The sequence below is a fragment of the Artemia sp. Qi Xiang Cuo genome, chromosome 8 (assembly GCF_049724085.1).
Source record: "Artemia sp. Qi Xiang Cuo chromosome 8, ASM4972408v1, whole genome shotgun sequence".
Lineage (NCBI taxonomy): Eukaryota > Metazoa > Arthropoda > Branchiopoda > Anostraca > Artemiidae > Artemia > Artemia sp. Qi Xiang Cuo.
This window is the reverse complement of record NC_142801.1, coordinates 7,456,638-7,528,726: the sequence shown is the minus strand read 5'-3', so window position 1 is coordinate 7,528,726 and position 72,089 is coordinate 7,456,638. Positions and strand designations below refer to the sequence as shown.

General features: G+C 35.7%; 1 long non-coding RNA gene across 2 annotated transcripts; it reads left to right on the top strand.

The window, feature by feature from the left end:
• The first annotated feature begins 11,591 nt into the window (after nt 1–11,591).
• Nucleotides 11,592–54,192, top strand: LOC148949114 (uncharacterized). Of its 2 annotated transcripts, none has more exons than XR_016142104.1 (3): nt 11,592–11,697; nt 50,321–50,553; nt 53,334–54,192. It is a non-coding gene; the product is annotated as an uncharacterized LOC148949114 (long non-coding RNA). The 2 variants fall into 2 exon arrangements; XR_016142105.1 differs by having other exon boundaries at nt 11,600–11,701.
• The last annotated feature ends 17,897 nt before the right edge of the window (nt 54,193–72,089 follow it).

The following is a 72,089-nucleotide window of genomic DNA, read 5'->3' as shown; positions in this document are numbered from 1 at the left end:
GTTGATTATATTAGTTAATGAATATTTTAGTTATTATTTCTATCAAATATTTATCAGAGCAGTGTTGACAAGACCTATTCACTCTCGTGCGCCAGTGTTGTGTTGTGTTTTAGATGAGAAAATGTTAACGTCTATAACGAAACCACCAAAAACCATCATTAAATTTGTGGTTTTTTGCTAACAGACAGTTTAAACAGGAGAACGAGAGACGAGTTAGATCTCGATGCTTTCTTTCAAAATTCACTATAGGTCACTTATATCGCTTGACTTTTTTAGTAGGATTGTGTTTTTAAATCTTTTTTATGCGCTATAAGAAATTGGTAACATTTATTTAATGTACATTCGGTTTCCCTATACTTATACCTTTTGTGTTGGTTGTATCTATGTTAGTCTGGGACATCATTTGAATTAAGAAATTTTAACTAAATTTGCAGCGGGTTTGAGTGCCAAACGTTCCGTAATTTCAGAGTCCTTGAGACGCTTGCTGTAGCTGGGGTTTGTTACACCATGAACAAGTGGTAAAATATAAATCGTGAAGTGTGTAGGTTGATCTGGATAGACATATTATGTGGTGCGCTAAAATAAATTTTGCTAATTTCTTGATCGACCATACTCTTGAAGTCTAGTTCGACTTGGTTTGTTTTGGGGTATTAATAGAACAGGGTATTATATTTACCTACAACTACATAAGACTTAATTTAATCTGTGGTTTTTTGAAAAAGGTCAGTGAGTTCATCGTCATAGAAAATATTTATTTCGCTTGTGTCTGTTTATACCTTACCACTATGAAACTTATTTCTCTGTTCTTTTTGATTATTATAGTTATATTAATTTTAAGTTCTTAGATCAAAATAATATTTAACTTTGATTGAAAGAAAATTAAAAGGAACACTATTTAGACCTGGGTTTTGTGTTGGTGTTCTGAGAAAATGGTCTAATATTTAACGCTAAATTAATAATACCTCAGTACATTTGTGGTTTTTTGCCAACTGACAGTGGAATAAATAGTAATCGCGACTCGTGAGTTTGCTTTTCACTGTTTCTGAATGCCCAAGATTGATAGTTTAGCTCAGGGATTGGGTCGGATGAGATATTATGTTAAAGTAATATATTATTTCAAAATTATATTGCACATATCAGGAATGTACCATCGTTGGCACCCTCTAGCTACCGCGGTTTTGTTGGGGCGATATGAGAACATTTGCCATACTTTACCGACAACTAAGTCATCGATAATTTAAATTCTATAAACAAATAAAAATTCTTAAATTGATTATATGTATTTTTTTTACTGTCTATTAACTTTGAATGACTTTGGAACAAATATGAAGACGAGTAAATAATAAAGAGAGTCAGTGTGCTTAGCCAGAGGTGTGTAAGATATTAATAAAGTTAACAATTTGTTGAATAGAGAATAATCATTTGGTAATCGTATAGAAAAAAGAACTTTTTGTTCGATACTTATTATATTTCAAATTAATACTTTCCATGATTATTATCTTCTTTGTGAATAGTTAATAGACAACATCCCACTATTTCCACGTACACGCAATGTTGCGGTAAAACTGATTGCGATTTTGATTTTGTTTTTATTTTGTGAAGTGTATATGTATTATTTAAAAAAATGAACATTTCATATTTAAAAATTTAAATACAATTGAAAATAAAAGGAAAGGCGAAATGCTGCAACTGCAACGGAAGATATAAATGATGAAACTGTATTGAATTTGCAATCAGGGTAAAGAAAAAGACTGACAATGGTAAATTAAGATTATTCAGTAAATTTTAATTATACATAAACATGACATTTGTTTTGTATTTATATTTTTTTTTAGGGAGGTTTTTATGGGCATAACATTACATATGTTTGTAAAAAAGAATAAAAATTTATATTTATAAAACTCTACTTTGTTAGATACTATACTAACAATATATGATAATATTTTTAAATTTAGTTTACTATAAATATCAGATTATAATATATAAATCTCATACAATAAAATATAATACACAAAAATTTTCTAATAGTTTATAATATAAAATGATGATATACTAATAATAAAATATAATGATAAATATTTATATTATTTTATTATTTGTAATAGTTTTTAATTAATATTTCATTTACCTTTATGTTTGAAAAAAATATGATAATTATTGTGAAATCATCTTGATTTACGTACTTTAAATGATAAAATATTCGACTAAAATATAATTATAGAGTACAAAATTTTGTTTTTTCCTAACACTGTTTGTATTTACCTTTCATGTTTTGTAATATTCATCTCACCTCGCTCACTTCCCAGAAACCGCCTGAAGCCAACACAGAACACAGCTACGCACGCTCCTTCTCTGTTCCAATCTATTCAGAGCCTTCCTCTTTACAGTCTCCCAGGAAGTTCCCATTTCATTTAAATCTTTCTTTATGACATAGCCTACTCCCACCCAAGACGAGGACAACCTGCTTTCCGTTTAGCCCTAGACAGTTGGCCAAAAAGGACAATCTTCGGCGATCTGTCATCCTTCGTCTTCAGAATGTGCCCAAGCCATCTCAAACTTTCTTTCATTATAGCCCTAGAAAGTGTGATTGAATCGCTTTGTTCGTACAACCAGTTTTTGAAATACGGTAAGTCAGACGGGTTCCAAGAACCATCCTTAGGCAATTTCTTTTTAAAACATCTAGTAAATCTTCATCCAATTTTCGGAGCGCCCATGCTTTAGAGCCATATTTGACCACTGTCATCACTGTACCTTCCAATATTCAAATTTGAGATTGCAGACTTATCTTCCTATTCTTCAAAACATTTTTAATTGTGGAAAAACACCCTGTGTCTTGGCTATTCCACTATTAACACCTTCACTGTTCCCACCATATTTATTAGTAATACTACCAAGGTAAGTGAAGCTGCCCATCTGATCAATGTCTTCGTTACCCAACGTCACTTTTTCATCTTCACTTATACCTAGGCTTAGTGACTTAGTCTTCTTAACTTTAATTTTTAAACCTATTCTAGAACCCTGAACTCGCTAAACCACTAAAAGTTCATTGATTTTGTTCAAACTTTCGTCTAGGATGCTCAAATCTCCCGCATAGTCTAAGTCCAGAAGAGGCCCCCCCCCCATATGATTCCTTGGTTTCCCATTGCCTTTCCTTTGCCCCTTAAGAGAAAGTCCATCGGAATGATCCAAATAAAAGGGGATGGAACACAACCCCCCTTAACTGCCAATTTAATACAAAACCAGCTGCTAACCTCACTTCCTACCTAAACCTTACTTACTTTACTTTACTTAGGTCCCGGCCATCCTCGTGGGACGTTTTGGGGCCACTCCTCTTGCTAGCTCATGCGTAAGGGGTCGGTACATTGCTCTATCTGGTGCGATACGTGATAACTGGGCTATCTTGACGTTGTCGAAGTGGAAGTTCTCCATCCATCGTTTTCGTGATCTGCCTCGTGGGCGAAGGCCATGGAGGAATCCTTCAAGGGCGATTTTCGGAAGGCGGCTTGGCTCCATTCGCTTGACGTGGCCTAACCAGCGCAGTTGTTGCTTCTTAATTTTACTGAGTATGGTTTCAGTGGACTGAAGCCTTTGACGTACTTCCACATTTGTGATTCGGTCAGTGTATTTGATTCTAGAAATGCGACGGAGGCATCTCACCTCAAAAGCTAGAAGTTTTATTTCGTCTTCGGTTTTCAGAGTCCATGTTTCACATCCATAAATAAGTATGGGGATTACTAAACTGTTGAATAGGCGCATTTGAGTTTGTTGGATAGGTGGTTACTTTTCCAGAGGTTGGCTAGTCTTCGGAAGCTAGAGCTAGCAAGTGCAAGTCGACGTTTCACGTCAGAGCTATGGCAATTATCTGAGGAGAGTAGGCTACCAAGGTACAGGGAATGGTCAACCGTTTCAACCTGTCTCCCGCCTATGGTGATAATGGGCGGGTTTTCTAGTTCACGTCTCGTAGTTACCATGACTTTGGTCTTGCTGGCATTGATCTCCATCCCGAACGGCTGTGTGGTATCGTAGAGTTTATCAGCTTGTGCCTGCAATTCTTGTGTAGAGTTGGCTAGCTCATCAATATCATCAGCGTATGCAAGATTCTCTATTAGCACCCCTCCTATTGTTGCGCCATTTTCCGACTGCATCATCAACAGAACGGCATTTAGAAAGAGGTTGAAGAGATGTGGTGATAAGATGCAACCCTGGAGTACTCCTGACGAAGTTGTAAACTCATCTGATAACCCATCAACGGTTATTACTTGGCCTCGGAACTGGTCGTACAGACTCTTGATTATTTGGACTATCTCATAAGTGATACCATAGTGAAGGAGGATATGCCATAGTCCTTCGCGCCATATCAGGTCAAATGCCTGACGGAAATCAACGAATAGTTGGTAGAGTTCTTGGTTGAATTCGATTTGTCGTTCCATGAGTTGCCGAACGACAAATATCTGATCGATTGTTGATCTTCCAGGGCGGAAGCCGGCCTGATATTCTTCAATGGCAAAGACAGTTGGTGCTTGAATGCGTCGGAGTAGGATTTTTCTCAGGACACGTGACTGATGGATCGTCAGGTTGATCAGATGGTAGTTTCCACACTCTTTCTTTAACCCCTTTTTGTGAATGGGCACAATGGAAGCCGTGCACCACTGATGTGGTACGTGGTCGGTTTCCCACACCGAAGACACAATGGTATGGTACAGATCAGTTACATCATCCGATCCGACGTTAATGAGTTCAGCGGTGACTCCGTCTTGGCCAGGGGCTTTTCCTTGTTTGAGCAACTTGATTGCTCACTCGGTTTCTGACTTGAGTGGGGGTGGTGGTCTGAGTTCTTGGTCGGGTATGAGGAAGCGGGTTAGTATTTTAGGATCCGCAGCTACTGGGGGATTCAGTTTATCGTTAAAGTATTCTTTCCATCTTTCAAGTTTCATCTTTGAATCGTAGATCTCATTTCCGTCTTTGTCCAGGATCACTGATGTTTGCGGCTCTTTTTTCCGGCTTAACTCGCGTACCATTCTGAAAACTTCTCTGCTATTCCCCTTCTTGGACAGTACTTCGCAGTCTTCGCATTTCTTCCGCAGGTGGTTACGTAGTGCCTTTCTGATCTCTCACTCTACTCGTCTCTTGAGGAGCTTGTAAGTATCCCAACTGTGACGGTCGGATTTATTGCAAAAAAGTCGCTTATCCTCGCATAGCGCAATGATCTCATCTGTGATCCATGGTTTTTCATTTGGAGTTTTTCTTCCAAGGATGTCATTCGCTGTCCCTATGATTGCTGATGTAGCCTGCTCGGTCAGGGAGTCCATCTCATTAGCAGTGGTCAGGGGAGAATGATTTTTCAGGATCTCTCGGAATTTTTCAGATAGAGTGGAAGTGTAGGTCTGCCTTTTTGCGGGATCTGGCAGCAGATCCAGTCGGAATCTTGGGATTTTTGTTGCTTTTTGCAATTTTCTCATTTTTAGCTTGAACTTTGACATCAGGAGACTGTGGTCAGAGTCAAAGTCTGCTCCAGGTAATGCTACTGTGTCTAGTACGGAAGACTTTCAGCGCTTCGATATCAGGATATAATCAATCTTGTTCTCGGTTTTACAGTCTGGGGATCTCCAGCTCACTTTACGTCGCAGCAGTGTTATTCTCGTACATAGCACTAATCACTTTAATATATTTGTCTAGTATACCATAGAAGGATAAGACTTTTGTCATAGTTTTTCTATCACCAGAATCGAAAGCTTGCTCATAATATATAAAACTGAGGACCAAAGGTGTTTGACAACTAAGGCACTTCTCAATTATTAACCTATGACTGAAAATATGGTCTACACATCCTCCACCTTTTCTAAGACCGCATTGTTCTTGTCTTAAAACTTTGTCTACAGCATCTCTCAGTCTAACAAATATCATATTACCAAGTAATTTGCTACAAATAGATACCAGACTAATGCCTCAATAATTTCAACACTCACTCTTACCGCCTTTCTTATACAGTGGTTAAATTAAGGCTTTCTTAGAATCGTTAGGTACTTCGCCTTTTTCAAAAATCATATTCATAATCCTCAGTAGCTTAAGAGTGCTTTTCTCCATTTTCTTTACATTGCTTTTGTTTTCATATGATCCATCACTCAGACAATTCTTGTACAACCCCCTTCTCTTCTCTATAAAACATAAAGCTTTTTCACTAATATTCCTAGCAGCAGTCTTAACTTTTTTCCCTGACACACCATCAGCAAGTTCACAAATTGTTTTTCTAAAATTATTCCAATTATCTTCCACATCGTCAAAATTTAAACTCTCAAAATTAGTTTTCAACTGTTCCTGGAAAGTCTCTCTCAAATTCTCATCTTGGAGTCTACCAACATCATAACTTCCCGAAGGTAGTTACCCCTCCGCAATTTTAGCTTTAAATTAACCCTAGACAGTACTAGATGATGATCTTTACTCTTAACATCAATAATAGCACTCCTATAAACCCTAGTATCTGGTATTGATCCTGCCAATCTTCGATTTACTATAACGTAATCAATAAGATTTGCTGTTTTCCTATCACGTGAATATTATCTCAACTTATGGGCCATTTTATGACCAAACACTGAACTGGTTATAACTAGATTATTTTACCTACAAATTTGCAAAGGTCTGTACCCATTACTGTTTTCTTTTCCTGCACCAAATTTAGCTAGGCTAGGAAACCATTTATCCCTATTTCTACCCACCTGGGCGATAAAATCCTCTAGTAAAAACACCATATTTCAACCTGGGACCCTGTCTATTTGCCCTGTATTTATAAGTAAAAATTATTTGAGTCACTAGTATCTCCGTCAGTCCGTTCAACAGCGGCATATACTACTATAACTGATACCCTAACTTTTTAGTCATAAAATGAGCAATTATTATTCTATTGTTAATACCTTCCAAGCCTAAACAAGACTTAGCAGCTTTCTTTTTCATCTTGAGCCCTACTCTCTGTCTATGTACCCCACCCCTCCTGCCTGAGCAAACTAATTCTATATCACCTAATTTCATGCTTCATACCCCTTGGATATGAGTTTCTGAAACTCCTAATAAATCCAGTTCAAATCGCCTGAATTCATCGGTCAAAATATCAAAACGATAGTCATTTTTGAACTTTTTAACATTCCAAATTCCGATTTTCATGTTCTTTATATCATTGAAATTATTTTGGCCTCAGGAAAACCAATGATCCCGGATACCAGTGCAGGACGGGGATCAGCACATCTATTCAGGTCTACGCCGGAGCGCTTAAGCTGCCTTAGAACCGGACAGCAAAAAGTCTCTGAGACCTCCAGTATGAATGGAGGCCTTGTGCAATCCTGGGCCTATTTTGGTCACAACATGGGTTTCAGTACTTAGCGATGTTCTTCTAGCAACGAAAGTCGAAATCCTGCTTAGACAATCCCGAGCCTACCTCACACTCATTATATATTCATGCCTACACATATTATGCTATTATGGGGAGGTACCCCTTAGTAGATAAATTAGCTAGGAAGAGGTTTTTCAGCCTAAAAACGCCCGTCAAAACAGACCAAGCCACAAAAAATTATTCAATAATCAGAATCCCGTGCGAATACTGTGTTGTTTACCAGGCTATAATTTCCTCGAGGGGCACCACTCCTCAAGTGGGAATAGGGCTGACCGCAAGGTCCCCAGTCTTGCAGGTACCACGAAAAGGTTGAGGCAGCCTTTTCAAGAGGCCGTTGTCTATAGATCTTGATCTTACGCCCTGCCGCAGTTTTCCTCCTATAGAGGATCCTCCCAAGATGGTGTTCTGTGTCACCTTGCAATTTAACCCATTACTGGGAGAAGGTTTGTAACTCATGGCACGTTAGGACCCACCGGTGTGCCCTATTGAGTAAACATTTGAGGGGCCTTTTTCCCCCTCCACCTATACTTATGGCCCTGGGAGAGGGTGTCCTGGCTTCTATTACGTTGCCCTAGCTGTATCCTGCATACCTGTAAGACATTTCCCTATCGCCACCTGGGGACAAGCTAAGTGGCCTGAGGGAGGTTCTTTTTTATCAAAACCAAAAGCTTAGTTAAAATCATCTAACATTGCTAAGTATAACAGATGCAATTTGACCCTATGCATCCTTGTTCCTCAAACTAAAAGCTAAGTATCTCAAAGTCATCTAAAATTACAAAGAATGATATTTTTTCATTTATATATATATATATATATATATATATATATATATATATATATATATATATATATATATATATATATATATATATATATATATATATATATATATATATATATATATATATATATATATATATATATATATATATATATATATATATATATATATATATATACATATATTTATTTTTTATGAATATTAATACCCTTGCGCAGTTAAATTCCAGTTCATACATAATCAAATTCTGATCAAGCAGTGAACCATCTAAAGATCTTTAACTAGATGGCGTTAAATTATTTACTTTATGATATAATGCCATCTTTTTTTGGCGATTTAGAGATCTTCATGGACTGGGTGAGAGATCTTGGTGGCGCACACCTCGCCCGTGGGCCATAGTTTTGAGACCCCTGATTTGGGTATGTAGAGATGTGATATTAATAAAATGGAAGTAAGAACCAAAACCTAATAAGCTTCTTAATAAAGAAGGTCATATGCGAGCACTATTTCTTTTTTACTTTTTATATAATTACCCATAATGAACGATTACTTGAATGATTATAATTATTTCAATACCAAAATATATGAACGACTGCTATTGCTTAAATTATATAGACTTGTTATCATTGCTTTTTCTTCGAGTTTTTTATTTTCTATTCACAACTTCATAATATTTAACAAGTAAAATCAATTTTTCAATACCCATTTTCATAGAAAACCTCAATTGCCCCAACATACTTCCCATGGTGCTGAACTTAAACGTTCTAAGCGTGTAAAATTTCTAAGTATTCTAAGCGTGAAATTTCAACAAAAACTATGTCTGGATTTTTTTTTTTTCAAACCTTGTTCGGAAAATTACTCTGAATTTCTACAATTATTTGCAACTTATATTGATTTTCTCTTATTTCTTTAAAAACTATTTCTAATAATTTAACCTTCATTAAGAGCGCCCCAGCCTGTCACTGTTGCAATGTCGCCGGCGTAGGTATTGAACCTATCTTCAGGTGATGGTAGACAAACCGGGCTGACTTCAGGGCTAAATGAGACCGGTCTCTCCAAGGTGAGTATGGCAATGTCATTATACTGAAAAAAGAATGTGATAAAATGTTTTGTAGCCATTTCTTCTATTTCCATACCTTTAGGCAATAAAATTTACCAGAATTAACATATTAGCTAAAAGACATTTAGTATTTAGAAACTTATAAACTGTAAAAGTCTTCAAAAAATGCATTTTTTTTTTTTAGAATCATAAGAAGTTTAATACCAGACCAGGTTTTTTTCATTCCATATCAGCTTCGCAATTATCAGAACTCCAGTAACTTCAGAGCCTTTCAAAAATCGCAAGATCTAAAGATGTTAATAGACCTATTTAACAAAAAATTTCACAATTTAAAAAAGAAAATAAAGAAAAACTTCGATGAACTGATATATTCAGCGACAGAAAAAATCACAACTCTGAAATGCATATCGCTGCTGTTCATTTTATAGGAGGATTTTTTCTACTTGAAAATTGAAATGTTATTATGATTTTACATTAAAAACCATTCCAAACTAAGGTTTTTCTTTATTCTTTTGGACTTTATTATAAGTATCATTGATGAAGTGAAGGTGCTGTGAAATCAATATTTGTATTTTTTTAGACCTTTGAGTTTTAAGTATACTTGTCTAAGAAACTCTAATGTGTATTTTCCGTATTTCTCTTTCGAAGGACAAAAAAAATACACTTTGTCTAAATAAAAAGTTTTTTCCATATTTTGCTTTTTCAAACGGTATACAAATTGAATGTTTTCTTCACGCTTACTAAGAATTTACAGCTCAATAGTCAAGTAAACAATTTTTTTTCTTTCAAAATGATGGGTAGGAATATGTATATTAATGTCGGGACTTTTTTGTTGCAGCCCATATCTGCTCATCAAGTTTTATTCTTAATTTATTAACAAGAGATAAATATTGCTAAATACGTTAGTAAACATTTTACATCTTGTTTTCCAAGAAATCGTGCTTCTGGTATCCCTCTGGGGCCAAACAAACAGAAGGTTGTTAAAAATTTGTTTAGTCAGGTTGTTAGTCTATATTCACTAACAATTTTAAATCTTGTTTGCCCAAAATCCTTATTTTTGATCATCCATCTGGGGCTAAAGAAAAAGTTATTTGTTAGGCCACCATGTTGGGAAGAGATCATAAGCAAGGATTGTAAGGAAATTGGAACTTCATAGGAGGGGGTAATAAGACAGAATGGGGAGGAAGAGAGCATGCGCAGCTGATGCTGCTTGGTGCCGCAGTGAATTGATATTATATACCATATGCAGCACATATACCATAATATACCGCAACATAGTGTTGTGAAGGGAGATATAATGGCTTTTAACATGTCTTTCTGCTGAACAGTTTTTAAAAATCATTATTCATCTAAACTTTGTTTTTTCCTTATTAATTACTTTGAAACTTTTGTACTGCCCAATTCTTAAAACAAACTTGCAGCGCTTGTTTCAAAAATGCCGTTTAATTAAAGGTTAAAGCATTTCTGTTACCCCCCCCCCCCTAATTTTGAATAGGTATCATCTCGTAAGGTTAATTGAAAATAGTTACCAAGGTTCTTGAAATTACACTATAGTTATTTTAAGACAGTTAAGGTATGAGCTGTCGAAGTTCCGATGAAGTGATGAAGAAAAGGTGAAACAGAATGATAGTTTAAACGTAATTTTAAAAAAAAATGAAAAATGTTGCCATTAAGATATTTTCACTACTTAAAAAATTACGCAGTCTTCTAAAATTAAGCCTGATTGTTTTTTACACTTTTACAAATTTACGTTTATAGCGTTTAATGAAAAGTTTTTAAAGTGTTTCTAATACTGTAAAAAAAAAAAAAAAAAAAAAAAAAAAAAAAAAAAAAAACATTGAAGCATTTTAAACGCAAGAGAAATGCTAAAATATAGACATCCCTATATTTTAATTTAAAAAAAAAATGTAGAGTTAGTAGCACTGTAAGGGACACATGGTCCGAGTAAAGAAGTTTTTTTTGTTCTCAGCAAGAGTGAAAAAGAACAGGCTAAAAAACCCTGTTCTTTTACTATAAGCTTTAACTACATATTAAATACAAAATTCGACAGTAGTCGTTTGTCAAAATTACCAAAGTTAACAGAAAATTGCACTTTCGATTATAACAAAAAAAAAAAAAATCTGGTGAAATTCTGTTACCGGATAAACTTTATTAATAACGAAAAGTCTTAAATCGAGTTAAAACAAAAAGATTAAAACTGACCAGATAAGAGCATGAGGTTTTCAATTTAAATGATTGCAATCTATTAAGATTACTTTCACTACAGATAACAATCACACGTTCTGAGAGAAACAGATTACCTGTGAATCCCCAAATGTCAAAGCTCAGTTCTTGCACAGTACGTCAAAATATTTCGAAATGATTTGTTACGGGCAGGGTTGCCACCCCTAGTGATTTATCACCATTCTAGTGATTTTTCACTAGCTAGCTAGTGATTACAAGTGCAAGCTTTTTATTGGGTCTAGTATCGTTTGGGTAGGTAATATCTTTTTAACCTTTAATAAATTATCAATATTATTTACGAAATGTTTTTCAGTTCATTATATTAAGAATTAAAGGTTTAAAGTATATTCAATACTTAATGTGTACATACTCTTGAAAAATAAATGCTGAAACCAGAGGCTAGATCATCAGTGAAGATCTCAGCTCAATAGAACTTTTATGAAACATACGACGAAATAAAACAAAATCATAGCTACTGAGCTCAAATTCATCATTAAAAGATTCACCGTCATTGCCTGTAAAAATTATCTACCTTTTTTTTTCTTTTAGCAATTCCCAAAATGGCCAGAAGAACTTAAAAGGATTCGTTTTTAAATACCCTATGATAACCTTTCTCAGAAAGTCAAAAATGTATAAGCGACACTCCCAGTATCGTAATTTACTTTGCATAGACCCTATACTCAGTAATGGGAGTTATGTAGAGTCAAGTGGACTTCAAAGATAGAACAGTTGGGGTAACTGTCACTACGGAGGGCAAACAATTTGAGGTTGACTATAGTTGAATAAATAGTTAAATACACTACAAGGTCCAGACGAGGTGAAGATGATATATAGTTCTAACAAATAAAAGTTTATTTTCTCTCTAAAATTCTGCTTCTCAAGAAACCTACTAAAAATATTACTTGCAATTTGTCAGCTTTTAAATTATCCTGATGAAAGTAAGGGGCAACATAAAAACTTAAAACGATAAGAAATTATTACGCGACGAAAAGGGTTTTGCCCCCTCATCGACGCCTCGTTCTTTACGCTAAACTTTGAGTTCTGTCGCAATTCTATACAAACGACTACTGAAACACAAGGTTCATTTAATCAGAGGCAGCTTAATAGCGCTGCCTAAGTAAAGAACGACGTTGGCACAATGTATTATTAATTTTTTTTAGACCAGGTCTCTTTGTATAGAAGGAGTTCTTGTAGAAACTTCGAAAAGGGTTCATTTAAATGGAAGCTGAGAGAGCTAGTGCCATTTTGATAGTCAAAAACACTTCTAATCAAGATCTTGAGATAGATATTTTGTTCAACATAGTTGCAAGGTCCGGAAAACATGTCTTTGATTCTAATAAACACACCCCAGCCCTCAGGGCAAGGGTTATAAGTTATGCCCGGGGGGGGGGGCATATAAGACTCTTATAGAAAGCGTTGTCGTATAAACTTTGGAGGGGCTCATTGGATGGGTAATCAGAGGCTCTAGTGCCGTTTTTTTAGAATCAAAGTGATCGGAGGACAGCTATCCCCCTGCCACACACACACATCGTATTGTCCCGAAATATGTCTAATAGAAATTTTGGGATGGCCATTTTATTCAAAATTGTCAAAATATAATAGGCAGCGCAATAGAACTGCCTAAGTAAAGAACGATGTTGGTACAATGTATTATTTATTCATTTATTTAGATTTTTTTGGTCTTAGACCAGGGCACTTCGTATCGAAGGAGTTGTCGTAGAAACTGCAAAAAGAGCTTATTCGATTGGAAATTGAAACGGCTTGTGCCGTTTTGATTAGTCGAAAGTGATTGGAGGGCAACAAACCCCCCTCTCACCCCACTCTTTCCCAAAACACATCCAATCGACATTTTGAGACAGCTGTTTCTTCGACGTAGTTGAAAGGTCCGGAAGTTATTTCCTAGAGAATGAGGACCTCGCCGCAGCCCTAGGGGCAAAGGTTGTAAGTTATGCCCTGAGAGTATATTAGGTTTTTATAGAAAATGTGGTAGTAGAAACTTCACAAATGGCTCATTCGATTGGAAATAGAGAGGGCTAGTGCGTCTTTTGATAGTCGAAAGTGATCAGAGGGAAAATTCCCCCCCCCCTCCCTCCCTTATGCCCTTCATTTTCCTAAAACAATTCCAATCAAAATTTTTAGACAGCCATATTGTTCAAGCTAGTTGACAAATCCCCTCCGGCCCTCAGGGAAAGGGTTTGAAGTTACGCCCTAGGGGCATCTAAGATTTTTAAAGAGAGGATGGTCATATAAACTTCAGAGGGGGCTCAATGGATTGGCAATCAGAAGGTCTAGTGCCCTTTTTAAGAGTCAAAGTAATCGGAAGGTAGCTACCCCCCCCCTCCCGCACACACACGTCGTATTGTCCCGAAATGTATCTAACAGAAACTTTGAGATTGCCATCTTGTTCAAAATAGTCTAAATATCATATAAAAAGGCTTTTGGGTTTGAAACAAACCCCCAGAGCCTGAGGGCAAGGCTGTAAGTTGTGCCCCGGTGGAATTTAAGGTTCTTATGGAAAGAATGGCTGTATAGACTTTAGAGGAGGCTCATTTGGTTGAAAAATGGAAGTTCTAGTTCCCTTTTAAGGGTCAAAAGTGAGGGAGGGCAGTAAGCCACCCCACCCCAACCAACCTTTTTTTACCAAACGAATCTGATTAAAATTGGAAGATAGCAATTTTCCTCAAAATAGTCCAAAGAACACTAAACAATACCTCTAGGGTTGACACCCCCCAGTGATTTTAAGTGCGAGGGTAGATACGAACCACCAGAGCCTAAGGCCGAGGGTTGTAAGTTATGACCCTGGAGCGTTTTAAATTTTTATAGAAGGAGTAGTTATATAAACTTTAGAGGTGGATTATTTGGTTGAAATTGGAAGTTTTAATTCCATTTTGAGAGTCAATAATGATGGAGGTCAACTAGCCTTCCCTTTTTCAATTTCATAAAGTACGGGAAGCAACGGTGTTCAACGGTTAAAATGCTTCCTTATCAACAAGTCATTTGGTCAAATGGTTAACAGAACATGCTATTACAAAAACAGACACAAATTTAGATTACTAATTTTATTTTTCATTTTTATTGTTTATCGTCTTCTTTTGTTGTACTTATATCACAAAAGCTTGTGATATAAGTACTCCATCCCTACTTCCTATAAAAAATAATTATTTTTAACTGAAAGTAAGGAGCGACATTAAAACTTAAAACGAACAGAAATTATTCGGTATATGAAAGCAGCTGTCACCTCCTCAACGTCTCATTCTTTACGCTAAAACTGAAAAGAAGAGCTGTAAGGATAAAAGAGTTAAAAACAAAAATCACACTTATTTAATAGCTGAAGTGCAGAGAGCGTTGACTAAAACAGGTCACAGTTGACTAAAACAGGTCATAGGCTTTCTGTAGAATCCAAAAGACTTTCAAAGATTTGTTATCACAGATTTTTTTTTTAGCGTTGAAAATTAATCTTTAGGCATACAGTATCTGTAATTCGGAGACCATACACTAAATGTCATATAAATTGAGCAAAAAGGTTAGTTTTCTTCAATGGAACAGGCCACATTCAAACGATGGATACTCAGTGGAATTCGAAGGGTTTTCAGTCGTTTTTCAAAGGCTTGTAATCAGGTAAAAGTTTTTCAAAGGTTAAAAAACGAACTACCATAATAGCGGAATTTTAGAAAATGAAAAAGCTGAAAACCAGACAGTACAAAATGCAAGCAGGCTTCATGCATGAATTTCAGTTACCATGATACATGACTGTCAAAAGATCTTTGAAAGAATATGTTAAATATTGTCGCCGTTTTGAGTACTGATAGCTATAATAATCCATTAAAGATGTATTTCAAGCCAGAATAAGTTTCTCACCCGCAATTAGAAAGAGAAGACACATTAATACGTGAACTGCAGTCTCTCATACTACCAGTTCATTGATTTTTTTTTTTTTTTTTTGGTGAAGTTGATTAGATTTATGTACTTAACTGAAAAAACATTTACTGAAGAGTTCCACTTTACTGAAAAAAATTTAAGTGTTTTCACCTTTATAACTTTAATAGATCAGATATTATTAACATTTTAATTAATAAATATCCGTATAAGTATTTTAAACTGACAATGCACATTCATTTGTATTTTTTTCTGTAAAGTGCAAATTATGTTCTGGCCTTGGGAAGGCATATGGGTTTTCAGCCCTACCCATGTTAATTTCTGCTCGTTTTGAGTTTGACTCGGATATTTATTGTAGTTTCTGATCGTTTTGGGTTTCATTTATTTATCGATGTTGACTTGTGTTAGTTTTACACTTCGTAGACTATTTGATTTTGTTTCTGCTTATTTTTAGTTTAATGGAGTTCTTTACTTTTCTTTGAAAAACTTATTTTGTGGAAAAATTTGTTTTTAATTATTCATATAAAAAGGCTTTTGGGGTTGAAATAAACCCCTAGAAACTGGGGGCAAGGGTTATAAATTACGACCGGGGCATTTAAGATTTTTATGGAGAGGATGGTTGTATAAACTTTAGAGGATGATCATTTGGTTGAAAATAGAAAGTTCTAATTCCCTTTTAAGAGTCAAAGATGATGGAGGACAGTTAGCCCCCCACCCCTGACTACCCAGCATCACCAAACATATATGATTAAAATTGTGAGATAGCGACTTTGCTCAAAATAGTCCAAAGGACAAATAACAAAGCCTCTAGGGTTGACACCCCCCCCAGTACCCTGGGGATAGGATTGTAAGTCATGCCCTGGGGCATTAAAGTTTTTTTTTATGAAATTGATGGTCGTATAAACTTCAGATGAGGCTCATTTCATTTTAAATTGGAAGTTATACTGCCGTTTTTAAGAGTCAAAGTGATTTGAGAGCAACCAGCCCATACCCACTCCACGCTCATCATTTCCCTTAGCCCTTCCTATCGAAAATTGGAGAAAGCAATTTAATTCATCGTATTTAAAGGGTCAGACCATTATGTCCTTGAGGAGGGCAATCCCCCTACAGCTCTCAGGGCAAGACTTGTAAGTTATACCCTGGGGGCATATAAGGCCCTTATAGAACGGGTATATGCTTTGGAGGGGACTCATTGGATTGGCAATCTGAATTTCTAGTTTCCTTTTTAAGAGTCAAATTGATCAGAGCGAAGTTATCCCCCCCCCCCACACACACACAAACACGTCGTGTTTTTCCTAGATGCATAGACAGAAATTTTGCGACAGTCCTTTTATTCAAAATAGTCCAAAAATCATATAACAAGGCTTTTGGGGTTGATACAAACCACCAGAGCTTAAGAGCAAGGGTTGTACGTTATGTCCTTGGGGGCATTTAAGGTTCTTATGGAAGGGATGGTTGTATAAGCTTAGGATTTGGCTAATTTGGTTGAAATTGAAAGTTCTACTTCCCTTTAAGAGTCAATAGTGATAGATGTCAACCAGCCCCCCCCCCAAACTACCCCTCCTTTTCAAAAAACGTATCTTATTGAAATTATGTGACGGTAATTTAGTTAAAAATAGTCCAAAGAACATATAACAATGCCTCCAGGGCTGGCGCAACCCCCCAGAGCCCTGGGGAAAGGGCTTTAGTGATGCCCTGGGGGAATATTAGGTTCTTATGGAATGCATGTAAATGTATTTAAATGTAGCCTTTCAGTAGGCTTTCATTCCTTATTGAATGAACATCTCTGCTATGCACTGTTTGTTAGCTAGCTGCTGACGCCATAACAGAAACTGTTATTTTTGAATACGGATAAATTTGATTTGGATAATTTGAATAGCAGCAGTTTGGGATGTAGGAATACGGTGGTAAAAATTGACGGGCTCCCACGTTCCACTGGGTCCCCATCCGTAAGGGTGTCTGCCTCCCCATAGCGTGGCCCTGTCCACTAAAGATAAGCAAACTTTCCTTTTCTTGGATCCTTATTTTCATCATGGTACAGTTTCAAAGGGGGGATTTGGCGTTAGCACAGTTCAAGGGATATCCCCTTTGGCCAATTTGGATTGTTAGCATTACTAGCCAAGAAGAGTCTATACCGAAATTCATTATACTTAGCTATGGGTCTGAAGAGTCTAGTCCGAAATTCATTGTATTTTTCTATGGATCCCATGTCTTTCAAAATGTGTTAAAATTGAATCTTCTTTCGTATAATGACAACTATTCAGAAGCTTAAAAAAAATAAGGGGGTTTAATCATGCTTTCCGCGAGTGCGAATCTTCTACTGATATTTACTGTTAGTTAAAAAAAATACAAAAGGCCTTGAAGCTAATCCAATAGTTATAGCTTCAAGAGAAACGTATGCATCCAAAATCAACTTATTTTAGCACAAGATGAAGTATTAAAGCTTAAAGCTGGCCTAGTTAAAGATATAGAGAAAAAAAGTTCAAGAAAAAGTGGAGGCCGTCAGAAGCAGAGGAGACGCAGCGGAACTAGCTGTTACGTACTCTGAGTTGATTTTTTTCGAAAATCTCTAGTTCGATAACGTTGGAATAACGTTGGAGGGGGGGGGGGGTAATACGGGATGAATCATAATTTGACGGTAATTTGAATTTGCCTGATCCTACCTCCGGTGACAACCTCTCCTTATGGGTAAGAGACTACTTCAGTTTCCAAATAATCCAATTAATGTTCTTAGTCTAACAAATAATTCAATAGGTCTGTATAATAAATTTACATAAAATTCCCATTTTTCAACTGGAAGTAAGTATATTTCAGACTTAGATGAAGTTTCCAAACGAGGTGGTAGCTTTTCTGTGCTTCAGCTAATTGATCAAGGTCTTTGCTCTTCATTTGATGAGTTAAAACAAATAGTACGCAGTGGCCACCCCGATTCTATTCGTCTTTGTGAGACTTTCCTCGATTTGAAAACTCTTTTGCATCTCCCTGGATATAAGATGGAGTACTTAAAAAATAGTAGGATGGCTAAAGGTGGCTTTGCTCTTTATAATTCAGAATATCTTCAGTACTCTGTAAGACATGATCTGCCAAGGAATGGAGAAGGGATTTTCGAATCCATGTTTGTTGAGATTAAAACCCAAACTAAACCTTTGATTGTTGGTAATATATACCGGTCTCCTAATGTGTCTGTTCCTTCTTTCCTTCATATTCTTGATGAGGTTTTGGAAGCAATCAAATTCATATGAACTTGTCGTTATGGGTGACTTCAACAATAATTTGTGTGACCAGAGGCCATCTCCTTACTTAGATATCCCCTCTGCTATGCTTGCTTGTGGCACAACACTTTCAGCAACCATTCCAGCTCGCATAACTGATACTACTGCTTCTTTGCTTGATAACATTTTTTCATCGTTGACTTTGGTGCAAAATTTTGTATTGATGAGTGATATCTCGGACCATTTACCTATTTCTTCCGTGTATAATTTTTCTGACTTCTTACCTAGGAGGCAACAGGGAGCTAGTTTTTCGTCTTTAAAATTTCATAATCAGGAGTTGGCTCTTCTTAAATTGTGGTTGGCAGATGATTTGTGGGGTACTTTTGAAAATGAATCTGAGGTAGATTCACTTGTTAATTCCTTTTATGACTCTTTGAAAGAAATTATATTGGATAATTGTTATGCATCCGAGTTGAATCCAGGATTGAAGAGAAAAAGCCCTTTGAATTCTTGGATGACTCCAGGACTCCATAGGAGCTGGAGGAAAAAAAACAACCTTTTGAAGGCTTACAGGTCTTCTAAGCCATCTTCGTACGATTATAGACTTCAAATTTTTAAGGCTTGTAGAAGAGTTTACAATTCACTTTTCCGGAGGGCCAAATCGTCATTTTACTATAGTAAATTTTCGGCGTGCTGTAAATACACTAAGAAAACATGGCAAGTAATCAATTCTATTATCAGGCGATCTTCTCAGCCTCATTCTGTCCCTTCAAGTGTTTTGATTTAAGATCAATTTATTCATTTATATTATTACTTGTGGTATGTTTTTGCTATGATTGTTTATTTACTTTCTGTTCATTTAGGGTTTCATTTATTCTTTAATAGTAATGTCTGATCGTTTTGAATTTGAATTTTAAAAGGTATTTGTATCTGCTGAGCTTAAGTTTAAAATGGCCTTTACTTTTCTTTGAAATCTAATTTTTCGGAAAGTTTTTTTTAATTAATTTTTGTTCGTTTATGATTGCAAAAAATTCAAGTTTTTAAAAATTTCTTATTTCAAAATCAAACTTTAAAAACAAATCAAATACTCATAAAAATATCAAAACTGGTATCAAAGTAACAATATCAAAGTGAAAACATGGGTTTGTGTCAACCTCGGAGTTTCCATTATCTGATGTTTGAACTATTTTAAAAAAAATTGCTATCTCAAAACTTTTAACGGATGGGTTTGAGAAAATGGGGTGCGGGGGACTAATTAAGCTTCGGTCCCTTTTGACTATTTAAAACTGAACTAGAACTTTCTATTTTCAATCAAATGAGCCCTCTCTGAAATTTATACGAAAATCCCTTCTATAAGAACCATGTATATCTCCAGAGTATAACTTACAACGCCTATCCTTGGGCCCTGGGGGGTTGTGTCGACCCTGGAGTTATAATATCTGATGGTTGAACTATTTTTAACAAAATGGTCACCTCAAATTTTTATCGGATGGGTTTATCCCTCCAATAAACCCAAAGGCATGGAGGGCGGGAGGGGCTAATTGCCCTCTGATCTTTTTTTTACTCTGTGAAAATGAACTAAAACGTTTCATTTCCATTCAAATGAACCCTCTCTGAAGTTTATACGAGCATCTCTTTCATAAGAATGACATGCAGCCCCAGGATATAGCTTACAATGCCTGCCCCCCGGGTCCTGGGGGATGTGTCGATACCAAAGTTTGGGTTATCTGACCTTTGAACTATTTTGAAAAAATCGCTCTCAATAAGTTCTTATCGAAAGGGTTTGAAGAAAATAGGGCGTGGAGAGGGGGGCTAGTTGCCCTACAATCTCTTTTGACTCTTAAAAAGTGAACGAGAACTTTCAATTTCCAATCATATGAGCCCTCCGAAGTTTATACGAGCATACCTTCCATCTGAACCATATATGCCCCCAGAGCAATACTTACAACGCCTGCTCCGGGCCCTGGGGGGTGTCGACAAAGGAGTTTTTTTATCTGTTATTTGAACTAATTTTAACGAAATGGCCATACGTAAAGGAGTTTTTATTATATGATCTTTGAACTATTTTTAACAAAATGGCTACCTCAAACTTTTTATCAGATGTATTTGGGGAAAAAGGGCTTGGGGGGCAGTTGCCCTCCGACAACTTTTGACTCTCAGAAAGTGCACTAGAACTCTTGATTTCCAATCGAATGAGCTCCCTTTGCAGTTTATACGACGACCTAAAAAAATGGAGTATGGGGGGAGGCTAGCTGACCTCCAATCATTTTTGACTGTTAAAAAGTAAATTAGAACTTTCAACTTCCAATCAAATGTGCCCTCTAGGAAGTTTATACAAGCATCCCTTCCATAACAACCATATATACCCCCAGGGCATAACTTACAACGCCTACCCCCGGGCCCTGGAGGCCTGTGTCGAAACCAGAGTTTTTGTTATAAGAATTTTAAACTCTTTTTAACAAAATGTATACATCAAAATCTTTATCTGATGCATTTAGGGCGTGGAGGAGGGGGGGCTTGTTTTCCTCCGATCTAATTTGACTGCTAAAAAGTGAACAAGAACTTTCAATCTCCAATCAAGTGAGCCCTCTCCGAAGTTTTTACGGGTATCCCTTTCATAAGAACTATATATGCACCTAGAGCGTTGCTAATCACGCCTGCCTCCGGGCCCTGGCGGTTTCCGTCGACACAGGAATTTTTCTTGTCTGACCTTTGAACTATTTTTAATGAAATGGGTATTAAAAAAATTTATCGGTTGGGCTTGGGGAAAAAAGGGGTGTGTGGGGGGGACTAATTGCCTTCGGATATTCTTTGACTCTTAAAAATTGAACCAGAACTTTAAATTTCCAATCAAATGAGCCCCCTCTGAAGTTTATACGAGCAACCTTTTTATAAGAACCATATACGCCCCCAGGACAACACTTACAACGCCTATCGCCCGGGCCCTGGGGGGAGTCTTCTTATCTAATTTTTGAACAATTTCCATAAAACTGGCTATCTCAAAATTTGCAGCGGATGGGATTGGGGAAAAAGGAGCGTGGGGGGCTAACTGCCCTTAACTGTCTTAACTCTTAAAAATTGAACTATAACTTTCAATTTCCAATCAAATGAGCCCTCTATGAAGCTTATACGAGCATCCCTGTCATATGAACCATTCAAGCCCTTAGGGCATAACTTAGAACGCCTTCCCCTGGGCCCTGGGGGGTTGTATTGACATCGGATTTTTTCTTATCGGACCTTTGAACTATTTTTAACAAAATGTCTATCTCAAAATTTTCAACAGATGGGTTTGGAAAAAGAAGGCAGGGGGGGGGGCTACCTTCCCTCGGATCTATTTTGACTATTAAAAAGTGAGCTCGAACTTTCAATTTCCAATCAAATGAGCCCTCTCTGATGTTTATATGAGCATCCCTTTCATATGAACCATATATGCACCAGGGCATAGCTTACAACGCCTGCCCCCGGGCCCTGGGGGGATTGTGTGGAAACCTGAGTTTTTTTTATCTGACTTTTGAGCAATTTTTAACTTAATGGCTATCTCAAAATTTTTATTGGATGGATTTGGGGAAAAAGGGGCGTAGAGGGTTAGTTGCCCTCCAATCTCTTTTGACTCTAAAAAACTGAACTAGAACTCTCAATTTCCAATCAAATGAGCCATCTCTGAGGTTTTTACGAGCATCTCTTCAATAAGAACCATAAATTCCCCCAGGGCATAACTTACAATACCTGCCCCTGGGCCCTGGGGGTCTCTGTCGACCCCAGAGTTTTCGTTTTATGGTTTTTGAACTATTATTTTAAAAAATGGCTATCTCAAAGTTCTTATCTGATGGGTTTGAGGAAAAAAGGGCTTGGAGGGGGGGGGGCTAGGTGCCCTCCAATCTCTTTTGACTATTAAAAGGTGAAATAGAACTTTCAATTTCCAATCAAATGAGGCCTCTTTTAAGTTAATACGAGCACCCCTTCCATAAAACCCATTGATGCCCCCAGAGCATAACTTACATCGCCTGCCCCAGACCCTGGGGGGGTTGTGTCGATACCGAAATTTTTGTTATTTGATCTTTGAACTATTTTTAACAAAATAGCCATCTTAAAATTTATATTGGATGCATTTGAGAAAAAGAGTTTAGGGGGGGAGAGTTAAAAGAGTTTCAAGCTTTCAAATTCTAATCAAATGAGCCCTCTCTGAAGTTTATATGAGCAATTCTTCCACAAGAACCATATATGCCCCCAGGGCATAACTTACAACCCTTGCCCCTGAAGAATCTGGATTGCTGATTTTCTGGAATCTGGATTGAAGAATCTGCTAATTGCTGATTTTTAGGAAATCTGGGTTCTGGGACTGAACCTCTGTCGCAGCAATAATATTAATTTTATGAATTTCAGAGATACCCTCGAGTTTGATAATTTTGTCAAAATTCAGGCTCTCAGCATTGGTAAGTAGGAAAGTTGGAAATTTAAACCGATTTGGGTATTGGGATTTTTTTTCAATTCCGGAGGGAGTTATTTGGGGTTGAAATTTATGAGAAGGATGCTGTGGGTAAGGGTGAGGTTTTGAGGCATTATTAAAAGGCGGGCATGGACCGGGCTTGAGAGAAAATGAGGACAGCGGACAAAATATGGGAATATTATTAAGTTGGGATGGAACTACGGTGGAATTCGTCTGACTATTTTAAGTTTTAGAAACTCTGCTTGGAGGGAGATGATCAATTGACCAAAAAGGCAATATTTCCACGGTACTACTACTACAACTACTGCTGCTTCTACTGGTACCACAAATACTATTACTACTACCAGCATTATCACTACAACTACAATGTCTGTAGCGAATACTACTAAGGCTGAGGATATTGAAAAAATATCTGAGGAAATGTTGAGGGGAATCTTGAACTAAATTCAAACATACTATGTGTATACAGATTGCTGATACGGGCATTAGAACAGCTTATCATATCAAGAGGAAGCTTCAGGGGTATAATGAGTGGGATGTTCAGTTGACTAAAAGGCAACATGTACCTACTACTACTGCTATTAATACTGCTACTACTACAACTGTTACTACTAATAATTATACACTATTACTGCTACTACTGTTCATACTATTACCACTACTACTATGATACTAGCCCAATTAAGGTTACAATTATGAAGGTAAGAGTTGACACAATATTGAGGGGGATTCGAACTGAATCAAAACACACTAAGTTAATGCAGATTATCAAAAAGACGTATCTCAAGAATTGATTTTGGTATTATTATGTTGCAACTTTCGGATAATACTTAAAGGGGAGAGTCAATTGACAAAAAAGTAATATATGCATTTTGCTACTAACACTAATACTACTGCTACTTTTACTTACGCTACTACTGATACTAAACTACTCCAGCAATTATTTGAATTTTTTATGTTTTCACTTATGATATTATTAATAGCATTGCTCCAATGTGTCTTCATCATACTTTGTAACATTTTCTGTTGCCCATTGGCATCAAGCGAGACAGGTTGGTATGTATTGAAGGTCGAATAGGTTATTTGCGAGGTCTGCTTTCTTTGCTCTTCATATTCTTTCAGTGCTGTGGTCTCATACGCCCTGTTTTATTAGGAATATTGTTTAAGGGTCTGGCTACCGTGAGCAGTTGAGACAACATTGGTCGCAGGCTTATGAATTGTGTTTTTTTTTCAAGTGTTTCTACTTTTTTTTTTCTACTATGTTTCATATTTTTTTTTGTAGTGAAATGGAAACCCGAATGCACTGATGTAAATTAATGCTTTTTGTAAGTGGCAATACAAGCCAAGGTCAATGGATTTCATGCTTTCTTCGGTTGATTTTCTTGTGAATAAATTATGTCTCCATTGAAAAAAAAAATGATAGAGAAGAACAATCTTATTATGTTCATTATATAAGTTACCTATACAACATTTTGCTTATAGTTTACAATATATCCTATGGTAATATTGAACTGATAATCTGCTTGACAACACGGGACCCAAAGATCGATCAACGTTGACTGGGATAGGGGGCTCGCTTCCTCCCCAGACGTGGGGGTGGGCCTGGGAACTTTTCATTTAAATTATCAAATCTGCTATTTTTTATTGGGAACCCCTTCCCACCTTTTATTGCCCCTCCCGGAAAAAGGTCCTTGGTACATGCTACTTGATATCTAAGGTCAAGTTACCTGTTTTCTACCTTTGGGGTCCATAAACATCTTAAGTCAGGAAAGCAGCTTCCTATTTCAGATATTCTACACGATCCAGTAAATTAGTAAATAAAAAAAAAGTTCTTTCAGCTGAAACTAAGGAGTAACAATAAAACTGAAAATGAACAGAAATTATTAAATATATGAGGGGGATTGCCCCGTCCTCGATACTTTGCTCTTTACGCTAATGTTTTGTTTTTTGTTCCTACTATTTAAATACGACTCCCGAAGCACAAGAGTTGTTTGATTAGAATAATAAACTTTTTAAAAGTTCTAAAAGAAAACTTTAGCGTAAAGAGTGAGGAATTGAGGAGGGGGTAACCCTTCATATAAGTAATAATTCATGTTCATTTTAGATTTCAATGTTGCTCCTTACTTTCACTTGAAGATACTTATTATTTTAAATTTAATAAACTAAAAAACTTTCCGAAAAAGAAATTTTTTCTAAGGAAAGTAAAGGCCATATTAAACTTAGGATCAAAAGAAATAGATGCCTACAATAACTCAAACTCAAAATGACAATAAATTACTATTAAAGAATAAAAGAAATTCAAAAGGAACAGAAGTTGAATAAATAATCATAGCAAACAAACATAATAGGTATTAATATAAATGAATAAATACATATTAAGACAAGTGAAACTTAAATTGAATATACAAATCAAGTTTGAATCGAATAAAAATAACTACAAACAAGAGTTTGGGTTTTGCCTCCTTCTCTCACTGTAAAAGTCTACAACCTACTGCATCATTGGTACTTTACTGAAAGTGAATTATATTACAAATATTTTTTTTTACTTATTACAACATTGAAAATGAAAATAAGAAATACAGTAAATTTAAATTTTGAATTGATGAGCTTTCAGCAATTAATTTCATCATGAACCAAACATTCAGTTCAATTTTATTAGTTTTGTCCAAGACTGTTCAAGACAAATATAGCTTCATAACAAACAATAGTTTCGATACTGCCCCTTTCCCTAACTTTAAAAGTCTAATTCGTTGGCGCTTCACTGAAAACGAATTATATTACAATTATTTTCTTTTCCAGTTATTACAGCATTAAAAATGAAATATTGAACTGGTGATCTTTCAAAAATTAATATGAATACATATCAAATATTCAGTTTGATTTGATTTTTACTTTTCAAGACCGTTCAAGACACATATAGTTTTCAGTAAAGCACCAATGACGCAGTAGGTTTTACACTTTTACAGTGAGAGAAGGTGGAAAAACTTATGCTCTTAGGAATTTCTTGTTGTTTTGAGTCTGAGTTATTGCAGCTCTCTATTTCTTCTTGTCTTAAGGTTAATATAGCCTTTACTTTTCTCTAAATAAGTTCTTTTTTGGAGGTTTTCTTAAGTAATTTCTGTTCGTTTTTTATTGCCAAAATTTCTGTTCATTCCAAAATAAATTAAAAGTCTTGGCAAAAACTAATAAATTAAACTGAATATTTGATGTATAATGATATTAATTGATAAAAACTCATCAGCTTAAGTCTTTATTTCTCTCAGGGTCGAGTTTAAAGTTTTGATGCTTCTATGCCCAAGCGTTTTTGCCGCTCTGTTCTTGCAAGATTTTCGGGGAAACCCCCAAAACTTTCGGAATAGTGAAAAACCCCAGGACCTTGTTAGTGGCGTCATTTAGGGGTAAATGTCTGGGGCTGTAGCCCTGCCGTGATTTTAGGAGAGGCCTAAAATCAGTTGTTACAATTCCTGTCGAATTGATTTGAAGTGTGAAAAGAATTGTGTAAAAAAGGGTTCTCAATTAAAACAATTACAAAATATTATGGGCTTCATTACAAAACACATTTATTTTTTATTACTGTTTCATATGTCGTTACACATTTTTATTGCCTTGTTGTTACAGCTACGGTGACCAACTTTCATTAAAATAAAGAAATTGACCCAAGATCCGTAATAATATTATACTTCTCGGATATGTGATTCTGTAGGAATGGTCCCCTTTATATATACGTCTAATGTACACTATATTTCTTTGAGCCTGTTTCTGAATCAGTTATTTTTTTGAGTCGTATGTGATTCAGGTCTTGTTTATTTCTTGACTTTCTAAATAAAACACCATTCTTTACAACGGCGGACTTTCTGCGTTTCTAGTAGCCATAGACGCATTATTGTTAATAGAGGACGGACAATATGGGAATTTTCAGGCTGTACTAAGACATGATTTATGTACAAATAATGAAAAGGTATTTGAGTCACTTTCTATAGAAGTCCCAATCAACGCTAAGGAAAGGGTAATAATAGGCGAAGTATATCGTTCTCCAAGTGGGTCTATAACTCAATTTATGGAAACATTAGAAGATGTTCTTGGAAGTTATTGCTGAAAAATCCGAAGTTATATTGATGGGTGACTTTAACCTTGACCTTGCGGAACCGTCATCTAGACAGGCTTCTGATCTTTTGTCTTTACTAATTTCGTATGGATTAGCTTCTGTATAAACGTACCGGCAAGGATTTCTAACCAGTGTAAGAAATGTCCTTCTAATTTTAGAATTAATATCAAGTTGCTATGAATTTGGTAGAATCCGGCTTAAGCCAATGTCCTTTCAGAGTATATTTGAACCCGATGAACTTATTTTGTAACCCTTTCCCTTTTTAACACAATTTCCTTATTTTGCAATACACACCCTTTCTTAGAAGGATTGAATTTAGCTACGTTTGTTTGACAAATAAAGGGGAACATATCTTTTTATATAGCGTGACACTGACGATAGAAGTCACTTGGGGTTATGGCTTTGCTAAAGCTTCTCGTATGCATGCAGAATGTAAGTCTAATGTGTTCCTTGCTCTTTCTCAATTTTATTATGTTAAAATCCTAGTAAATGGGTATATATCCCATTCTTTAATATTATTATTAGATTTTTTTTAAGCAGGAACATATTAGTCTTAATATATTAGTTATAATGCTTGCTTTTCTTTAATAATAATAAATTTCAATTCTAGCAATTATATGAACAAGAATTGATCTTTGATTGTGAATAATAATTATTGAATTTTGATTTATAATGAAATAACCATAACTATTAACTAAAAAAGTTCTCTTCTTTAATAATAAAATCTTAGTTTTTCTTATACCTGTGTTGTCTTGTATATTTTATTATGATGATTAGGATTTTGTCAAGATATCTCTCTCACTTGGTTCATTTTGTATATTCGAGGCTTATTTACGGGTACTCGGGTCTCATGGCTGAGTTTGGACATGGAATCTTCACCATGAGAACCCCCCCCCCCTTACACCAGTCAGCAACATTAATTGAAAATATTTTTTCATCACTACACTCTATTAAGAACGAAGTACTGCTTTCTGATACTTCCGACCATTTGCCAGTTGCAGGCTTGTTTCCAATCCTCCAAAATCCACAAAGACTATTCCCCCAGGATACACAGAGATTCTGTTGCTCACCAGTGGAGCTGGATAGACTGAAAGAAGATCTGAGTACATCTTCATGGAACTTTTCATTACCAGAAAATATTAATTTGGGCAATTATAACGATATGTTTGGCCAGTTTTATGACACTGTTAAGGAATAATTCACGCCTTATTGTCTAAATGCTCCTTCAAGGAATAATCGATCAAAAAGATCAACACCCATAGCTCCCTGGTTAACATCGGGAGTCCTCAAGTCAATAAATATGAAGCAGAACCTATGGAAAGAGTGAAAAAACAGACCAAGTGATGCTAAATTAGAAGCATTTAAATTGTACCGTAATATGCTAAAATCAATTATTCGGAGAGGTAAAACAGTTTATGTTACAAAGAGATTTGTTGATTGCGGTAAAAATATAAAGAAGACGTGGGACGTGAGTAAGGAATTTAATCGGCCATCCAGAAAACTAGAAGGTCTCCCTAAGTCTGTTATGGTAGATAATCAACTTATCAGAGAAAAAGGCCAAGTACGACATCATATGAACAAATTCTTTGCGGAGATAGGGAAAAAAACTGCTAATAGCGTTCCCTACTGCTCGTTGTCACAGACTTGGAAGTAGTTCCTAGGCCTCCCATGCTTGAAATCAATGGTTCTGGAGGACGTTTCGGTGCAGGAAATTACAAATATTGTTTTGTCTTTAAAGAATTCTTCAACAGGTTTTGACAAAATTTCTGCTAAAGTAATTAAACATATCCTTCCATCGATTATCACCCCACTTTGCCATTTGATTAATAGGTCATTTCAACTAGGAGTATTTCCTCAACGTTAAATTGTCGCGTGTGATAGCTCTCTTTAAAGGAGGTGACCGTGAAGATCCTGGGAACTATAGACCGATCTCTCTTTCGTCAGTGTTCTCTAAGATATTTGAAAGGCCAATGGTCAAACGTCTGGTGAGATTTCTTGAAGCAATTTTTCTTTTCCATCAACACAAGTTTGGGTTTCGCGCAAAGTATTATACACAACATGCTTGTAATAAACTTCTTCAGTTTATACGACGATCTTTATATTCTAATCTTATTCCTGCAGCCATTTTTCTTGATGTAAAGAAAGCTTCTGACAGCCTTACACACAAGATCATCATTGGTAAACTTTCTCATCATGATTTACGTGGGGAAGCTTTGTCTTTGTTTTCTTCATACCTCACTGACAGATCTATTGCCATGGAACATACAGACAAGGAAGTTCCAATTGAATACGGAGTACCCCAAGGTTCTATTCTTGGGCCAACCCTCTCCCTGATTTATGTGAACGACCTCTAATGTTTGCTGTGGAATGTGTCACAAATGTTGCATTCAGACTATGTTGGTGTCCACATCTGATAGTCGAGAAGAACTGGTAGCATTTGCAGATGACACTACTCTAGGTGCTGCAGCTCCGGCTGAATCATCCCTTATTCTAAAGCTTCAAGCAATGACTGAGAAGATACTCAATTGGTTTGACATAAATCAACTAGCTTTACATGTAAAAAAGTCATACCTTCTTATTTTTTCCCATACAGGTGTGAGCTGCCCCACAATTACTGAGCTTCTTACACCAAGAGGATCCATAAGTCGCCCCCCGGATCGATATGTGCAATTCCTGGGAGTTCTTTTGGATGAAAGTTTATCGCTTAAGTCGCATGTTCAAGTAATAAGCGTGAAACTTTCCAACGGACGTGGAATCATTCGTAAATTAAAGCGTTTATTTCCTTTTCCTATACTCCGTCTTTTACATTTCTCTCTCATTTTCCCTTATATATGTTACTGTTCGTCTGTGTGGATGTCTACATTTCCTTCTGTACTTGCTCCTGTTCATGTTCTTCATGAGGAAGTGGTAAAAGTTCTCCAGTCGCTTATACACACTTCTGTTGACCTCCTTAAGATTAGAGATATTTATGTTATATCTCTATCTTTGTTGGCATATCAATTCTTCCACGGAGATCTCCCATGTTGTTTTTCTGGACTACTTAAACAAGTAGGGGAAGTAAATTTTCATACAGTTTGAAACTGGGAGGATGTGATGATTCCGGCTACTCCCTCGGTTCGTTCAGACTTTGGTCTGGTAGTGACTGTGGGACGTGCTTGGAACTTGGTTCCTGCTGAGATTCGTCAGTAACGAACACTTGGCTGCTTTCAAAGACATGTTGAAAGTTTCTTATTAAAGGGAAATATTAAAAAAAATGTTGTTGTTGTATGGCTTTTTTTGGAGGAGGGGGGGGGTTATTTTCTTTTGTTGGTGTTGAATCCTCAATGATGTAGAGAATTTTATTTGGTTATTTATTGTCGGGTGATAGGAGGGTCGCTGTTTCGTGTAGACTGTAGGTGAGTTGACTTCTTTTCCTTATAGATTTATAAATTAGACATTGTTTAGTATTGTTTATGCCAAGTTTTTAATATTAGTCTTTTATTCTATGTCGTTTCACAAATAACGGGCCATTGAGCCCTTTGGGATATTATTTTTGTTATTGTTATTTATGGAAATAAATGGAACTTGAATTGAACTTGAGTTCTGCCTGGGGGTATATATAGCTATTATGGAAGGTATGCTCGTATAAACTTCAGAGAGGGCTCATTTGAATGGAAATTAAAAGTTCTAGCTCAGTTTTTAAGAGGCAGAAGAGAACAGAGTGCATCTATCTCCTCCCCCAAATGCCCCTTTTCCCCCCAAATACATCCAATAAAATTTTGAGATAGCCATTTTGTTAAAAATAGTTCAAAGGTAAGATAAAAAAAAAGTCCAGTGTCGAAACAAACCCCCAAGGTCCAGAGGCAGACGTTGCAAATTATGCCCTGGGGCATATATTGTTTTTATGGAAGGGATGCTCCAACAAACTTCAGAAGGGGTGAATGGGAATTGAAAATTCTAGTTCAATGTTTAAGAGTAAAAAGAAATCAGAGGACGACTAATCCCCCCACACCCATTTTCGCCAAGCCCATCTGACACAAATTTTGAGATAGCTCTTTTTTAAATACAGTTCAAAGGTCAGATAAAAAAAACTCCGGTGTCGCCACAACCCCCCCCCCCCCCCAGGGCCAGGAGCAGAAGTTGTAAGTTATGTCCCGGGGCTGTATATGGTTCTTATGAAAGAGATGCTCGTATAAACTTTAGTGAGGGCTCATTTGATTGGAAATTAAAGGTTCTAGTTCACTTTATCAGAAAGAGATCGGAGGGCAACTAGCCCCCCCCCCCTCTACGCCTTTTTCTTCCTAAAAGCACCCGAAAAAAATTGAGGTGACTATTTTGTTAAAAATATTTCAAAACTGTTAAAAAATGGTTAAAAATGTTGTTGGGCCCAGGGCCCGATAATAGGCGTTGTAAGTTATACCCTGGGGGGACATATGGTTCTTATAGAAGAGATTCTCGTATAAACTTCAGAGGGGGCTCATTTCATTGAAAAAGCAAAGTTCTAATTTACTTTTCAAGAGTCTAAAAAAATCGAAGGACACTTAGTGCCCCCCCCCCCCACGCTCTTTTCCTCCAAACCAATCCGATAAAATTTTGAGATAGCCATTTTATTAAAAATAGTTCAAACATCATATAATAAAAACTCCAAGGTTGACACAAACAAATTTGTTTACCTTGATATTGTTACTGTGATACTAGTTTTGATACTTTGATGAACATTAGATTTTGGAAAAAAAAGTTTGAATTTGAAAAAAGGAACTTTTAGAAACTTGAAACTTTTTTCAATTAAAAACGAACAAAAATTAATTAAAAAAAACTTCCCGAAAAAGAAGTTTTTCAAAGAAAAGTAAAGGCCATTTTAAACTTAAGATCAGCAGATACAAATACCTGTGAAAATTCAAACTCAAAACGACCAAAAATATGTTGTTTGTAGGTTATGTTGATGTTATGTTGTTTCTTGGTTATGTTGTTTTGACGTTGTTTAATGGTTATTTTATGTTAATGTTGGACCATGGTTTTGTTATGTCATGTTGTTTGTTGGTTATGTTATATTGATGTTGCTTCATGGTTCTGTTATGTTATGTTTGTTGGTTATTTTGTTATGTTACGTTGTTATGTTATGTTTGTTGGTTATTTTGTTATGTTACGTTGTTATGTTATGTTGTTATGTTATGTTGATGTTGTTTCATGGTTATGTTGTTTCTTGGTTATGTTACGTTTGTTGGTTATGTTGTTTGATGGTTATGTTGTTATGTTGATGGTTATGTTGTTAGATGATATGTTATGTTGATGTTATGTTTGTTATGCTGATGTTTTTTATGTTTATTGTTGGTTATGTTGTTTTGATATCTTTTCATGGTTATGTTGTTTGTTGGTTATGTTGTTTGAGGTTTTTATGTTTTGTTGATGTTTGTTATGTTTGCGGGACATATTTGAAATAAATTGTGTTACTAGGCTAGATTTCTAGCGCATGCCCTCTGATGTCAAAGTACAAACCCCCCGTTTCACACACATGTAATATCACGCAACATACCATCTACTTTAAAAAGGCAGATAAGTAGAGCTACCAGCCCGTCACACCTACGGAATGTGGTTACTGGTTTTGTTTAAAGGGAATCCACTTGGCAAGACTCCGTGACAAACCTTTCTGGACTCCAATGACGTCATACGACTTACCCCGTTTCAAACGGACAGGTCTAATATGCTTGACGCAATTTTGCGTAACCGTACCACAGAAAACCTTGGGGAAATTCCCTCTTGTAACGTAACGACACCCAAAACTCCCAAAACATTCTTTTTTCTTTAGCTTAATGGCGGTGCACACTTTTCGTAATGATGCCGCATCAATCACTGCCAGACAATACCATTTTGACATTTTTCGCCGAAAAGCCTTTCTTTTTCGGCGTTTCATTATTCGCTCGAAACACCTTTCATTTTTTCTAGAGTTTTTGACCCCACCTGAACTCAAAAGGTCATTCCATTCCAGTGGGTTTGCACCCCAAGCAATTCGTCCATGAAACCTTTGTCACTATTTTGTATCTTGAACCATATTCTAAAAATAATCTATTGTGTGACACCTGAGATTACCCATTTGTTGGCACTTATTAGAACCACGTGTTTACATCGAAACTCGGCACGTAGTTGGAAAAACATCTATTTCCAGGGGACATTTGCTTTCAAGATGTTAATACAAGGGATAATGTGTGTCTTACTCGTGCTACAGATGACATCTTAAAAACACAGACAATGAAACTAAAAACATAAAAAAGACAGCTAAAAAACACGACAAAAAATAAAAGATGAAAATGTCATATTATCATATACGCAAAAAAGAACCATATATTATAGAAAATCGGGGCTTCTAGTCTGCAACCCCGCAGGGTAGGGGAGGGGGAGTGATATTAGCTGCAATTTAAGACATATTAAGAACTGCTACCTGTTAGATTTTCATCTCTTCCACGGGAAAATTTCTTTAGTGTCCACACCTTAACTTTTAAGCTGTAGTTAAAAGCCACAATGAAATTACATGACCCCCTCCCCCAACCCAAACATAACTTTCTTCAGGCATTTTCTAATAAAATTATGGTTCTGAATCTCGTAATTCAACCTAAGTCAATCCTAATTCCCCGCAAAATACTCCAGACTCCCAGAGCATTTCACCCGTGTGATACCACCCCGTCCCCATCCCATGTGTGATCTAATATTAGTGAGATTTCTCATTTTTTTGGCAGGCGTTAGAACGGCGTATTTACTGCCAAATTTGATACACTGTGGGGGGTATTTGCTTTCAAGATATTAATAAAGGGGAAATGTGTGTCTTGCTCGTTCTAAACAATAAATTTTAAAAACACAGACAGTGAAAAAAAAACAAATTGATAAGCAATAAAACATGAAAAAGACAGCTAAAAAACACGACAAAAAATAAAAGATGAAAATGACACATTATAATAAACACAAAAGAACCATCTATTATAGATGGTTCTAGCCTGCAACCCCGGGGGGAGGGGGGAGTGATATTAGATGTAATTTAAGACATATTAAGAGTTTTTAAGGAAATACCCCTTTTTCATTAAGATAAATTTATGAATATTAAAAATTATCCTAACAATAGGTTCAAGCATTCATTTTCAGAGGGCGCATTGATAATAGATGTAGTTTTTAGGCGTTATTGCGGCTTTAAAAGGATAAAGAATAACAAGTCTAATTTAAGGAAAGACGAAGGGAGAGGATTCCAGGGGAGGGGGAACCGTCTGTGGGGATGGAGATTCAAGCGTACATTTATGGTTATCCTGCCTCCCCCCTCCACTAAGGTAACGACCTGTCCCCTGGTCGCCTCCGAGGAACTGTCCAGTCCCCCCCCCCACCGAACAGTTTCACTTAGCCCAGGGCATATTTTTCACTAAAATATCAAAACACGCAAAGGAGGGGAAATTCTATTTCGAGAAATTCTTGTTACAATAAACCCCGTGCGCTGTGGGGGAGTTTGGTCTGAGTCCACTTTTTTTTTGGGGGGGGGGGGGATTCTGGCCATCCTACAAGCTGTGGGGGAGTTTTGTCTGTGTCTACTCATTCCTGGGTTGGAACTCGGGCTTCGGCTAGGTTATAAAAGAGGCTAAAAAACGGTCTTGCTCGCGATAATTTAAATATAGTTGTAATAGGGAAATTATCGCTGAGTTTCTACAGCAACCCTCTAACGTCAGAGCACCCCTGTTTTTAGCACTCCGCTAGCAAGATTCGTGCCCTGGCAAAATTCCAGCCATTGATACATTGTTTTTCTGGAAAACCCTTGAATTTCCCGTGATGAGGTCTAGTGCGAATGACGCAAGCATATCTCACAAACAAGACTAAAAGGACCCCTTGGATCTTCAGCATGGCACACAAACATGCATATTGCGTATTAACAGCGATGTATATCTCAACAAAAGATACCTAATGGGAGAGCTATGAAGATCATTTTGCAAGAAGGGTAGATGTCCCAACTGATAAAAAGTATGCTAATGGTCCAGAACGGAATTATGCTACGACACTGTTTTCACACTACCACCAGCTCAATGACACCCCCCCCCCCCCCTTGAAAACAGAGAAGCCCCCCCCCCTTTCTTTGCTAGTGTTTCCTACTTAAAGCATTTCACTTCACATTGTTACACTATTACTGCCCCTGTGACACGTCACTGTCATTACCCCCCCCCTCTCAAAAACACTTTTCAGTCATTTCTCGTTAAAAATTTTGTTTTCAACTCTTTCAGTTGGGTTTTCGCAAGCGATTCACCCCACAGTGCCACACTATAAGTACTCTCTAGAATCCCTACAACTCCTTCCATCATCATTGTAAGGGTCTTCTAACATTTGAAACACACATGCACACACAAATACACACAAACACACACACACACACACAAAAACGCACACACGGACACACACACACAAACAAAAACACAAAACACACACAAACACACACAAACACACACGCACAAACACACACTAGCAAAGACGAATACAAAACACACACAAACAAAAACAAAAACACACACAAAACACAGACAAACACACACACACACAATCCGACACGCACGCAAAAACACAAACACACACACACAAACACATACACACACAAAAAACAATCACACACACACACACACACACACACGCACAATGAAAAACACGTATGAACAAAAAAAAACACACACAAAAAAACAAACAAAAAAACACAAAAAAACACCCACGAAAAAAAAACACACACAAACACCAAAACACATACGAACACAAAGCACACACACACACACACACACACACACACACACACACACACACACACACACACACACACACACACACACACACACACACACACACACACACACACACACACACACACACACACACACACACACACACACACACACACACACACACACACACACACACACACACACACACACACACACACACACACACACACACACACACACACACACACACACACACACACACACACACACACACACACACACACACACACACACACACACACACACACACACACACACACACACACACACACACACACACACACACACACACACACACACACACACACACACACACACACACACACACACACACACACACACACACACACACACACACACACACACACACACACACACGACACACGACACACACACACACACACACACACACACACACACACACACACACACACACACACACACACACACACACACACACACACACACACACACACACACACACACACACACACACACACACACACACACACACACACACACACACACACACACACACACACACACACACACACACACACACACACACATATACACACATGCACACACACACACACGCACACACACACACGCGCACACACACACGCGCACACACACACACACCCACACCAAAACGCACCACACCACAAAAGAAACAAAACCAAAAAAAAAAAACAAACCGAAAAAATACAAATAACCCAAACAACAATAAACATGAAAACAAGACACGAAGACGAAACACATACACAAAAACCCACACGAACACAAAACACACACAAAAATAAAACACGAACATAAAATACACACACAGAAAACACACACAAACCAAAACACACACACACACATACGCACAGTGAAAAACACACAAGAATAAAAAACACAGACAAAACAAACACACACACACACAAGAAAAAAAAACAACACACACTCACACACACACGCACACACACACATATTAACTAAAAACACACACAAACAGAAACACACACAGACAATGAAATACACACATGAACAAAAAAAACACAGACACAAAAACACACTAAAAAAAACATAAACACACACACACACAAAGAAAACACGCATACACACAAAAAAAACACACGAACACAAAACACACACACACAAAAAAGCAGACGCACCCAATGAAAAACACACATGAAGAAAAAAAAACACAGACACAAAAACAAACACACACAAAGGAAAACACACACAAAAAAACATGCACGCACACACACAAAAACACACAAACACAAAACACAAAAAAAACACAAACACACGAACACAAACACACACAAAAATATAACACACACACAAACAAACACGAACACAAATCACACAAAAAACACACACACACAGAGACAAAAAAACAACACACACGCACACACACACACACACAAACATACAAAACAACACACACATACACACATAAACAAAAAACAAACACACACACAAAACACACACACTTAAAACACACGCACAAACACACGAACACAAAACACACCCACACACAAACACAAAAACACAAACACTCAAAAACAAAAAAACACACAAACAAACAAAATGACACACACAAAAACAGACAGACACAAAAAAAAACAAAACAAAAAACAGACAAACATACAAACACACACACACACAAACACGCAAACACAAAACAAACACACAGACACAAAAACATTCACAAACATTTTTTTTTCACTGAAATGTAACACTTGGAATATTTCCATAGCGTCATGGCTTGTCACTGCTATACTTTGTTGATCTTTTAAGGTTCAATTCAGGATTTTTTCGTTGAAATGTAAGACTTGGAATATTCTCGTATTGTTTTGGCTTGCCACTGCTACGCTCTGTTGATCTTTTAAGGTTCACTTTGGAAATTTTTTTCACTGAAGTGTAAGACTTGGAATATTTTCGTAGTAGTTCACCATATCACTGCTAAACTTTGTTGATCTTATAAGATTTATAATTTTTCATTGATGTGTAAGACATGGAATATTCTTTTAGTAGTTCACCATATCACTGCTACACTCTGTTGATCTTTAAAGGTACACATTGGAAATTTTTCACTGAAGTGTAAGACTTGGAATATTCTCGTACTAGTTCGCCACATCACTGCTACACTTTGTTGATCTTTTAAGGTTCATTTCGGAACTTTTTCACTTCAGTGTAAGACTTGGAATATTTTCGTACTAGTACGCCATACCACCGCTACACTTTGTTGATCTGTTAAGGTTCACTTTGAAATTTTTTTTACTAAAGTGTAAGGCTTGGAATATTCTTGTGTTAGTTCACCGTATCACTGCTACACTCTTTTGATGTTTCAAAGTTCATTTTGGAATTTTTTCGTTGAAATGCGAGACTTGGAATATTTTCATAGTGATATGTTATGATTTATATTGTCACTACTACACTATGTTGACGTTTAAATGTTCACTTTGGAATTTCTTCATTGAAGTGTAAAACTTGGAATATTCATGTAATAGTTCACCGTATCACTGCTACACTCTGTAGACGTTACAAAGTTCATTTTGGATTTTTTTGTTTTCATTTAAATGTAAGACTTTGAAGTTTTGGCTCTGTTGGTGTTTCAAAGAACATTTCATATTGTTATGTTATGATTTACCTTGTCATTACTACACTCAGTTGACGTTTAAATGTTCCCTTTGGAGTTTTTTCATTGAAGTGTAAGACTTGGAATATTCTTGTAGTAGTTCATCATATCAATGCTACACTCTGTTCATGTTTCAACGTTAATTTCGAAATTTTTTTGTTGAAAAAGAGACTTGGAATATTTTCATAGTGATATGTTATGATTTACCTTGTCACTATTACACTATATTGGCGTTTATATGTTCACTTTGGAATTTCTTCATTGAAGTGTAAAACTTGGAATAGTCATGTAATAGTTCACCATATCACGACTACACTCTGTGGACGTTTCAAAGTTCATTTTGGATTTTTTTTTTCTGTTTTCAATTAAATGTAAGACTTTGAATGTTTTTGTAGTGTTATGTTTTGATTTATATTATCACTGCTACACTCTGTTGGTGTTTCAAGGTTCATTTTGGAACTTTTTCTTTGAAATGAGAGACTTGGAACATTTCATATTCCCAGTTAAAGATAGGAATGGGGTCGCAATTAGCGATAAGGCAAACACTAAAAAGAGAGATGGGCCGAAAATTTTTAGAACTTGCTTAACCGAGATGGAGTTGCAGAAAAAAATATAGAGGAAAATGAAAAAGTTTGTGATACCTTGGATGTGAAGGAAGATTTGTTTTGTGAGGAGGAATTAGCAACAGTACTAAAAGGATTAAAGAAAAATAAGGCTCCAGGTGCTAATTCTTTGGTAAATGAGATTCTTAAATATGGTGGCTCTGAGGTTAGAAATAAGTTATTGAAGATTATGAATATGATTTTTGAAAAAGGGGAAGAACCCAACGATTTTAGGAAAACCTTAATTAAGCCAATTTATAAGAAAGGTGATAAAAGTGAGTGTGTTAATTATCGAGGCATTAGTCTGGTCTCTGTAGGTACCAAATTACTTAGTAATATGATACTTCTTAGACTGAGAGATGCCGTAGACAAAGTTTTAAGAGAAGAGCAGTGCAGTTTTAGAAAAGGTAGAGGATGTGTCGACCAAATTTTCACTCTTAGGCTAAGAACTGAGAAGTGCATGAGTTTTCAAAGACCATTGGTCCTCAGTTTTAGAGATTAAGAGCAAGCGTTCGATTCTGTTGATAGAAGAGCTTTAGTAAAGGTTTTATCCATGTATGGTATACCAGACAAATACATTAAAGTGACTAGTGATATGTACGAGAATAACACTGCTGCGGTTAAGGTAGGAAATGAGGTTCGCAACTGGTTTCGCATTAAATAAGGAGTTAAGCAGGGTTGTGTTCTATCCCCCTTTATATGGATAATTTTGATTGATTTTGTCTTAAGAAGCACAGGAAAGGTAATGGGAGACCACAAAATCAAATGGGGAGGAAAAAGTCTCCTGGACTTAGATTATGCTGATGATTTAAGCATCCTAGATGAAAGTGTGAGCAAAATGTATGAACTTTTAGAGGTTTTGCGAGTTCAGGGTGCTAGTATAGGTTTGAAAATTAATGTTAAGAAGACTAAGTCACTAAGGCTAGGAATAAGTGAAGATGAAAAGGTGATGTTGGGTAATGAAAAGATTGATCAGGTGGACAGCTTCACTTACCTTGGTAGTATTATTAGTAAAGATGGTGGGAGCAGTGAAGATGTTAAAAATAGAATAGCCAAGGCTCAGGGTGTTTTTTTTACAGTTAAAAAAGTCTGGAAGAATAGGAAGATAAATCTGCTAACCAAGATTAGAATCTTAGAAGCTACAGTAATGACAGTGGTCAAATATGGCTCTGAAGCATGGGCGCTCCAAAAAGCAGATGAAGAATTGCTATATGTTTTCCAAAAAAATTGCTTACGGATTGTTCTGGGTACCCAGCTGACTGACCGTGTTTCAAACAATAGGCTATACGAAAAATGTTGTTCAATACCGCTCTCTAGGGCTATAAGGAAAGAAAGGTTAAGGTGGTTAGGGCACGTTGTGCGGATGAAGGATGACAGATTGCCGAAGATTGTTCTTTTCGGCCAACCATCTAGGGGTAAACAGAAAGCAGGTCGTCCCCGGTAGGGGTGGGAGGACGTCATAAAGAAAGCTTTAAAGGAAATGGGAACTTCGTGGGCGGGTGTAAAAAGGGAGGCTTTGAATAGATTGGGGTGGCGGAGGAGCGTGCGTAGCTGTGTTGGCCTCAGGCGTCTTGGTGCTGTGGTGAGTTGTTAGTAGTAGTAGTAGTTCGCCATATCACTGCTACACTTTGTTGATGTTTTAAGGTTCATTTCGGAATTTTTTCACTGAAGTGTAAGACATTGGATATTTTCGTAGTAGTTCGCCATATCACTGCTACACTTTGTTGATCTTTTAAGGTTCACTTTGGAATTTTTTTTATTAAAGTGTTAGACTTGGAATACTCCTGTGTTAGTTCACCATATCACTGATACACTCTGTTGATGTTTCAAAGTTCATTTTGCGATTTTTTCGTTGAAATGCGAGACTTGGAATATTTTCATAGTGATATATTATGATTTACCTTGTCACTACTACGCTATGTTGACGTTTAAATTTTCACTTTGGAATTTCTTCATTGAAGTGTAAAACTTGGAATATTCATGTAATAGTTCACCGTATCACTGCTGCACTCTGTGGACGTTTCAAAGTTCATTTTGGATTTTTTGTTTTCATTTAAATGTAAGACTTTGAATATTTTTGTAGTGTTATGTTGTGCTTTATATTATCACTGCTACACTCTGTTGGTGTTTCAAAGTTAATTTTGGAGCCTTTTCTTTGAAATGAGAGACTTGGAACATTTCATATTGTTATGTTATGATTTATCTTGTCACTACTACACTCAGTTGACGTTTAAATGTTCCCTTTGGAATTTTTTCATTGTAGTATAAGACTTGGAATATTCTTGTAGTAGTTCATCATATCAATGCTACACTCTGTTGATGTTTGAACGTTAATTTCGGAATTTTTTTGTTGAAATGAGAGACTTGGAATATTTTCATAGTGATATGTTATGATTTACCTTGTCACTATTACACTATGTTGGCGTTTAAATGTTCACTTTGGAATTTCTTCATTGAAGTGTAAAACTTGGAATATTCATGTAATAGTTCACCATATCACTGCTACACTCTGTGGACGTTTCAAAGTTCATTTTGGATTTTTTTTTATGTTCATTGAAATGTAAGACTTGGAATATTTTTGTAGTGTTATGTTGTGATTCAAATTATCACTGCTACACTCTGTGTGTGTTTCAAAGTTCATTTCGGAAATTTTTCTTTGAAACGAGAGAGTTGGAACATTCAATAGTGCTATGTTATGATTTACCTTGTCACTGCTACAGTCTGTTGATCTTTTAAGGTTCACTTTTGAATTTTTTCATTGAAGTGTAAGACTTAGAATAATTTTGTAGTCGTTCACCAATTCACTACTACACTCTGTTGATATTACAAAGATCATTTTGGATTTTTTTCCTGGAAATATGAGACATGTAATATTTTCATAGTGTTATGTTATGATTTACTTTGTCACTACTACAATCTGTTTACGTTTAAAGGTACACTTTGAAATTTTTTCATTGAAGTGTAAGACTTGAAATATTTTTATAGTAAGGTTTCTTTACGTTAGGTTTCTCTACGTTTAGGTTTCTCTACTTTTAAGTTAGGTTCATTTAACTTATGTTATCATGAGCGCTCTTGATAACCTATTTTAAATGAAACTAACTAAAACGTAGAGAAACTTTGAAACATCACCAGAGTGTAGCAGTTATATGGTGAACTACTACAAGAATATATCAAGTCTTACACTTAAATGAAAAAATTCTAAACTGAACATTTAAACGCCAAGAGACTGTAGTAGTGACAAGGTAAATCATAACATAACACTATGAAAATATTCGAAGTCTCTCATTTCAACGAAAAAATTCCGAAACGAACTTTGAAACATCAAGAGAGTGTAGCAGTGATATGATGAACTACTTTAAGAATATTCCAAGTCTTACAGTTCAAAGAAAAAACTCCAAAGTGAACACTTAAACGTCAACAGAGTATAGTAGTGACAAGGTAAATCCTAACATAACACTATGAAAATATTCCAAGTCTCTCATTTGAACGAAAATATTCCGAAATGAACTTTGAAACATCGACAGAGTGTAGCATTGATATGTTGAACTGCTACAAGAATATTCCAAGTCTTACACTTCAGTGAAAAAATTTCCAAAGCGTACTTTAAAAGATCAACAGAGGGTAGCAGTGATATGGTGAAGTACTACAAAAATATTCGAAGTTTTACACTTCAATGAAAAAATTTCCAAAGTAAACCTTAAAAGATCAACAAAGTGTAGCAGTGATATGGTGAACTACTACGAAAATATTCCAAGTCTTACACTTCAGTGAAACAAATTTCCAAAGTGAACATTAAAAGATCAACAGATTTCAGCAGTGGCAAGCCAAAACGCTACGAGAATATTCCAAGTCTTACATTTGAACGAGAAAAACCTGAGTTTAACCTTAAAAGATCAACAAAATGTAGCAATGACAAGCCACAACGCTATGAAAATATTCCAATTGCTACATTTCAATGAAAAAAAATAGTTGTGTATGTTTTTGTGTGCGTATTTCTTTTATGTTTGCGTGTTTGTGTTTGTTTGTGTATGTGTGTGTTTGTGTTTGTGTTTTTTGTGTCTGTGTGTTGTTGTATTTGTGTTCGTGGGTCATTTTTGTGTGTTTTTGTGTGTTTTTTGTTTTTGCGTGTTTGTGTTTGTATGTGTTAGTGTTTTGTGTTCGTGTGTTTGCGTGTGTGTGTTTTGTGTGTTTGTGTGTGTGTTTTTTTTTGTGTTTTTGTATTGTTTTGTGTATTTGTGTTTTTTTTTTTTTGTGCGAGTGTGATTTTGTTTGTGAGTTTTATTTTTCTCGTTTTTTTGTTTGTTTTTTTTTGTTTTGGTTTGTTTGTGTTTTTTTTTTGTGTTCGTGTGTGTTTGTGTTTGTGTTTTTTTATTGTATGGGTTTGTGTGTGTGTTTGTGTTTTTGTGTGTGTGTGTGTGTGTCTGTGTTTTGTGTTCGTGAGTTTTTTTTGTCTGTATGTATGCATGTTTTTTTGTGTGTTTCTTGTGTATGTGTTTGTTTTGTGTCTGTGCTTTTTTCTTCGTGTGTGTTATTCATTGTGTGTGGTTTTGTTTGTGTGTGTTTTTTGTGTGTGTCTTTTTTTTGTTGGTGTGTTTGTGTGTGTGTGTGTGCGTGTTTTTTGTGTGTGTTTGTGTGAGTGGGTGTGTGTGTTTTTGTGTGTGTTTTTGTGTCTGTTTTGTTTTTGTGCATGTGTCTTTTTTATTGTGTGTGTGTGTGTTTGTTTCTGTTTGTGTGTTTTTTTTGTTCATGTGTGTATGTGTTTGTGTTTGTGAGAGTGTGTGTGTTTTTTTTGTTTTCGTGTGTGTGTGTGTAGGTTTTTTGTCTGAGTTTTTTTGTTCAAGTGTGTTTTTCATTGTGTGTGTGTGTGTTTTGTGTTCGTGTGTTGTTTTTTATGTGTGTGTGTGTGTTTTGTGTTCGTGTGTGTTTTTGTTTTTGTATGTTTCTTCTTTTTTCGTGTGTGTTTTTGTTTGTGGGTGTGTGTGTGTTTGTGTGTGTGTGTTTTATGTATGTGTTTTTCGTTTTCATGTGTGTTTTTCATTGTCTATGTGTGTGTGTGTGTGTGTGTGTGTGTGTGGTATGGTTGGTTGGTTTGTTTGGGTTTTTTTGGTTTTTGGGGGTGTTGGGACTGTGTGTGAGTGGGATTGTGTGTGATTCTGTTGTTGAGTCGGTGTGGGTGGGTGTGATTGTGTTTGTGAGCGTATTTGTGTGGCTGTGTCTCTTTTTTTTACTGTGCGGGTTTGTGTCTGTTTGTGTGTTTTTTTGTTTGGGGGAGTGTGTGTGTTTGTGATGGTGTTTGTGTGTGTGTGTGTGTGTGTGTGTGTTGTTTGTGTGTGTGTGTGTTTGTGTGTGTGTGTTTGTGTTTTTGTGTGTGTGTTTTTTTTGTATGTAAGTTTGTGTGAGTGTGTGTTTCTTTCTGTGGTTTTGTGTTTTTTTTTTTTTTTGTTTGTGTGTTTTTGTTTGTGTGTTTGCAAGTGTGTTGTTTTTTTTGTGTGTGTTTGTGTGTGTGTGTTTCTTTGTGTGTGTGTTTTGTGTGTGTGTTTGTGTGTGTGTGTGTATGTGTCTGTTTGTGCGTGTTTTTTTGTGTGTGTGTGTCTTCGTGTGTTTTTGTGTGTTTCCAATGTTAGAAGACGCTTACAATGATGATGGAAGGAGTTGTACGAATTCTAGAGAGTACTTATAGTGTGGCAGTATGGGGTGAATTGCTTGCGAAAACCCAAATGAATGAGTTGAAAATTAAATTTTTAACGAGAAATTATTGAAAAGTGTTTTTGAGGGGGAGGGGGGGGGGGTTGATGACAGTGGTGTGTCACAGGGGCAGTAGGCTAATAATGTAACATTGTGAGTTGAAATTCTTAGAGTATCAAACTCTAGCAAAGAAAAGGGGGACTTCTCTGTTTTCAAAGTGGGGGGTGTCTTGTGGATAGCTGGGGCTAGTGTGTGTGTTTGTGTGTTTTTTTGTGTGTGTGTGTCTGGTGTGTGTTTTTGTCTGTGTGTACTTTTTTTTGTGCGTTTCTGTGTGGTTGTGTGTGTGTTTGTGTGTGTTCGTGTGTGTTTCAAATGCTAGAAGACGCTTACAATGATGATGGAAGGAGTTGTAGAGATTCTAGAGAGTACTTATAGATTGGCACTGTGGGGGGAATTGCTTGCGAAAACCCGAATAAATGAGTTGAAAATAAAATTTTCAAAAGGAGAAATGATTGAAAAATGTTTTTGAGGGGGGGATGACAGTAGTGTGTAACAGGGGCAATAATAGTGTAACATTGTAAGGTGAAATGCTTAGAGTATCAAACTCTAGTAAAGAAAGGGGGGGACTTCTCTGTTTTCAAAGTGGGGGGGGGGGTGTCATGTGGATATCTGGTGCTAGTGTGAAAAGGGTGTCGTGGCATCATTCCATTCTGGATCATAAGTATACTTTTTATTGGTTTGGACATCTACCCTTCTCGCAAGATGATCTTCCAAGCTCACCCATTACGTATCTTTTCTTGAGATATACATCACTGTTAATAAGAATTATCCATGTATGTGTGCCATGCTGAAGCTCCAAGGGGTCTTTTTAGTCTTGTTTGAGAGATACGCTTGCGTAATTCGTATTATACCTCATCACAGGAAATCCAGGGGTCTTCCAGAAAAAAACAGTGTATCAATGGCCGGAATTTTGCCAGGGCACGAATTTTCCTAGCTGAGTGCTAGAAACAGGGGTGCTCTGACGTTAGAGGGTTGCTGTAGAAACTCAGCGATAATTTCCTTATTATTACTACCTTTAAATTATCTCGAGCAAGACTGTTTTTTAGCCTCTTTCATTACCTAGCCGAAGCCATTTCCCCTTTATTTATATTGCCAAAAAAGGGAAATCTCACTAATATTAGGTTACCATAGGATGTGGGAGGGGCGTTGTCAAACGAGTAAAATGCTTTGGTAGTCTGAAGTATTTTGTGGGGTTTTAGGATTGGCTTGGGTTGAAGAACCATAATTTTTCTTATAAAATACTTGAAGAAAGTTATGTTTGGGTTGGAGGGGGGGGAGTCATGTAATACTATTCTGGCTTGAACTACAGCTTAAAAGTTAAGATGTGGACATTAAAGAATTTTTCCCATGGAAGAGATGAAAATCTAACAGGTAGCATTTCTTAATATGTCTTAAATCGCATCTAATATCACTCCCCCTACCTACCCTCCGTTGTGGCAGACTAGAAGCCCCGGTTTTCGATGTAGGCACGTGGTTTTAATGAGTGCCAACAAATGGGGAATGTCAGGTGTCACGCAATAGATGATTTTTTTTAGAATATGGTTTTTCCATATTCAAGGTACAAAATATTGACAAAGGTTTCATGGACTACTTGCTTGGGGAGCAGTACCACTGGAATGGAATGACCTTTCGAGTCCTAGCGGGTTCAAGAACTCTAGAAAAAAATGAAAGGTGTTTCGAGCGAAAAATGAAACACCGAAAAAGAATGGCTTTTCGGCGAAAAATGTCAAAATGGTATTATCTGGCAATGATGGATGCGCAATCATTACGTAAAGTGTGTACCGCCATTAAGCTAATGAAAAACGAATGCTTCTGGGGGTATCAGGTGTCGTTACGTTACAAGAGGGGATTCCCCTATGGGTTCCTGTTTTAGGGCTGCGCAAAATTGCGTCAAGAAAATTAGACCTGTCTGTTTGAAACGGGGTAAGTCGTATGACATCTTTGGAGTTCAGAGGGGTGCGTCACTGAGTCTTGGCAACTGTTTTCCCTTTAATAGAACCGGTAACCGTATTGCGTATGTGCGAGGGGTTGGTAGCTCCACTTATCTGACCTTTTAAAGGCGGGGGTTTGTCGTGAGTGTAACATGTGCTCGAAACGGGGGGTTTGTCCCACCGTGACGTCAGAGATGCGCAAGAAATCTAGCCTAGTAATACAATTTATTTCAAATATGTCCTGCAAACATAACGAACATCAACAAAACATAGAAACATCAAACAACTTAACCAACAAACAACATAACCATGAAACTATATCAACACAACATAACCAACAATAACCATCAAACAACCTTAGCATAACCAACATAACATCAACATAGCATAACATCTAACAACATAACCATCAACATAACAACATAATCATCAAACAACATAACCAACAATCATAACATAACCAAGAAACAAAATAACCATGAAACAACATCAACAGAACATAACCAACAAACATAACAACATAACTAACCAACATAACATAGCATAACATAACCATGAAACAACAACAACATAACATAACAAAAATACAAAATAACATAACATAACCATGAAACAACATCAACATAACAAAACCATCAAACAACATCAACATAACATAACCATAAAACAACATTAATATAACATAACAGCAATAACCATCAAACCACATTAACATAACATAACAACAATAACATTACATTAACATAACATAACCAACATAACATAAAATCAACATGACATAACCATGACACAACATCAACATAACATAACAACATAACATAACATCAAAATAGCCATGATACAACATAACATAACAACATAACATCATCATATAAGAACCATGAAACATAACATAACAACAATAACCATCAAACATGTGTTAATTTTCCTATGTTAACTTCCCTATCTGACCCTTTGAAAGCAGAGTAGCGATACTACTCAAATCAAGCTTGAAACGAACAAAATAACTACAAACAAGAGTTTGGGTATCGCCTCCTTCTCAGACTGTAAAAGTTGAAAACCTACTGCGTCATTGACGCTCTACTGAAAAATATATGTGTCTTGAGCAGTTTTGGGAGATATAAACAAAATCAAATTGAATGTTTGATATATAATGATATTAATCAAACAGTCCGTGGTGACGAACTGTAAGTAAGGAGCGACCCGGCTCAATGGTAACCGAAACTCTAAAAAACAGGATTTTGATACCAATAGATACATCAAAAGAATCAGATTTTAATTCTGATTTCAAATATATAAATTTCATTAAGTTTGATCTTACCCATCAAAAGTTACGTGCCTGAGAAAATTTGGCTGATTTTCGAAAAAAGGGGGAAAGACCCCCTAGAAGTTATAGAACCTTAATGAAAATCACACCATCATATTCAGCGTATCAGAGAACCCTACTGTAGAGGTTTCAAGCTCCTATCTACAAAAATGTGGAATTTTCCATTTTTTGCCAAAAGAAAGATCACGGATGCGTGTGTATTTGTTTTTTTTGTTTGTTTTTGTTGTTGTTTTTTTTCCCAGGGGTGATCGTATAGATCCAGTGGTCCTAGAATATCATGAGAGAGCTCATTCAATTGGAAATTGAAAGTTCTAGTCCCCTTTTTAAGTGACCAAAAAAACTGGAGGGAAACTAGGCCCCCTCCAACGCTCATTTTTTCCCAAAGTCACCCGATCAAAATTTTGAGATAGCCATTTTGTTCAGCATGGTCGAAAATATGATAAATATGTCTTTTAGGATGATTTAATCCCCCGAAGTTCCCAGAGGGAGGGCTAAAAGTTACGAACTTTACCAATTGTTAACATATAGTATTGGTTTTTGGGAAGTATACATAAGTTTTAGGTGTTTTTTTTTGTGTTTGGGGTAGGTACGGGTGGGTCGGGGGTTATGTTGGAGGATCTGTTCATAAAGGAAGATTTCCTGGGGGCCGGGAACTTGCCATGAAGGGGGCACCGGACTTGCCAGGATTATTTATTGGTTATTGGGAACTATACAACCATGTTCAGGAAGGATTTTTTTCTGGAGTCAGAGTCAGCGCATCAGAAAACCCTATTACATAGGTTTCAAGCTCATATCTGCAAAAATTTGCAACTTGTATTTTTTGACAGAATAAAAATATACAAATATAGAAGTTAGTTACGCACGTTAATTTGTTAAGACATCCATTTAGCAAAAGAAAAGTAAAATTTTTATGCAAATAAAAGCTGCATTAACTAAAAAGCGATCAGAAATTAAATAAAAAAACAAGTTTTTTAAACTGAAAGTAAGGAGCGACATTAAAACTTAAAACGAACAGAAATTATTCCGTATATGAAAGGGGCTGTCCCCTCCTCAACGCCTCGCTCTTTACGCTAAAGTTTGACTCTGTCTCACAACTTTATTTTTTAAAACAATAAAAAACTTTAGCGTAAAGAGTGAGGCGTTGAGGAGGGGACAGCCCCTTTCATATACGGAATAATTTCTGTTCGTTTTAAGTTTTAATGTCGCTCCTTACTTTCAGTTTAAAAAACTTGTTTTTTATTTAATTTTTGAAAGATCCATCAGTTAAAGCATTTATTTCACTGTAATTTTATTTTCATTTTCAATGCTGTAAGAACTGGAAAAGAAAATCTTGGTAATATAATTCGTTTTCAGTGAGACACCAATGACGCAGTAGGCTTTAGGTTTTTACAGTTAAAGAAGGGGGCAGTATCCTAACTGTTGTTTGTAGTGAAGTTATATCTGCCTTGAACAATTTTAGAAAGAACTAATAAATCAAACTGAATATTTATGTATAATGATATTAATTGCTGGAACATCATCAGTTCAAAATGTTACTATAATTTGAATGTTTGATTTCATTATTAGGTACCAAAGACAATATTTATAATAAAATTTGTTTTCAGTAAAGCGCTAATGACGCAGTAGGTTTTAGACTTTTACAGTGAGAGAAGGAGGCAATACTCAAACTCTCGTTTGTAGTGATTTTTGTTTGTTTCAAGTTTTATTTGCATATTCAGTTTAGGTTTCACCCGTTTTAAGATTTATTTATTGATTTACATTAGAATCTACAGTATGTTTGTTTGCATTGATTTTTTATTTAATTTCTGTTCCTTTTGGGTTTCATTTATACTTCAGTAGCAAAATATTTTGTTTTCGTTTTAAGCTTGATTTGCATATTAAATTGATGCATTACACGCTTTAAGATTTATTTATTCATTTATTTTATTACTTGTTGTATGTTTTTTGCTATGATTCTTTATTTAGTTTCTTTTTCTTTTGGTTTTATTTATTCGTAATAATAATTTCTGGTCGTTTTGAGTTTGAATTTTAACAGGTATTTGTATCTGCTGATTTTAAGTTTAAAATAGCTTTTACTTTTTTTTAAAAACTTCTTTTTCTGATTTTTTTTTAATGAGTACAAAAACAACCTTTGCATTGAAAGAAAAATTCAGACCTATCAATTGATGCCGATTCAAGAAATTTATGCTTGTTCAACATCCAGTGGAAGGTAAAAATTTATTATTTTTTTCAGTTTTTCTTTGAAAACACCCAGTCAGTGTCATGAGCGGCCAATTTTAAGATGGGCAAGACCGTATTACAGCAGTTACACCGCATGGAATTTAGATTAATTGACCCTAACTTGTGCTGGGCGATTCCATTCCGAACTTTAGATGAATGGCATCTTTCTTCTCCACTCTCTAAGATATGTACTGTTTCATAACGAATAACAATTCTCTCTACCAATCGCTTTTGACTCTTTAAAAGGTAAATATAACTTTTATTTTCAAATAAAATGAGCTATATCTCTTGTTTATACGACCATACCTTATATAAGAGCCTTATATGATCCCGGGGAATAACTTAAAACCCTTGCCACCGTACTCTGGTTGATACCAGATGCATAGGGAAAAATTCAAATGAATTTATTGAAAAAAATGTTCATTGTCAGTTTAACATACTTATGCTTATATTTATTCCTTAAAATCTTAATAAATTTTTGATTTCTTAAATTTATGAAAGTTAAAACACTTAAAAGAATTTTTTTCAGTAAAGTACAAATTATATTTTAGGTTTCAGAAAGCATAAGGTTTAGAACCCTACTCAGGTTAATTTCTGCTCCTTTTGAGTTTGAGTTATTTTAATTTCTGTTTGTTTTGGGTTTCATTTACTTATTTATACTGACGTGTGGTAGTTGTATGTTGGTAGATTATTTTATTCTATTGTTCTTCATTTTTGGTTTAATGGAGTTCTTTACTTTATTTTGAAAAAACTTATGTTGTGCAAAAAGTTTTTTTGATTAATTTTAGTTCTTCCTATATTGACATATTCTTTTTCAAGGAAAAAGACTGAGCCTCTTCAGAAGTTAAACAAGCATCCCTTGTATAAAAACAATAAACACCCCCTAGGCATAACTTAAAACCCTTGCCCTAATCTCTGTTTTTTTTTCTAACCCCAAAAGCCTTGTTATATGATATTTAGTCTATTTTGAATAGAATGGATATTTCAAAATTACTATTAGACGCATTTGGGGACAATACGACGTGTGTATAGAGGGACGGGATAGCTTCCCTCTGATTACTTTGAGTCTTAAAAAGAGCACTAGAGCATCTGATTACCAATCCAATGAGCACCCTCCAAAGTTTATATGACCATACTTTCTATATAAACCCTATACGTCTCCAGGGCATAACTTAAACCTTTACCCTGAAGGCTGGGGGAATTTGTTATTCTCAAAGACATACTTTCTAGGCCTTTCTGATAGGCTGAACAAAATGGATATATCAAAACTTTGATTGTAAGCGTTAGCGGAAATGATAGGTGTGGAGGGGGACATATGCCTTCTGATCACTTTCGACAAATAAAACACGCACTAGTCATCCGAATTTCCAATCGGATGAGCCCTTTTTGAAGCTTCTACGACAAAACTTTCCATAAAAACTTTATATGCCCCAAGGGCAAAACTTACGATCCTTGTCCTGAGAGCTATGGGAGGAGGGTTGTCACCCTCAAAGACATAATTTCCAAACCTTTCAATTAAGTTGAACAGAATGGCCATATCAAAATGTTGATCGGAAATGTTTTGGGAAGTGATGGGCATGGTGGGGGGAGGGCGATTCTTCCTCCGATTACTTTTGAATATTAAAAAGGGCAATGGCCCTCTCAATTTCCAATAGAAATAGCTATTTCTAAAATTTTTACGGCAATACTTTCTATAAGACATTATATTCCCCCAGGGCATAGCTTACAACCTTAGCCGTGAGGGCTTGGGGGGTTGTCATACTCAAAACCGTAATTTCCGGACCCTTCAACTACGTTTACCAAAATAACTATACCAAAATGTTGATCGGAAGTGTTTGATGAAATGATGGGCATGGGGGGGGGATATTCGCCCTCCGATAACTTTTGACTATTAATAAGGGCACTATCCCTCACAATTGCAAATTGAACGAGTCCTTTTTGAAGTTTTTACGACAATGCTGGCACCTAATTGCCAGAACTTGAGCATGAGCCCTTTTTGAGCTTCTACATCAGCGGTTTCTATAAACACCTTATATGCCCCCAGGGCATAAATTACAACCCTTGCCATGAGTGTTGTGAGGGGGTTGTCATCTCCCAAGACCTAATTTCCTGAACCTTCAACTACGTTGAAAGAAATGGCTATCTCGACATTAGTTTCTTAGAAATGAATGTGGCAGAAATTGAATGTAACATTCAGAAGTAGAAAGATGTCAGAAATAAAAACTTACCAATGTCTGACCATTAAACCGCTTATGCCTCGTTACTCTTCGTACTCGTAGTTCAATAGTGTTAAGTCCATCCTTTTCCGATTTTATGTTATATTCATTTAATCGAACTTTTAGTCTTGCTACATCGTAGGAATTCATACTGCAAGGTAGAAGCACTTATAAAAAAAACTACAATAGATTTTTTTCTTTAATTGCCCTTAATTCTTGATATTTGATTCTAAGATAGAATCAAAGCTACAAATTTATCCCTAAAAAAGATCTAATTAAATGCAAAGTACTAAAAGTCACCAATGATTGGCATGATATTTAGTCATCTCGTCCTTACCGAAGATAAGGAAGATGCTGCCAGAAGGAATAATGGTAAGATGTTGTATCAACAGGTTGAAAAAACTATGAGGAAGTGTTATAAGAAATGCTGCAAAAAACACTTAAAAAAATAATTTATCATTACATTCACTTATTTTCAAATTTTATTATTAGACATTAGTAGTGACTGCCCAATATATCTAAACCGTACCCTATCCCTGCTTTTAAGTGGAGCCCGGGATTCTGCAAGTGCCACATTCCATCATTCCATCAGAACCAGCAGGTACACGTTACGTCATAGGGAATGTTTTCTAAGAGACAGAGTTGTCTTTTACGCTCTAGGGAATATTCAAATAAAAACAGTGTCATCGGGGGTGGTACATTGTGCCAGGCTGGTCTCAACTGCTAAGATTCATCAGAAGAAATACTAATGGAGATTTTTTCATTAAGTTCAATCGATCGATTCTAGTTTAAACGAATTATTTTTTACAGGAAAATGCCTTAAAATGTCATATGTGTGATAACGCTTGCTAGAGGTGCCGTTTCTCAGCCATTGAGTGTCAAAGGCTGGTAATTGTCAAGGAGCATCGCAATCTAGCAATGAAGTGGCAAGTGTCCGTTGTTCAGATAAAACAATAGTCAGTTTTTGTTTATACATTTATTTTTGAGAGAAAAAGGTTGAAAAACCATTATGTGTTACGATATGCCCCAGAGAGTGTCATAAGGGACTGGTACATTGTGGCTCGCTGACCTAAATTGCTTGGAGTCATCGGAAAAAAACACTAATGGGAACTTTTCATAAAGTTTAAACGATCGATTCTAGTGTAAATTAATATTTTTTGCAGGAAAATGCCCAAAAATGCCATAAGTGCGATAATGCCTTCTATAGGGTGTCGCGTGTTGGCCATTCAGTGTCAGTGGTTGGGAATTGTCATGGAACATTGCAATCATGCTATGGAACATGGCAGTGAAATGAAATGGCTGTTCAAATAAAAACAGTGGTCATTTTTAGTTTATTATTTTATTTTTTAGAGAAAAAGGCTGAAAAACCCTTAGATGGGATAATTTGCCCCAGAGGGTGTCCCCTGGGGGTAGTACAATTTTCTACCCTGGCCTTAATTTCTAGGAGTCATCAGAAAAAACACTAATGGGGATTTTTTCATTAAGTTTAAGCGATCGATTCTTGTGTAAATGCGTATCTTCAAAGGAAAATGTCCGAAAAATGCCATATATATGATAATGGCTACTAGACAGTGTCGTTTGTTAGCCATTGAGTGCCACAGAATGTGAATTTAGAGAATTGGTTGCTAAGGTTCCCACCTTTCTTTAATTCATTGTTCTTTTGATTATATTTTAGCTTTTATAAGTTGTTTCACGTTTTGTTTTTCCATTTATTGAGTTTCAACTGCTGTTTTGTGTGTCTTAATAATGCTTGCAAATTCGTTTGTATTAATATAATTTGTATGTACAAAATTTTGTATCCCTTATATTCATTGATCCAGGATAACCTTTCAATATATTTCACTACTGTAACTTAAGCTTCTCATAGCCTATGGGCATAGGTGTGCTTATTCAAGAATGCCCTTAATATAAGTGCAAAATTCCGTTTAGAACAGAGGAAAAGTAAAAAAAAAACTTTTGTTCATGCGTGAATGTTACCACATTCTATCCGTAATAGTACTCTCGGTTTTATTTAATATCTAATAGAAATTTTATCTGATGCCTTACTTAACATGCACCTGCACACCAAGTTTAAGAAATTTCTAATAATTGATTTTCCAAAACTGCTTGTCAATTACTGATAAAATATGGAAACACAAAATCCATTTAATCATTCTAGTATGCACGAACAGGGAATTCTCCTTGTGTGAAATAGGCTATCATGTAGAATCTATTACCCGGATCAAAGCATTATGAATAGTTTATGGTAAAGCTAGTTAGCGCTCCATTCCATTGAGGAAGAATCCATTTTGAATCCCAATGTGGGTATAAAATTTTTGGAATATAAAGGTTCCCTGAGAAAAACGCATTGGAAGAAAATAAAATATCTTAAAGTGTTATGTAACACCCGGTGGTGTCACGTATCGTTATTCCGTAAAACCCAACGTGTGCACGATCCACAATTACAAGCGGGGATCCTCCATGCCCCCCATAAGTCAAGCATGTTTCGCGAGACTAACATAAGTAAAAATTCCCCTATTACATAACAACCAAAGAAATATTGAAACGTCTTGAGAATTGGCTCGTTGATGAAATTGATCACTAGGTGTCCCCTCAAAGAAATTGGAAGCCAGGGTCCCCTATGGGATTGGATGATAGGAGCCTTTATTAGGGGCCCCATGGGATTTGGATGCTAGGGCTCCTGTGGTTAGGTAAGGGACCAGATGATATCGGATATTAAGCTTCCCAATAGAATTGGATGCTAGGGGCCCCATTAGATTTGGTTGCTAGGGCCTCCATTGGAATTGGATGCTAGGGGTCTTCCCGTTAAAATTGGATGCTAGGGCCCCGATTGTTAGGTTAGGGCTCCCCCAATGAATTTGGATGTTAGGGACTCCAAGTGAAATTGGATGCCGGGCGACCCGCTGATTAAGTTGAGGCCCCTGGTAAAATTTGCTGCTAGGACTGCAGATTAAATTGGAGGCTAGGGCCCTCATTGGAGTTAGTTCCCAGGGAACACACCCGTGGTTAGGTTAGGGGCTAGATGATATTGGATGTTAGGGCCCCCGATAGAATTTGATATTTGGGCTAGGGTCCCTAGTGAGTTTGTGTGCTAGGTGCCCCCGATGATTAGGTTAGGGACCCGGCTGAAATTGGAAGCTAGGACCCCCAATGGAGTTGGATGCTACGGCACCTTTGGAACTGCTTACTAGGGCCCTATTGGAATTGAATGCTAGGGCACTTGTGGAATTGTTTGCTAGGTGTCTGGCGTGTTGAAGGTTCCCCTACTAGTGGACCAAGAAGCTTTTTCAACAATCAGAGAAAATATTATGTAACAATCTTAGGAATCCTAATTTGGCGGGGTCTCATAGCTTTTTTAAATACTCTCTTTTTGGTAAAAGCCAAGATAATCCTGATTATTTTTTGGAGGTGGGGCAGAAGGTTTTTTTTAACACTCTCTATTACTTTACATCCACGGTAATCATGAAGTAAGGAGGTCCTAGTTTCTTAGGCTTTTTAAAAGAAACTATTAGGTAACAACCACAATTATCATGATTTCGCGGTGACCCTGAAGGTGTCCCCACACCTTTAAGGTTTTAAGCATATCAACCATAGAAAAAAATTTCCTATTACATAACAGACACTTGCACCTCATAGAAAACATTCCCTATGACGTAATATTCACCTGCTGTCTCTCGTGGAATAACGGGATAGGGCACTTGTAGAATCCAGGTATCTTTTTAGAAGCGGGGATAGGGCATCGTTTCAATAGATTGGGCCTGCACTACTGACATTATTATGTTTAGTTTTGGTCATTGCAACTAATTTTCTCTTCACCGTTGGCAAATCTCAGCCAAATCTGCCGTCCATAAGAATTTTACCAGGAATGAGGCATGCCTTAACCACATCATGTTCACATCTGTCAACGAGAGAAGCATAATTTCATGAATGACATGACATTTTTCTTGATTTTCGTGACAAACTTGTACTTAAAAGCAGAAAAATGAAATTACAAGAAATCAGTTTAAAGAGTTTGCACCAACACTAATTTGTGTCCAACTGTTCTCTAGTTGTGCTTCATCTTCTCAGCTTTTGTCAGAATCCTCTAGAAGAGCCGCAGTTCTAAGTTTCCGTCTTTTCTAGTTTTAAAAAGTTTTTTTAAGCCTTGACTCTGACAGGCCAGTCAAGAAATTTATGATTTTAAATTGAACAATGTTCAACTCGAGAAAATTACGAACGGTGAAAATAATTTGCGCTGTAGTCGTGCGCAACTTTGATTTCATCGACAAGTGTGACTATACTGTGGTCTAGGCATCATTCTAACTGCGCAGCCACTGTTTAACTAGTTAGTCTGGCTGCGAGAAAAATATAACACAAAAAGGTAAAGCCAAAGATGATGAATAAAAAGAGAGAGGTGGAAGGGTGACAGAGAGTCCCAGAGTGGGAATAATTTATTTTGCCGAAAATAACAAAAAGATATCAAAAACATCGACTAATGGAGAGTGTAAGGGCACCGATTAATTTTACTTAGAGCTAAAGGAAAAACTATACTGGGTTCCAGGTAGAAATATGGGTTGTTATCAGGAGATTTTAATGTCTAGGTAATTTTGGTGTAGGAAAAGAAAACAGTAATGGGTACAGACTCTGCAATTTTGTAGGCGTAACAATCTCGTTATAACAAACACAGTATTTGGTAATAAAACTGCCCATTAAAAAATAATTGTTCACATGATGGTAATACAGCTAACCGTATTGATTATTTTATTGTAAAAAGAAGACTGGAAGGATCGATATGAGGTATTAGGGTATATAGGAGTGCTATTATTGATGCTTAAAAGTAAAGATTACCATCTAGAAGAGTCTAGAGTGAATCTAAAGCTAAAATCTAGTAGGGATAACTGTCTTCCAGGAGGCAATTACGCTGGTAGACTCAAAAATGAGAACCTGAAATAAGATTTCGAGGAACAGTTGAATACTAGACTCGAGAGTTTAAAATTTCATAATATAAAAAATGGATGGGAAAATCTTAGGAAAATAGTTTTTGAGGTCGCTCATAGTGTCTTTGGAGAGAAATATAAAAACTAGAAACTAAAAAGTAAAGAAAGTAGATATAATTTTCCAAGAAAAAGAAAGTTTTCTATCTACAGACAGTTAGAGACTAGGAATATACGTGAAAATCCTTAATGTTGAATAGTGAGGAGAATAGGCTTTTAAAAGAATCATTTGATTGATACATCATATGAAAATAAACAAAATATGAAAAAAAACAGAGAAAATATTAATGCATGAATTAAGGAGGTGTGAAGTCATGGCCATAGATAAATTGTTAAAGATCTTGAAGATGCAGCTAGACGGCAAAATAATAAAATATTGTAGTGGTATGTTAATAAATTGAGAGGAAATAATAAATCTAGGCTCGTCCCAGTTATAGATAGAAACGGAGCTACGACTAGTAGTGAGGAAAGAGTTGAAGAGAGTGGGACCGAACATCTTGAGAACATTTTAAACTATGATACAAGGAAAAGATATGGAAAGAATGAAAAAGTTTGTAACACTTTGGATGTGAAGGATGATTAATTTTGTAAGGATAAATTAGTGACAGTACCCAAATTTAAAATATAATAAAGCCCCAGGTGCTGATAGCGTGGTAAACAAGTTTTTTAAACATGGCGGTCATGCAGTTACAGATGAGATACTGAACATTTTGAATACATTTTATAAAAGGGATACCTACCTATTTCATGAAAACTCTAAATAAACCCGTCTGTAGGAAAGATGACAAAAAAGAGTATGGTAATTATAAAGGCATTAGCCTGGTTTCTTTTGGAAGCAAACTACTTAGTACGATAATACATTCTCGACTTGTTGTAGATAGAGTTTTAAGAGAAAAAAAGTTTGGTTTTAGGAAGGTAAAAATTAAATCGACCAGCTTCGATTATTAATTAAGAAGTGAATGAGTCATTAGATTATGAACAGACATTTGGTTCAGTAAACAGAAATACATTAGTGAAGGTATTATTCGTGTATGATATACCAGATAAATCTGTAAGAGGGATTATTCAAAACTACAGTGATAACAACGGTGAAGCTGTTATTTATAGTAATAATTAAAAAGAACTTTTTCCACAAAACAAGTTTTTCAAAAAAAAAATAAAGAACTCCGTTAAACCAAAAATGGACGAAAATAGAGTCAAATAATCAACCAAGTATACATCTACCACAAATTAGTATCAATATAACAAATGAAACCCAAAACAAACATAAATTACAATAAATAACAGAGTCAAACTCAAAATGAGCAGAAACTAATATGAGTAGGGTTCTAAAATCTTACTTTTAAAAAGTAGGCCAGAATATTTTTTAAAAGCCAGAATACAATTTGTACTTCACTGAAAAAATTCAAATGAATCTATTGCAAAAAATTTGTACTGTCAGTTTAGTAAACATATGCTTATATTTATTCCTTAAAATCTTAATTCATTTTTGATTTCTTAAAGTTACAAAAATGAAAACACGAAAAGGAATTTTTTCAGTAAAGTACAAATTATATTCTGGCTTTTAAAAAGAATAGGGTTTTAGAATCCTACTCATAATAATGTCTGCTCGTTTTGAGTTTGACTCTATTATTTCTTTTAATTTCTGTTTGGTATCACCGAAATTCAAAGTATTAATGTCATAGCTTTAACAGAGGTTCAGACACATAACCCTGAATTTCTTAAAAGAAAAAATTACTCCCAGCTCATTAAGCTTCGCCCTTCTGACCACCACCTCAAAAAAAAGTGGGAGGTATTTTGTTCTTTGCTCAAAATAACCTTCAGCAGAAATTCATTTCCAATCCTAACCTCTAGGAGTATGATGAAATCCTCTGGCTTAGTCTAAGACTTAAGGTTCTCCCCCATCCTTTTAATATATTAGTAACAGCAGTTTTTTATTTTTCCCCAAGCCAAGGTATTGACCAGAAACGAAAATTTACACAGCAATTCAAGACCAGTGCTGACTTTGTTTTGAAGTATCCAAAAGCTGGTCTTTTTTACTAGGTGATGCAAATGACCTCGAGATGGACTCTCTTTGTACCTGTCTTTCTGACAACAAGAGGAAATACGTCCCTTCATATCATTTGTTAATGGATAAGTTGACTAATGACTGACATGGATAAGTTTAACATTCCTCCCCAAGCTCTGCCTCCATTAGGTGGCGGTTGCCATTACTGTCTCTTTTTATGTCCTTTCTCGTCTTTCCTACACTTTTTCACAACCAAAAGAGGATCTTACCGTCACCTCAGTGATTCTGGTCTTTTTTCATTCGGCTCTTGGTTGTCTAAGGAATGTTGGGCTGACATTTATATCTAAATAATCTTGATGAATCCTTACTTTCAACAAAAACTGAATGACAATTACATGGCTCATTTTCCCGAAAAAAAGTTTACGAAATGTTCTTATGATAAACCCTATATAAATGATCATATTTAAATGCTATTCCGGAAAAAATTAAACTTATTCAAAAGATGTAAACTAGAGGAAGCAAATAATTTAAGAAAATACTTTAAAAAAACAAATTAGAAAATCTGCTAGAATCTATTATAAGAATCAATTGAAAGAACAATGCCAAGATAAACCCCAAAAATAGTATTCCCAAATCAAAATAATTACCGGCAGGAGACCTGAGCCAGTATGTTTTGTATTGGGTGAACCTCCAAAGACAACAGCAAATAATCTGAATGAGTTCCTGGCTTCATTTGTCCAAAGCCTCCCTCCCCTATCCTATGTATCTCCTAGCGGTGCAACCCCCCTTCAATTTCCCTAACATTTTCCCATGTGACGTGGTAGAAAAAATTAAAAAATTAAAAAGATCAAGCACTTGCCCACTGTATATTCCTGTCCCACTTATTAAAGCCTTCAGTGATTACTTCTCAAAACTCCTTTCTATTCTTTTCAATCAATACACTCAATCTAGACTGTTCCCTTCCCTTTGGAAACAATACTTCATAGCTCCAATAAAAAAGAAAAACAGTAAGCCTGGCTTTGATGGCATTCGTCATATCTTTCTGACTTTTATTTTTTCAAAACTATATGAAAGCTTTCTTGTTGACAGGCTCAGGGACCAAGTCAACCCCCTCGTTGATCTTAGGCAGTTTGGAAATCTCAAATCTAAATCAACCTCACATTACCCTATCCACCTAATTAACTTCATGGGGACACTACTTGAGAGACCAAACTCCTGGCTAAACCTAATTTCTGTTGACCTACAAAACGCTTTCGACCTGGTTAACCATAATATCTTGATAGAAAAACTTATCGAAAAATTCCATGGTTGAAACATTTTCAGTCAAGCTCGTTGCCTCATTTCTTTCGAACAGATCACAGGCAGTCAAATCCCGAGGTTGCTATTCCAGCCACCTTCGTATTCACGATGGTATTCCCCAAGGTACTATTCTTGGCCCCTCCTGTTTTCCGTAATGACCAAAAGCCTTTCAATGGATTACCCTGACAGGTGGGAATTTGTCGATTACCTAACAAATGTAGAGAAGTGTTATACGAATATTTATAGCAATCCACTGGGTATCCTCTATGACATTGCAGGCGAGGCTTTTTCTCTTCATATGACGGTTAATTCTTGTAAATCTATCGTAGTATCTGTCAGTTTCCTCAAGTCCCCTCCTCTTTTCCTTCATCCTATTCCTCCTGAGATTTCAGCTACTTCCTTCAAATTCCTAGGTACTATTATATCTTCTGATTTTAAATTGGACACCCATGTAAATAACATCGTCTGTCAAGTAAACTTGTGACTTTCTCTAATGACACTTCTGAATAAAATTATTTGCCCCCCCCCCATCTTACTTACTAAATGTATATATTTCTTTTATACTTCCTATGGTCGAGTACGCTCATCCTGTCTGGCATCTGGGCCTCTCAATTGAAGCAACCAAAAAATTCAGAAATATTCAAAACAGAGCCATGAGGATTATTTATAAAGAAGGCAAGGTTCCATATTCCTACCTCCTTATAACTTCAAAACTTGATACCCTTGAGTCCAGAAGAAACAAAATATGCCTCTGTTTTGGAAAGTCAGCACAAATAAACCTGCTACTGAAAACCTCTTTCCTAGCTGCCACTCACCCATAAGAAATCGCCAAAAAAACAAACCGTGTTATATCTGATATTCAGTCTATCTGATTTTCGACTAAACTGTACTGATTTATAATTAGACTAGACTTGCGTAATAAAAAGATTAAAAGCCTCAATGAATAAACCATGCTAAATTTAATGAATCAGTTTAAATTTTATATTTAACAGAGTTTATCTTTTAAGTCCTTAGGAAAATTTAAGGAATAAACCATGTCAAAGTTGATGCATCAATTCAAACTTTATACTCAACAGAGTTAAAGGTATTGAGTCTTGGTAAAATTCACTAAAAAACATGCTAAATTTAATTCATCTCTTAAAGCTTTATACTCAACAGAGTTAAACCTTTTATTTCTTAGGAAAATAAAATGAAGCCTTGTCAAGTTTGATTCATTTTTTTCAAACTTTATGATCAACAGAGTTAAATCTTTTCGTCCTTAGGAAAATTGAAGGAATAAACCGCATCAAATTTAATTCATCTGTTGAAACCTTATATTCAACAGAACTAAACCTTTTAGTTCTTATGAAAATTCAAGGAATTTTCTTGAATTTTCTTGAATTTAAGGAAACGTCAAATTTAATTCATGTACTTCAACTTTGTAATCAACACAGTTAATGCTCTTCATTTTTGGGAAAATTCACTGAATTAACCACATCAAATTTAACTCATTAGCTCAAACTTTATGCTTAACAGAGATAAACCTTTTAGTCCTAAGGAAAATTCAAGGAACAAACCAAGCCAAATCTAATTCAGCAATTCAAACTTTATACTCAATTGACTTAAAGCTTTTAGATCTTAAAAAAATCAATGAATAAATCGTTGCCAATTTAATTCATCTGTTCAAGCCTTATAATCAACAGAGTTAAACCTTTTAGTCCTTAGGAATTCATGGAATTAACCGTGTCAAATTAAATGCGGTTCAAACTTTAGACTCAAGAGAGTTAAAGCTATTCATTCTTGGGAAAATTTACTGAATAAACCATGTCAAATTTCATTCATCTGTTCAAACTTTGTAATCAAATGAGTTAAATGTATTCATTCTTAAGAAATAGTTCAAGGAATAAACCGTGTTAAATTTAATTCTTCTGTTCAAACTTTATCCTCAACTGAGTTAATAAGCTTAATTTTTAAGAAGATTCAAGGAATAAACCATGTCAAATTTACTTCATCATTTAAAAGTTTATGCTCAACAGAGTTGAACCTTTTAGATCTTAGGAAAATTCAATGAATAAACTGTGTCAAACTGAATTCATCTGTTGAAGCTTAATACTCAAGAGGATTAAAACTTTTCATTCTTTCGAAACTTCATTGAATAACCCACGTTAATTTTAATTCATTAGTTCAAACTCTCTACTGAACAGAGTTAAAACTATTCATTCTTTGGAAAATTCACTTACTAAACCACGTTAAATTTAAGTCATCAGTTCAAAATTTATAGTCAACAAAGTTAAGGCTTTTAGTCCTTAGGAAAATTCACGGAATAAACCATGTTAAATTTAATTCATGTGTTAAAACTTTGTAACCAAAAGAGATAAAGCTATTCTTTCTTGAGAAAATTCATTGAATAAACCATGTCAAATTAAATTCACCAGTTCAAACTTTATACACAACAGAGTTATATCTTTTAGTTCTTACGAAAATTCAATGACTAAACCGTGTCAAATTTAATTCATCTTTTAAAACCTTATGATCAACAGAGTTAAACCCTTTAGTCCTTAGGAAAAATTCAAGGAATAAAACATGTCAAATTAAATTCATTTTTTCAAACTTTATATTCAACAGAGTTAAAGCTTTTGATGAATATCAAAGGAATATACCAAGTCAAGTTTAATTCATCTGTTCAAACTTTGTGGTTCTTAAGAAAATTCAAGGAATAAGCTGTGGTAGCTTTAATTCATCTGTCCGAACTTTGTAATCAACACAGTTAAAACTATTCACTCTAGGGAAAATTCGCTGAATAAACCATGTCAAATTTAATTCGTCTTTTCAAAATTCGTAATCAACAGAGTTAAACCTTTTAGTCCTTAGGATAATTCGGGGAAAAACTGTGTCAAAATTTAATTCATCTTTTCAATTCTTGTAATCAACATAGTTAAAATTATTCATTTTTGGAAAAATTCAAGGAATGAACTGTGTCAAATTTAATTCATCTGTTCAAACTTTGTGATTAATACAGTTAAAAATATTTATTCTTGTCAAATTTAATTCATCTTTTCAAAATTCGTAATCGACAGAGTTAAATCTTTTAGTCCTTATTAAAATTCAAGGAATAAGCCAGGTCAAGTATAATTCATCTGTTGAGACTTTGTACTCAACAGAGTTAATGCTATTCATTCTAGAGGAAATTCACTTAATAAGCCACATCAATTTTAATTCATCAGTTCACACTTTTAGTCGACAAAGTTAAATCTTTTAGTCCTTGGGAAAATTCAAGGAACAAACCGTGTCAAATTAATTCATCTGTTAGAGCCTTATAATCAATCAAGTTAAGCCTTTTACTCATTCGGAAAATAAATGAATAAACCGTGTCAAATTTAATTTATCTGGTCCAAGTTTATATTCAACAGAGCTAAATTTTTTAGTCCCTTTTTTGTGTTCAGCTAGCAAGTAAAACACTCGGAATTAATCAACAACCTGAGTATTTTTTTTAATGAAATAATGACATGTAGAATATTAACATAAAAATATCTTACATACACTATTATGCGTTATTAATTTCAGTGGAAGACTTTAGACATTTTGAACCTGTTCCTTAAAATAATTCATCGTTTCTCCCTTGATAGTGTAGTTCTTCTTTTCGCTTAGTTCGTGACCATTAGAATAATCATTAATCGATTTTTAGTCATATGCAATATTTACTGTGGTGTCACCTACAGGCTCAATACGCGTTTTGACATTGATTTTATAGGGTTCATTGATTATATCTGTTGATATACGATCAAAGTTAGTAACAGTGTTCACATTCACTTTGTTTTCCATTAATTCATCATTGTACACCGTTGCTATATTGTATGCGAATGCCCTTTTTATTCTTCTTTCGATTTCGCTGGTACCTAATCACAAGATTTGGTAACATTCTGGCACTTACACAAGAAATGGTTTATGACATTAGTGCAGCAGTATGTCTTTTTTTGTCTTCCGTTGAATACTAATACCCGAAAGCTGGCGATAGGGTCTATCACTGGGTAACATGTTACCGCAAGCAGTAGCAAGAAGATCCCCTTTTTATCAACTCCTGTTTTTATGTTAGCATTCTATTTTAGAACTATCATCTCTCAAGATGATACTCTCGCATATCCACCATCACAGGAGTTGAATATTTTCGGTACCCCAAAGTAATTTAATCTTTCACTGTCACGACAATGCTTGCATACATTTCCAATGAGATCCCCACTAGTACTTGTTTCATAATTCAAATATTTGTCTTTGTCAGCATTCAGCGCAACAATAAATTTACGGGTTGCCAAATCTGTTAAATAATTTCTATCAATGGCTAATGATTTCCTGGCAGTGTTCTAACACATCTCTGTATGTAGGTCAAATTCCTGAAGAAACAATATCAAAGTATCCTCTGTAATAAATACTATTTCTGGTTGGAGTGTTTCCGGTTAATTTAGTGACCCCATATTTTGAGTTCCCACAGTAAATCTACTCAATACTACTGATGGCACTCCATATTTTGTGCCCAATCATGACCTTTACCTCTTCCACTAATGATCCAGTGACTTTGCGAAAAATTGGACGTGGGAGTGAGCCTAGTTGCCCTCCAATTTTTCAGGTCACTTAAAAAGGTCACTAGAACTTTTAATATCCGTTCAAATGAGCCATCTTTCAAAATTCTAGAACCACTTTGTCGTTACGATAACCCCTGAAAAAAAAAACGCATCCGTAATCTTTCTTCTGGCAAAAAATACAAATTTCACATTTTTGCAGATAGGTACTTGAAACCTCTCTATTAGGGTTCTCTGATACGTTGAATCTGATGGTGGCAATTTATCAGGAGTCTATGACTCTTAGGGTGTATTTCACCCTTTTTTCTAAAATAAGGTGAATTTTATTAGGCTCGTAACTTTTGATGAGAAATACGAAACTTGATGAAACTAATATATTTAATATCAACATAAGATTCCAATTCTTCTTAAGTATCTATTAATATCAAAATTCCGTTTCTTAGTGTTTTGCTTACTACTGAGCCAGTTCGCTCTTTACCTAAAGTTCTTTACCACGAATTGTTTGAGGTTCCGATCTTACTGAATTATATGATCCAGATGTTCCCCATGCCGCAGTTGAAAAGAACCTCTGAGCTGTACAATTTTTTTACAAAGAAGGTATGGAGTGAATTCAAACTCGCTTTTGTTTCAATGATAACATTTACAGAAATGGTTGACCTTGTCAACCATTTGATTGTCATCAGCTCAGTAACTATATCCTGGTTCTCTCCAACCCTTTTCTCGAAAGTATTGGAACGTATAGTGGAATGAAAACAAAATTAAACAGGATTTGAGGTAGCAAAGTCTCATCAATGTTCAAAAGATCGAAAAATGGATGCGTATCCTTTCTGGTGTTTTTTATTTTAGAAGAAAAACTCTGCCGAAGCCGAGCTATACGCAAATCTAAATTTAGCAGTAATATTTGTGCAATCCCTTCCTTTGTCCAACATTGTCGTCAAAAAGTTTTTTAGTTCAGTAAAAATCATAAAGACGGAAAGACGGAAAAAGCTTAAGACGGAAAAGTTACGTTGAATCCTGAAAACAAAATATGGTATGAAGCAGGCCCAAGAAATTGTCCTATGTATTCGTGGGGACGAGCACCTACTTCTGCACATGAAAAGAGTAAAGGCTTCAGCTACCATCGGAAAAAAAAAATAGAAACTTTGAGTCTGATTCAGATTGTAAATTCATTTTTTTTTCTTTTTTCTTATCAATATAACCGAACTCTGAGGCAAATACTGAACTGTTCACGTTTATGGGATAAGCAGTGTCGCCGTTTAACCCAAATCATATGCAGTGCAATAGCGCTGCCTGAGTAAAAAACGATGTTGGCACAATGTACTATTATTTTTTTGGTTTATTGGTTTGTTTTAGACCAGGTCACTTCGTGTCGAAGGGGTTGTCGTAGAAACTTAGAAAAGGGCTCATTTGATTGTATATTGGAAGGGCTTGTGCCCTTTTTAATAGTCGAAAGTGAAAAGAAGGCAACTTAAACCTCCTCCACGCCCACCATTTCCCCAAACACATCCAATCAAAATTTTGAAATAGCCATGTCGTTCAACGTAGTTAAGAAATCTAGAAATTATGTATTTTAAGAGGACAATCGTCTTCACAGTCCTCAGGGAAAGGGTTTTAAGTTATACACAGGGGTCATATAAGGTTTTTATAGAAACAATTGTCGTAGAAACTTCAAAAAGGGTTCATTCAATTGGAAATTCAAAGGGTTAGCGCCCTTTTTGATTGTCAAAAGTGTTTTGAGGGTAAGTAACCCCTCTCACGCTCACCATTTCCAAAAACAGATCCAATCAAAATTTTGAGATAGATATCTTGTTCAAGGTAGTTGAAAGTTCTGGAAATTAGGTCTTTGAGGATAACAACCCCCCCCCCTCCCCCCAACAGCAATCATGGCAAGGGTTGTAAGTTATGCCTTGGGGACATCTAAAGTTTTTATAGGAACTGTTGTTGTAGAAACTTCAAAAAGGGCCCTGTCGATTGGAAATTGAAAAGGCTAGTGCCCTTTTCAATTATTGAAAGTAATTGGAGGGCAACTAACCTCCCTCTCGTGCCCACCATTTCCCCAAATACATTCAATCAAAATTTTGAGATATACATTTTGTTCAACGTAGATAAAAGTTCTGGAAATTAGGTTGAGGATAATATCCCCCCTCAGAGCCCTCAGGGCAAGGGTTTTAGGTTACGCCCTTTGGACCTATAAGGTTCTTACAAGTAGATAGATAGATAGTTAGATATTTATTTTCAAAAAGACTATAACAAACCCCAGTTGGCCCAATTCACATTTCTTAGTAAAACAAAATAGAATAACAAAATAATACAATAACAATTTATAGTTACCGCTGTAACAAAACACAACAGGTAACAGTCAGAAAGTATAAAATAATAAAGTCATAAGTAGAGGTCATAATTAAAAAATATTTTATAGGCCATAATATTAAAAAATAAAAGAATAACAAATAAAAAAAAATCAAAATTAAAAATAATATGTACAAGACAATTGAACTTGTTGGCAAACTTCCGCGTCATGATTATGGTTCATTTTATATGTATAAGAGGGAATAAAAGTTTTTTTATAACGTAAGGTAGAAAAGGGTATGAGAGAAAGGATGGGAATGGGTTGGGGTCGTGGCGATGCTGTCTAATTAAGTCAAAATAGGGTTTTAGAAAAACATTAAGACACAAATACTAAGTTTCGAAATACCGCTTTTTATTAAAATAAAGAAGACATCCTGGTATGTGTATGCTTACTAGGAAATTGAGAAATCATTACTTCCTTGCTATGTGCGTCAATAGACCCGATAAGATATGGTTGATGAAATGTATAAAAGATACATTTTATGGGAACGGGGAGTGACATACTAATTTTATACCGGACTGACCTTTGGTTCTTTGATTTTAGAAATACCTTGGAATATTGTTATTTTATTGTAGATTTCTTATGCTTGTTGACTCCCTGGGACAACTAGTCTCAGCGGCGTATGTTATCAGACCTTGTATCTTTGTGTTTTAGCTGACTAAAAGTGTTTTGGTATATCCAACCTCTCTACAAATTTATTTTAGTTACCTCAAAAATTCCCAGCTGGTACGCCCCATTAGTCAGGTCCTAGCCAAAGGCACACTACCAAAGTTTATTTACCTTAGGACTGCAAGTATCTCCCCTATAAAGGGATAAATAAGGCAATAACCACAGCTTCCCACTACATTCTTAAAATCACTTTACCACAGCTAGTGGCAGTTGGAAAAACTGGGTCGAAAGGACAAAACAAAAATTGTGTATTGAAACAGAAATGGCTTTGTCAAAAGGAGAAAGTAAATGGATTTCGGTTTTACCGGTGCTCAAATGATAAGGTAATGTGGTTAAGGTAATGTGAGGTTGATGTAGATTTGAGATTTCCAAATTGCCTAAGATCAACGAGGGGTTTGACTTGGTCCCTGAGCCAGTCAACAAGAAAGCTTTAGTTACCTCGAAAATTCCCAGCTGGTACGCCCCATTAGTCAGGTCCTAGCCTAAGGCACGCAACCAAAGTTTGTTGACCTTAGGACCACAAGTATCTCCCCTATAAAGGGAGAAATAAGGCAACAACCTCAACTTCCAACTAAAACCTTAAAATCACTTTACCACAGCTGGTGGCAGTTGGAAAAGCTTGGTCGAGAGGACTAAATACAAATTGTGTATTGAAACAGAAATGGCTTTGTCAAAAGAAGAAAGTAAATGGATTCGTTTTTAGCGGTGCTCGAATTAGCAAATTTTCGAGCAGCTTTGCTCAAACTTTGACTATTAGAAATATATTTGTGTCCCCTCAAAGATTAGGGTAAAATAGAAAAAATGGAAAAAAGGCTCAATCAAGAATTGTAAAATGTAAAAAATACAGTATCTAGTTTTTAGCAAGTAGAAGTAAGTTTATAATTGATATTTTTCTTAGTGTTAGTAATAAATGCAATATGGCAGTACCGTATATCACTAACTAATAAAGTATTTGTACCGCGAATTAAAAGAATAAAATAAAATATAATAAGTAAAGAATAACAATCTAGTTGGACCAATGAAACATTGGTAGAAACAGAAGAATTTTAGGCATAATAGTAGCAAATAGGGTCCTAATTCAGCCTTACTACAGGTACAGGCTATAGACTTATTGTTCAAGCATAACACTGCTACAATTTAGCAAAGAAAACACGTAAGTTGTGGTCCGAACAATTATTGGCTAGAAGCTGCCATTTTCAAGTGTTTTAGGAGTAGAGATGCTTCGAAAATATGGCATTTTACGACGTAATAAGCAATAGAATTACCTATTTTTAATAATAACCCGAATACTAGGTTAATTTTTGTAGTTTCACATGCGAAGGGAAGGACAAGATATATAAATTTGTAATTAAATCACTTGAGGAAAGGGATGGAAAAAGGGAAAAGTAACCTTATAAGTAAGAGAACAAATGTGGAAGCGTAGCCAAAGTCGCTGAAGGAAGCGAAAAAAAAAGAATTGTTACCCCATCTGTGACTGAAAGTCTTCATAAGGAAAGAAATTCGATGAGAGAACCCGATAGTCACAGAAAATTGAGGCATGGGAATAGGTCTTAAAAGGGCCTCCTTTCCCTACATAGAAGACCTTCATCTGAAAAATGGTGCTAGAAAAAGTTCAAATTCTGAATTAGCCACACAAAATGCGTCAGAAGAAAGTTCAAATTTGAATTTGAAACTATGGCTGCTTTCGAGCCATGTAGATGTAAAGCTACCAGTGTATGAAAACTTTTATGCTTGTTGACATTGAATATAAGCCCAGATTAGGACAAACGGATAAGGCACTGCATCCTTTTAGGATAGCTAATATTGATAGTTCTGGTCCGCTCTTACTGTTACTAAATGACGAACCACCCTAGTTTGAACAGATTAATTAAATTTTACGTGGTTTATTCCTTGAATTTTCCTATGGACTAAAAGGTTTAACTCTGCTGAATATAAAGTTTGAACGGATGAATTAAATTTGACATGGTTTATTCCTTGAAATTTCATAAGAACTATAAGGTTTAATTCTGTTGAGTATAACGTTCTAAGAGACGAATTAAATTTACCATGGTTTATTCTTTGAATTTTACCAAGACTGAATAGCTTTAACTCTTTTGAATATAAAGTTCGAATTGATGAATCAAAATTGACATGGTTTATTCCTTAAATTTTCCTAAGGACTAAAAAGATAAACTCTATTGAATATATAAAGTTTATTCAGATGAAATAAATTTGACATGATTTATTCAATGACTTGGTTTATTCTTTGAATTTTCCTAAGGACTGCAAGGTATAACCCTTTTGAATATAAAGTTTGAACAAATGAATTAAGTTTGACATGGTTTATTCCTTTTGTTTTTCTAATGAGTAAAAGACTTAACTCAGTTTATTATAAAGATTAAACCTATGAATTAAATTTGAAGCGGATTATTCCTTTGAATTTTTCTGAGAACTAAAAATTTTTATTTTCTTAAGTATAAAGTTTGAACTCATGATTTAAATTTCACATGGTTTATTCAGTGAATTTTCCCAAAAATGAATATCTTTAACTCTGTTCATTAAAAAGATTGAACAGATAAATTAAATTTGGCATGGCTTTTTATTTAAATTTTCAGAATGACTAAAAGGCTTAACTCTGTAGAGTATTGAGTTTGAAGTGATGAAATAAATTTGACACGGTTTATTCATTGAATTTTCTTAAGACCTAAAAGGTTTGACTCTGTTGAATATAAAGTTTGAACTGATGAATTAAATTTGTCTCTATTCATTCCTTGAATTTTCCCAAGGGGTAAAAATCTTAACTCTGTTGAATATTAAGTTTGAATAGAGACTCAGACTACCCGAAACCAACCTGCCGCAACCCCGACTACCTAAAGCAAACTTATTTTTTCTTTATACCTAGGTTACATTAAGTTAATAGTTATTAAGCTAGGTTTGTTTGAGCTCAGTAAGCGTGCCCGCACGCTTGCTATACCCAAATGACTCTAGGTTCAAAACAGTTAATTCCTGGAAAATTCCGGGTATAAATCATGTGAAATTTAATGCATCTGTTCAAACCTTTTACTAATCAGAGTTAAAGCTGTTCATTAATGGGAAAACTCACTGAATAGACCACGTTAAATTTAATTCATCACTTCAAATTTTATATTCAAGACAGCTAAACCTTCTAGTCCTTAGGAGAGTTCAGGGAATAAACCGTGTCAAATTTACTTCATCACTTCTAACTTTATACTCAACAAAGTTAAACTTTTTTGTCCTTAGGAGTTCAAACTTTATAATGAAAAGAGTTAAACCTTTTAGTCCTTGGGAAAATTCCAGGAATGAACCATGTGAAATTTATTTCATATATTCAAACTTTATGCTCAACAAAGTTAAAGCTGTTCATTCTTGGGGAACATTTACTGAATAGGCCATTTTAAATTTAATTCATCACTTCAAACTTTATACTCAGCAAAGTTTAACCTTTCAGTCCTTAGTAATTCAAGAAATAAACCGCGTCAAATTTAATTCATCACTTCAATCTTGCTATTCAACAAGGTTAACCCTTTTAGTTCTTAGGAAAAATTAAAGGAATAAACCTTGTCAAATTTAATTCATCTTTTTAAACTCTATTTTCAACAGAGTTTAACTTTTTAGTCCTTAGGGACATTCAAGGAATAAAAAACATCAAATTTAATTTATCTGTTCAATTTTTTTAATCAAAAGGGTTAAAGCTATTTATTCTTGGGGAAATTC